The following is a 72089-nucleotide window of genomic DNA, read 5'->3' as shown; positions in this document are numbered from 1 at the left end:
TGGGTGACTGTACGTAAGGAATCCAGGTCCAGATAAGGCCGTAGTTGGCGAATTAGTCGAACCCGGGAGAAGGCCCCCTTGGTCACAGCTCCAATGTGGTCTTCCAGGGAGAGCTGCGAGTCTAGGAGGACACCCAGGTTGCGGGCCCTATCAACAGGGGGAAGTAACTTGTCCCCAAAGTTAAGCAGTGGGACGTTCTGAATCTCCTGGTTTCCCGGTACGTACAGCCATTCAGTCTTGTCCGGGTTCAGTTGAAGCCTGTTTCTCCCCATCCATTCCCGGACCGCTTTCAGGCAGCGGGACATCACGTCTAGGGCATCACTGATATTGTTTGGAGTTGAGATAAAAAGCTGGGTGTCATCAGCATACTGATGGTACCCTACTCCAAAACTGCGAATGATCTCACCCAGCGGTTTCATGTAGATGTTGAACAGGAGAGGCGAGAGGACCGACCCCTGAGGGACTCCGCAAGCGAGAGGCCTCGGGGTCGACCTCTGTCCCCCTGTCAGCACCGACTGCGAGCGACCCTGGAGAAAGGAGGAGAACCAACGCAGAACCGTGCCTCCCACTCCCAGTCCCCTGAGGCGTCGCAGCAAGATACCATGGTCGATGGTATCGAAAGCCGCCGAGAGGTCTAATAAGACTAGGACAGAGGAATGGCCCCTGTCCCGGGCTCTCCAGAGATCATTCATCAGAGCGACCAATGCCGTCTCCGTGCTGTAGCCCGGCCTGAAACCCGATTGGTACGGGTCTAGATAAACTGCTTCATCCAGGATCTGAGGAAGTTGGTGCGCCACCACGCTCTCAACAACCTTCGCAAGGAAGCGAAGATTGGAGACTGGACGAAAGTTATTCAAAGAGGATGGGTCCAAGGTGGGCTTCTTGAGGAGAGGTCTCACCACCGCCTCCTTCAAGGCGGTGGGGAAGTGACCCTCACTCAGAGAAGCAGAGATGACCGCTAGGAACCAGCCTCGTGTCGCCTCTCGAGCTGCATAGGCCAGCCAGGAAGGGCACGGGTCCAGTAAGCATGTGGAGGAGCTTAACCTTCTCATAATCCTGTCCACTTCCTTAGGAGTTACAGGATCAAATTCTTCCCAGATGACGTCGACAAGACTGTCCATGTCTTGTTCTTCCATCTCAGCCCAGTTGGAGTCCAGACCAGTTCGAATCCGAGCGATTTTATCCAGCAGATATTGACCAAATTCCTCGGCTCGACCCTGCAAGGGTTCCTCCCTCACCTCTTGGTTTAATAGGGAGCGAGTCACCCTGAACAAGGCAGCTGGGCGATTATCTGCGGACGCGATGAGGGTGGAAAAGTAGTTGGATTTTGCCACCCTTATCGCAGCGAGATAAGACCTGGTGAGGATTCTTAGTCGCAATCGGTCGGATTCGGATCGACTGGACCTCCAACGGCTCTCTAGGCCCCGTCTCCGACGCTTCATCTCCCGGAGCTCCTCGGTGAACCATGGGGCTCGCTGGGATCTGCGCCGGGTCAGAGGCCGCAAGGGTACAACTCGGTCCAGAGCCTCCGTGGCTGCCTTTTCCCAGGCTTCCACTAAGGCTTCCGCCGAGCTGTGAGCAGGGGGTGCATGCGAGTCCCTAAGCGCTGCCTGGAACTTATCAGGGTCCATTAGGCGCCTAGGGCGGTACCATCTGACTGGCACCGTGCACCCACGGTGGGGGGTGGCAAGGGGGAAGTCTAGCCGCAGGAGGTGGTGATCGGTCCATGACAGGGGCGTAACAGTTGTGGCACCCCCACCGACATCATCACGCCACCGTCCAGACAAGAACACCAAGTCTGGGTTGTGGCCTCTCTCATGAGTCGGCCCAGAAATTATTTGCAACAGGTCCATGGCCGTCATGGAAGCCATGAACTCCCGAGCCAGTTCGGACGATCCTCCCAGGGACGGTAGATTAAAGTCGCCCAAGACCATGAGTCTTGGGAATTCAACCACCAACTCTGAGAGGACATCGAGTAGCTCGGGTAGGGCCGCCGCTGCACGATTAGGTGGTAGGTACGCCAGCAGCAGACCCAGCAGTCCACTAGCAAATGATTGTTAAAAATGAACAAAGAATTCAGAAAATGGAAAATAAATCAGATGATATTGACAAAAAATGAAAATACTAATACAAGAAAATGGAAAATTGGAACAAGCAAATCAAAACCTAGAAGGAGCGGTGGCGATCTTAGAAATGGAGAAAGCGGAACACTATTTAAGATTTCAAAATATTCCTGAAAGCAGAGAAGAAGATATAGGAGTCATGATTATTGATCTTCTGGCAGAGGCTTTGAAAGCAGACCAAGCAAAAATGCAAATGGAGATAGGTGAAACATTTCGAATGAATTCAAGCTATGCAAGGAAATATAAACTACTCAGTGCATATAAGATTCATAGAGAAAACAAGAGATGAAATACTGAGAAAAGTTAGAGATGAGCCATTACAATGCAAGAATAAAGAATTTGTGGTGTTAAAGCAGATCCCCAAGAGCGTAAGAGACACCCAAAGACAATATCACTTCTTAACTACAAAGCTAATTGCAAAAGATATAAACTTCAGATGGTTAGTGCCAGAAGGGATCTTAATCAACTGAAATAATACAAGATACCGACTGGACTGTTTGGAAGGCACAAGACTTTGATGAAAGAAATCAAGCATTCTTAAATGAAGGAGTACAACATCAACAAGAGGAGAGAAAAGATCAGAAACAAACAGAAGAAACAACTGAGGAAGCAACTATAGCAGGGGTGTCAAACTCAATTTCATTGAGGGCCGCATCAGCATTGCGGTTGCCCTCAAGGGGCCGGGTGGGTATGGCCAGGGTGGGCGTGGCCTACTGTGTGCCCATGGCTAGAGTGCATATGGCCTACTGGGTGGGCGTGGCCAGCTCTACATCGTTCACATCAAGGGTGCCTATGGGGGCCTGGGCAGGAGTGGGACAGATATGAGGGTCTCTGGCAGAATGAGGGTCTCTGGGCCAGGGCCAAGGCAGTGGGGGCCGTTCCCTCACTGTTTCCAGGATGGCTTCACAGACATGAAACCACTTTGCAGGCCGGATCTGGCCCCCGGGCCTTGTGTTTGACACGTCTGAACTATAGAAACAGTAATACAGAAAGTGAAACTTGATCAAGATAGTGAGGAAATTGTCAGAGAACAGAGGACTACGAGGTCAACAAGACCTAAATATAAATAATTGAAATGGAGAAAGAAAACATAATTTTCTCAGTGAATATAAATGGACTGAATTCCCCATCAAAAAGAAATAATTTTTTTAGAAAACTACAGAAATTAAATATAGATATAATTTGTTTGCAAAAGACAATATTACAAACTGTTGGAATACCCAAAAATTGGGAAACGTTATCATGCATCAGTGCAGCAGAAAAAAAGAGATGTATATATTAAAGAGACAATAGACTCTAAAATGATTCATTCAGATGAAGAAGGAAGAATTGTGATGGTAGATATATTTCTACATCAAAACCAAACATTGTTGGTAGCAATATACGCACAAAATAATAAACAGGAAAAATTCTATCAAAATCTCCATAGAAAAATAACAGAAATGGAGTATCAAAATATTTGCTTAGTAGGAGATTTCAATGCAATAGTGGATGGGACATTAGACTACAAAAGTAATAAAACAGGAAAAAGTGGAAGAAAAAGATTACCTAAGACTTTTTTAACATAATAGAAGAAATTGGAGTACAAGATGTTTGGAGGGAAATCAATCCAGGAAAATTGCAATATACATTTTATTCAAACAGTCATAAATCCTGGTCCAGAACTGACATGATTTGGATGACATCTGAATTGAGAACAAGTATGCAAGAGATTGAGATAGAACCAGATACATGGGCGGATCACAACCCCTTAAAAATGGCATGGAGAGGAATACCCAAAAATTAAGATGGACTTTGAATCAATCTATATTAAAAGAAAGAGAATTTATAGAACCAGCAACAAAAGAAATGGAGTTTTGCTTTAAAGAAAACAAAAAAGAAGATACAACATTACAAAACATATGGGATACAGTTAAAGCATATTTTAGAGGTATATCTATAACATACATGGCAAAAAAATAAACAGAAAAGACAACAATACATATTATTAAGGAAAGAATTTGAAAAATTAGAATTAGAACTGCTATTCAAGCTATTCTCCAAAGAACTTGAATGCAGGACAAGAAGCAACGGATGGAAACTAGTCAAGGAGAGAAGCAACCTAGAACTAAGGAGAAACTTCCTGACAGTTAGAACAATTAACCAGTGGAACAACCTGCCTCCAGAAGTGGTGAATGCTCCAACAATGGAGGTTTTTAAGAAGAGACTGGCCAGCCACTTGTCTGAAATGGTATAGGGTTTCCTGCCTGAGCAGGGGGTTGGACTAGATGACCTCCAAGGTCCCTTCCAACTTTTATTATTATTATTATTAAATGAATCCGCAAAAAAAGATTCTGAAAAGAGAAATGAAAACAATAATTTATTTATTTTATTTATTTATTTAGTTATATTTATATACCGCCCTATTCCCTGAGGACTCAGGGCGGTTTACAGGGAATTAAAAATCCAAAATACAAAAGTTAAGAACCAAATTAAAAAATATTAAATTAACCCTGTAGTCAGTTAAAAAGAACCCCAAATTAAAAATTCCTCCTCAGTCTGGGCCCGAGAGCTCGAAGAGCCAGGTCTTCAGGCCCCGGCGGAATGATCGGAGGTCGGGGGCAGTTCTCAGCTCCACCGGCAGCTGGTTCCAGAGGGCAGGCGCTCCCACCGAGAAGGCCCTATCCCTGGGTGTCACCCGCCGGCAATCTCTTACCGGCGGGACCCTGAGCAGACCCTCCCTGTGGGAGCGCACTGGGCGAAGGGCGTTTGATGCCGGCAGCAGGTGTTCCCTCAGATATCCCGGACCCAGGCCATGTAGGGCTTTATAGGTGATAACCAGCACCTTGAATTTCACCCGGAGGGCAACCGGAAGCCAATGCAGCTCACGGAGTAGAGGTGTTACATGGGAGTATCGGGAAACCCCCATTACAACTCGCGCGGCCGCATTCTGCACCAATTGAAGCCTCCGAGTGGTCTTCAAGGGCAGCCCCATGTAGAGAGCGTTACAGTAGTCCAAACGGGAGGTCACAAGCGCGTGAGTAACTGTGCGTAGGGCGTCTCGGTCCAGATAGGGACGCAACTGGCGCACCAGGCGAACCTGAGCAAAAGCCCCCCTGGTCACGGCTCCTATATGGTCTTCGAAATTGAGCCGTGAATCCAGGAGGATGCCCAAGTTGCGAGCCCTATCGACGGGGGTAACACCTCACCCCCCATCATTAAGGATGGAATAACTTGGTTAACCCGAGATGCCGATATGCACAGCCACTCAGTCTTGGCGGGATTGAGACGAAGCCTGTTTCTCCCCATCCAGACCTGAACCGCCTCCAGGCACCGGGACATCACGGAGAGGGCATCACTGGGTTGGTTCGGGGTGGAAAGAAAAAGTTGGGTATCATCAGCGTACTGATGATACCCCACCCCAAAACCACGAATGATCTCGCCCAGTGGCTTCATATAGATGTTGAACAGGAGAGGCGAGAGAACCGACCCCTGAGGAACTCCACAAATGAGAGACCTCGGGGCGGATCTCTGCCCTCCTGTCAACACCGACTGCGAGCGGCCCTGGAGGTAGGAGGAGAACCACCGTAGAACGGTGCCTCCCACTCCCAGCCCCCTGAGACGCCGCAGTAGGATACCATGGTCGATGGTATCGAACGCCACTGAGAGATCTAATAGGACCAGGACAGAGGAGCAACCCCTGTCCCTAGCCCTCCAGATAAAACAATAAAATAAAATAAAATAAACAATAAAATAAAATAAAATAAAACAATAAAATTAAATTTGTTGGATTCAGAAAAATTGGCACAGCAAATAAAAAGAGCAAAACAAAACTTTTTTGAAAATGCAGTTTACAATATCAAAGCCCATAATCAATTCTCCGTATTTATCAAAAATAATGGTGTCCCCCATACTATTGTTGAATTCAATGCTTTTCAATAAAGAGTGAAACTATATTTTATAAAAGTGGAAAAAAGCAAAAGCAAGACTTAAAAATCATAACAACTACAGAAAATTATTTCAAAGTGGACTATCCTATATTGAACAATACAAATGAGGGTTTAAAGTGTCATTCATGATGTATGTGTTTGTGTGTTGTGAATGTATGTGCAAATGTTCAAGTAAATGCTGACTCTAGGTGACTACCTGGCCAATTCCTGCTTTTTTCTTGGCAAGATTTCAAAAGTTGTTAGTAATTGCCTCTTTTCTAGGGCTAAGATCACTATCTGGCTTTGTGCCTAACCACTGCACCAAACTGGCTCTCTTTATAGTTGATTCATAATTTACAATCATATCCCCTCTCTGTTTAAATGCACACATTACATTCATGAACAAGCCATAACTTTAGAGATTTAGAGTGCAACTTACTCTACTATTCAAAATCCTGAATGTAATTATTATCTTCAAGAAGATGATATACTGTATCTTACACAAATTCTTATTAATAAAAAATATCTATTGTAAGAATTTTCAGGAACATCAGGAAACTAGCAAACTTTAGTCTAATATGTAAACTATTTTGTTTTCTTTGTAGAATCTGAATAGACCATACAATGGACAATCATAAAGGGCTGCTCAAATTTCATGACAAAGTGGCTAATCCTTATTGACACAATCCTTATTGTATCATGAAACACAACCTTGATTTTAAAAGACATGGTTTTATTTTCTCTGCCTTCTGATTTTCCACATTAATAAACACTTCTAAAGGGACGCAGTGGCTCAGTGGGTTAGGACACTGAGCTTGTCGATCAGATGGTCAGCAGTTTGGCGGGTCGAATCCCGAGTGCCGCATAACAGAGTGAGCGCCTGTTACTCGTCCCAGCTTCTGCCAACCTAGCAGTTCAAAAGCATGTAAAAATGCAAGTAGAAAAATAGGGACCACTACGGTGGGAAGGTAACAGCGTTCCGTGCACCTTTGGCATCTAGTCATTCCGGCCACATGACCACGGAGAGGTCCTCGGACAAGCGCTGGCTCTTCGGCTTTGAAACGGAGATGAGCACCGGCCCCTAGAGTCGGAAACGACTAGCACGCATGTGCAGGGGAACCTTTACCTTTACCTTTACCCAGGGCTTTTTTTCTCATAGAACGCTCAGAACGGAGTTCCGGCACCTTTTTTGGATGGAACCTTGTAGGGTAGGCAAGGTGGGTTGTATGACATGTGTGAGTTCTGGCACCTTTTTCATTTACAAAAAAAACACTGCCTTTACCTGAGAAATGGGTCTAGAAGTGTGTTTGTAAAGACTGTAATTTGCTTTGAATTTTGATGCCATGATAGTGCCTTGATGCTTTTCTTCCTTAAATTTCCTGAGAAATATACAAATCTGCTTCCAAGCAGAATAAATAGGTAGTAATGATTAAAACTAAATAGTGTATCACAGCAGTTCCTTCCAGCAACAACACTTTTAGTTTCTTCCATCTTCACATATCTAATTTCATTCCATGTTTTAATATTGTTATTTTAAAATAACATAACAATCCATATTTGTCTTAATAGCATAGCAGTACCTCAAGGTTCTGTCTTAGGCCCAGTACATGCCAACCTCTTCATAAATGACCTAGATGATGGGATAGAAAGGAAACTCATGAAATCTGCTGAAAACACCAAGATGGGTGAATAGCTAACACTTTAGAAGACAGACTCAAGATTCAGAAACACCTTGACAGAGTTGAACACTGGGTTCTATCCAACAAAATGCAACTCAGTGGTTACAAAAGTAAGGCCTTACACTTGGGAAAGAGATACAAAATGCACAGATACAGAATAGGTGGTATCTGGCTCAATAGCAGCAACTTTGAGAGAGATGTAGGTGTCCTAGTAAACCACAAGTTAATTATCAACCAGGTGTGAGCTAAAGCTGTCAAAGAAGCTAACATAGTCCTAGGTTGCATCAACAGAGGGATAGTTGATGGTCCTGCTTTATATTGCACTAGTAAGACAACATTTGGAACACTGTATTCACTCTTTGTCACATAATACAAAAAAGATATTGTGATCTTCAAAAGAATGCAGTGAAGAGTAATAAAGATGATAAGGCGTCTGGAGATTAAATCATATCATGAACAGTATGTCTAGTCTAAAGAAAGGGACCAGGAGTGACATGATTGTCTTCTTGTAGTTGAAAGAGAGAGGCATTTGAGGGCAGGATAAAAAGTTATGGATGCAAAATCATTAAAGAGAAGTCCAACCTAGAAATAAGGAGAAATAAGGAGAAATTTCCTGATAGTAAGAACAATTAATTCAGAAGTCTTTTGAAGTCCATACCATACTGTATTTAATCTTGTAAACAATTGATATCTTTCTCATAAAATATATATTGTCTTGCACAGCCATTTTTGTCCAAAAATCTACCAATTTCTCCATATAGTAAAACAAAACAAAAAATGGAATCTTGCTCTGATTATGTTTAATTTCTTTGTCTGAACATATATTAACAGAGGGGTCATAATACCATTCCAATACCCAACATAGACTTATTTTGATATCAAAATGATTATAGTTGGTCCATTAAATGGGAGGAAAAAAATATCCTTTTCATCACGTTGCACATAACAGCACAAGATTTAATCATATGGGTCAGGCCTTCCATGGCCACCTGCTCATCAATCTAAACAAACTACAATCCACTCCATTAGTCTTTTTTCTAAATTTAGTGTTATAAATTATTCATCTAAACTTTATTTATCCAATATTTAATATCTTTTTTTAATATGGGTTCCTTGCAGGCAAATAACATCATAATTTATATTAAGTAGTAGTATATTAATTTATATTAAGTAGAAGATACTTCCCCTCCCTGAGTAGTACCAACATTTTTCTGTCCCGTGGCCCATTTACCTTTCTGAGGTATGTCTGCATTGCCAGCTTCTCTCTGGCGACCTCTACAGACCCTGGTGATGTGGCCCTGCTTCCCACAGGCATGGCACACAGCTGTGTGAAACCTGCACTAGTTCTTTTATGTTGTCTTCTGCAGCTAGCGCAGTTCAAAGGGAAGATAGCTTGTTCCATTGCATGATGCCGTCTATATGGCTCCTTTTGCAACTGGTCAATCTCATCATCTTCTTCTGATTCAGCTGGTCTCTCAGTAGTCTCCTAATGTATTGCTGCAGGGCTGGAGTGTGTCTTCTGCAGCCAGAGAGCCTTCACCACCCCACCTACAGCCTCATCTCCCATGACCTTCTTCAGAGTGTCTTGGAAGATCAGATTCTCCATGGCAAAAAGGCGATGCTGCAACTCTCTGTTCAGCAGTCCACAAACGAGTCTGTCTCTGAGACAATCCTCCAAGTCAGGGAATTCACAGTGATGTGACGCTTGACAAAGTGCTGCCACGAACTCTGCTACTGATTCTCCTGACTTTTGCTCCCGTTGTTCAAAGGCGTGACACCAAGCGTTTACAGACAGCTTCGGTTCAAAGTGCTCTTTCAGCCTCTTCTTTAAGTCTGCATAGGTTACTGACTCAGTGCTTGCTGGCACTATCAGATTCTTGGCTATGTCGAATGTAGCCTGTCCACATGCGCAGAGTAGAGTTGCCGCTTTCAACCCATCTTCTCTAACCTTGTTGGCCCTCAGGTAGTTGTCCATCCTGGAGACATAAGAGCTCCACTGCTCTGGGTGGGAGACATCGAATTCATTTAGTCTGCCTAGCTTGGCCATGGTGGTAGTTCGGTGAGGTTCTAGTCACTGACTTTCTTGCTGCGATAGGAGCTGAGCTGCCTAGATCCTGGGGTCAGATCCCTCAGGACAACTGTGCCTCCAGTGTGGCTTACTGGCAGGCAGGGCGGGGACGTGGTCCCACCAGGACTCTTGAGAAGATGTATAATATATATATAGAAATAAAGATTTGTCCCATGTTTGGGGCCTAGCAAGGTAATCTAAATAGTTAACAAGCATTTAACACATATCTCCCTTGCTTCTCAGCTAACAAAGTGAGATAGAGCTTGTGACCTAGAGGTTAAAACAACTGCCTAATGTGCAATCAGCCCAGGTTCGAATCTCAGAAGGGTATGGCTGACTGATGAAAACAAATAAGTTTGAAATGCATATCAGTCTCCCTTTAATTCTTTGTTAGCAATCTAAAATTTACACAAATATGAGCTGTCACTATTGTGACTACTGCCTGTCGATGGCCTTCGGTTAGGCCGAAACAGGAAATAAAGATTTGTCCCATGTTTGGGGCCTAGCAAGGTAATCTAAATAGTTAACAAGCATTTAACATATATTTTTGCTATATCCTGCTATGTAAAACCATACAACTCAACCATACAACTCAAAGAGAGTATACTTACCTTTTCACATAACTGTACATGGAGGGAAGCATGGAATTGGTTACCTCAAGCTTTTGTCTTTGCAGCAGTACTCTTCAACATCTTCATAAATGCTCTTGATAAAGGGATAGCAAGGAACTCATCAATTTTGCAGATTACACCAAACTGCAGGGAGTAGCTAACATCCAGCAGGACCTTGACAAGCTTGAACAATAGGCCTTATCCAACAAAATGCAATTCTGTGGTGAGAATAGTAAGGTTTTACACTTAGGCAAAAGAAACAAAATACATAGGTATAGAATAGGTGGTACCTGGCTCAATAATAGCAGTTTTGAAAGAGGTCTAGGTGTCCTAGTAGACCACCATTTATGCATGAGCTAGCAGTGGAATAGTTTCATAATCACATGAAATGATTGTACTGCTTTGTACTGCTCTGGTTAGACCACACTTGGAATACTGCATCCAAATCTGGTCACATAATACAAAAAAGATTTTGAAATCCTAAAAGAGTGTAAGAAAGAAAAAAACAACACGATAAGGGGTCTGGTGGCTGAAGTGTAAGATAAACAATTGATGTAACTAGATATTCTAGTCTAAGGAAGAGAAGGGTTAGGGGTGATTTGATAGCAGTTTTCCAGTACTTGATGGAGAGGCTTCGTGACACTAAGAACAATTAAGCAATGGCATGGCTCTAGTTAATCTTATATTTTCATATTTTTTTTATTAACAACCATATCTTCTATTTTGAAATCTGCTCCTTCCTTCCTTCCTTCCTTCCTTCCTTCCTTCCTTCCTCCCTCCTTCCTTCCTTTCTTTTTCTTTCTTTCTTTCTTTCTTTCTTTCTTTCTTTCTTTCTTTCTTTCTTTCTTTCTTTCTTTCTTTCTTTCTTCTCTATTTTGATAGGGTATACCTCCTCTCTCTTACTGCTTTCCAATCTTTCCCGACTTATTATTTTTATTAGAACTGTTTGGTAGATGGAGACTTCTAAAGCAAAGAAAACAAAAGTGACTCTTTTAATGTCTTTTTTTCTTGATGGGAACTGAACTATAAAATCTTTATGAAAGTTTCATATATTTTACATATTTGTTGTAACAGTGTTTGGATTTTTGGGACTTGATCCTTTTTCTTTTTGCCAAATTTCCCATGAGATTATTTTTCTGCTTATCTCTCTGTGTGTGGATTGGATTGGAGCTATGAAAAATTATGATTCAATACTTTTTGTTTTAATTGGTTTACTTTTCATTGACAAGATATTATAAATTGCTTTTTGGTCACTAGAGGGTGTGATTGTGATTGCTATTGCTATTGAACTATGGACCCCCAAAACCAGAGCAAAAGAATAAATTAGGTGTTGACCTTTTTTGGAAGACTGATTACCATACTATTCAAACTCGCTGCACAAGTGAATTGTCTCCTAACTTAAGTCCAGAGTTCAAGAGGCATGATGTGAAGTTCAAGGTGCAGAATCAAGTCTGAGAATCAAGGCAAGAATCATGACGGCTGTAGAACACAGAGCAAGGAAATGGACATGTTGTTCCCAGTGTTGTTTCACTACACTCGCTGAGCTAAATAGCTGCTTCTCAATGCAACCCATCAAAAGAGGTGAGGCTACTGCCTCACAAATAGGCTGGCTGACCTTCATTACACCTGCCTCCTCTCAGCCCTATGAGCTCTTGGATCAGGAGGAGGAGGCAGTTCTTCCTTGTCTCTGCTGAGCTTCTGCAGCTGCTTACTCTTTCCACCCAAAGCCTCTGGGTTTCCCAGGTTTAGCTGTGCCTCTTTTACCCTTAGCTTAGCTGGCTGCTCATCTAGTTGCTTCACTGTGCTTGGCCTCTCTGCTCCTGGCTAAGTGTCTCTGGCTACCTCTGGATGTTCCTCAACATCTCCCCCTGGTGTCCCTGGATCTGGCTCTTCCTTGTTCAAACTAATGTTCAGGAAAGTCATTGCAGAAAGAAAAGCTATCCTTCTTATTTTCTCTTCCAGTGCCCTTAATTAACTATTTAACTGGGGCCCCAATAGGGGAATGTTACACTGGATGTGGTTGATTGATTAATAGCAGTTCCCACCTGCTTCTTTCTCTCCCATATTTTGTTATATCTTGTATTTTTATTGAAATTTTAAGTTGATTTTTATACAGACATACATACATTTTGTAGGAAGCCCAGAGTCTCCTCACAGCAAGATTGGCGCCAAAAAAGTTTAATAAATAAAAAATAAAATAAATAATAATAATAATGTTGTTGTCTCCAGTAGTACATTGCCATGAAGGTCTGGCTAGTTTGTGTAATTTAATTAAAGTTTAAATATATTTGAATAGTTTTTAATACATGGTTATTCTGAACATTAAAGCATACCACTAACTTGGTTAGCTATTTTTCTCAGGTAGGTATTAAAAAAAAGTAGCCCATACTACTTTGAAGGAATCCATGATTTAGCAAAATACTAAATTTACTGAGTTATTATTATTATTATTATTATTATTAATTTTATTTGTATACCACCCTTCTCCCGGAGGACTCAGGGCGGTGAACAGGGCAATACATATTAAAAAACAAGATACAAAAATTAAAAACGATTAAACAAATGCCCATGAATAAGTTAAAACACATTAAAAATAGATTAAAACAGATTAATACAACCCAACCCCATCCCATCAGGCCAGGCCAGCTTGTTCAAAAAGGTAGGTTTTGAGATCGCGCCGGAAGGAGCGGAGGTCAGGCGCCATCCGGAGCTCGACCGGAAGATGGTTCCATAAATCCGGCGTGCCCACAGAGAACGCCCTCCCCCTGGGGGCCACCAGTCGACATTCTTTGACTGGTGGCACCCTGAGGAGGCCCTCTCTGTGGGAGCGTACTGGGCGGAGGGAAGTTGATGCCGGCCGCAGGTGCTCCCCAAGGTATTCTGGACCCATGCCATGTAGGGCTTTGTAGGTCATTACCAACACCTTGAATCTCACCCGGAAGACAACTGGAAGCCAATGCAGCTCGCGGAGCAGAGGTGTAACATGGGAGTGTCGGGAAACTCCCAACACAACTCTCGCGGCTGCATTCTGTACCAGCTGGAGCCTCCAAGTGGTCTTCAAGGGTAGCCCCATGTAGAGAGCGTTGCAGTAGAGCGTTGTCAGTACAACCTAAGATACAAATTAGATTGTACAGGGAATTCAAAAATTGTTTCATTTTAATATGAACCACTTTTAAATATTGATGACCTTTACATATGAAAAATGAACTGATCTCTTCTTTACACTTACATCTTTGACAAAATGAACTGTCATTTTAGCTATTAAAAAAGAGCAATATGCAAAGGACAGAACATCTTATAAATTTTGCTAAGCCTCATAGCTGAAGTAAATTTAAATTTAATAATCTTCTCAAATTTCCATTGTTGCTTTTTTAATTATTATATTTAAATTCAAGATCAATCTTTGGAAAAATATAATATACTGGAGATCACAGCATTTCAGTCACAGGATGGTGATAATTTCAATTTATTTTTTTATTTTTTTGTATGAGGCTGTTCACAAGAATACCAGCATTGGTATCCTTAGTATGAACAGCTACATGTAAATGCTTTAATGTTAGTATATATTATTAAAGTTAAGAAACAATTTTGTTCTCTAACAATCAAATTTATTCTTAATGTTTCATACTCATTTTACATGTGCCATCAAAAACTTTATTTCAATATTTGCATATTATACTGCAACCAGGGCATTATATTCACATTAATCCCAATTCTAACTCAGTGCCTGGCCACACAACCTGTTCCTTTATTAAAAATATTTGAAAAACATATATATTTTAATATGCTCCAAAATTAATTTTTCCTTTATTATCAAATGGGACCATACATAGTCTACTAAGGTTCCATAGTTATATCTAGTACCAATTTCACATTTGGGCACTATGTTCACCAAACTTTACATTCATATAATCATGATTCAAGCTAAACTCAATGGACACATCCATTCTTTGACCTTAAAATTGCATTAAAGCTTTTTGAATTTTATAAAAACAAAGAGAAATAAATTTCAGGAAGAATCTAAAGAAGAGACTAGTCTTCCTGAAATTTATTTCTCTTTGTTTTTATAAAATTCAAAAAGCTTTATTGCAATTTTAAGGTCAAAGAATGGATGTGTCCATTGAGTTTAGCTTGAATCATGAAATGGTATAGGTTCTCCTGCCTGAGCAGGGGGGTGGACTAGAACACCTCCAAGGTTCCTTCTAGCTCTATTCTATCGAATTCAATAAAGATATTTAATTAAATATGGACACAAAAAGACAGCTACTTTTCTTTCTTCATTAAATGTTCCTTCTTGTTCATCTCAGGCTTCAGTAAAATGATATAGCATTTGGGGGACAATATACATCCCATTAAACCAGCACTGGAGGATAAGATAGAAAAGATCTCCACAGCTACCATGTATTTTCCTTTGGTGCTCAGGTAGGTTGGAACAAATGACAGCCAAACGCTGCAAAAGACTAACATGCTGAAAGTGATGAACTTGGCCTCATTGAACCTGCTGGGCAGCTTCCTGGCTTGGAAAGCAATATTAAAGCTCACACTAGCCAGGAAGCCCATGTAACCCAGGACACAGTAAAACATGATCACCGAGCCCTCATTGCATTCTATTATGATTTCTCCCTTCAGTGAGTGCAGGTCTGTATCTGGGAAAGGGGGAGAGGTACTCAGCCAAACAGTGCAAATTCCCACCTGGATGAAGAAACCCAAAAAGACAATAAAATTAGCCAGTCCTTTCCCTACCCATTTCTTCAATCCAGAGTCTGGTTTAGTTGCCATAAATGCCAAAACCACAGTCATGGTTTTTGCCAATACAGATGAAAGGGCCACTGAGAAAATAATGCCAAAAGTTGTTTGTCGGAGAAGACAGGTCATCTTTTCAGGCCTTCCCATGAAGAGGAAGGAGCAGAGGAAGCAGAGAAGAAGGGAGATGAGGAGGATACAAGTGAGGCCCCAGTTATTGGCTCTGACAATTGGAGTTTCTCGATGCAACCAAAAGACTCCAAGAACGAGGACTGTAGTCAAAAAGAAAACAATAGCCAATGTACTAAAGAGGATTCCCAAAGGTTCATTATAAGAGAGATAGTGTTCACCTTTGGGAATACATTGATTTTGGATATTGTTGGGACACTCATTTTCTGGACACTTCCTGCAAGAATCCATATCTGGAAAAAGAAAAAGAAAGATAAACTGTTATTAATATAGAATATATAGAGTACAATTGATGTTGCTGCCAGGCAGCTATTTTGTATAGATAGGTTCGAAATCCTCATTTTTAGTACAAAAATTGTCTCATAAATTAAAGGAAAGAGATGCAACAAGAGTAATGCTTCATAGATGAACAATGGAAATAGCTTCCCTGTTCTTTCCTTTTTTCTAGTCGTTCAACATTGGAAGGACAAAAATATGGCCTTAGATTACTTAATTCATTTAAAACCTGATGTTTCCTTTAAATTCCCTTAAAATCCATTTATGCACTGCTGGTTCCATATAATATGTCATCTAAAACAACTTTGGTTCAAAATTTTAATTATATGTATAATGCATGAGAAGCAGATAGATAGAGGAGAGAGCAAAAGAAAGACAGAGAAGCGTGATTATCATGTGGGATTGTTTTTTTATTATTATTATTATTGCTGTTGTTCATGTTGTTTGACTTAAAGAAAAAAGGGCCCTGAGCCGGTCAGTTAGCCATAGTGCTAACCTCTTTTTATCATACCTATTTTGTCAGAGATCTGCCCTTCTGGGCATGGTACACAATCATAGCAGCAAAATTTCTCTCCTTCCTTCTTCTTTCTACTGGAACCTAGATCACAGTGATCATTACAAAGAGAGACAGGCAGCACCTTAACAGAAATATATATGAGGGAATAAAATGATAAAACATCTGCATAAACAGAACTTTCCGAAACAAGAAATACACATCTGTGGTGAAGAAAATAAAAATTGGAAATCTTCAATTAACAGGAGGGAATTGTCAAAAAGTTTTGTTTTCACAAAACTACTGCTATTTCTGAAGATGAGAATATGCAAACATAATAATAGTAATAATTACAAAAACAAAACAACAACAAAACAATAAAACAACAAAACAACAACAACAATGATAATAAAGTTGGAAGGGACCTTGGAGGTCATCTAGCCCAACCCCCTGCTCAGGCATGAAACCCTATACCATTTCAGAAAAATGGCTGTCCAGTCTCTTCTGAAAAATTTCCAGTGTTGGAGCATTCATAGCTCTGGAGGCAGGTTGTTCCACTGATTAATTGTTCTAACTCTCAGGAAATTTCTCCTTAGTTCTAGGTTGCTTCTCTCTTTGGTTAGTTTCCATCCATTGCTTCCTGTCCTGCCTCAGGTGCTTTGCAGAATAGCTTGACTCCCTTTTCTATGTGGCAGCCCCTGAAATATTGGAACACTGTTATCATGTCACCCCTTGTCCTTCTCTCATTAAACTAGACATAGATTCGATTTTATAAATGGTTTTAACATGGCTGTAATGTGAGTCAATGTAGGCATAAAGAAAATTAAGGAGAAACTTCCTAACATTGAGGACAATTAAGCAGTGGAACAGCTTACATTCAGAAATCATGGGTGCTCCATCATTGGAGATTTTAAAGAAGAGGTTGGACAGTCACTTGTCTGAAATGGTGTAGGTTCTCCTGCTTGAGTAGGGTGCTGGATTAGAAGACCTCCAAGGTCCCTTACAGCTCTATTCTATTCTATCCAAGTAACATGTTTCATAATTAACTCACAAGGTCAATAGCAAATCAATTCTGCCAAAATTGGTAAGTAGTTAAAAAAAAGTCTGAAAATCATGGTCTTGTGACAGTTGATCACTGCAACTAATTGTAAAATTAACTCATTTGCCAAATGCTTGATCATGTGACTGCAGTGGATCCAGCAGTTGTAAATTTAAGGATGAAATACAAGTAATTTTTTTCAATCTGTTTTAACATCAGGAAAATGTTAAATGACTGATCATTAGTCAATGACTCCCTGTATCTACTGTACATTGACTTCTTTATTTCTCAGGCAAAATTGGAAGCCATTCTCTCAACACACGTCATGGACACTTCAGTGCTCAAATGTACATAAAGCATTATACCTCATCATCTTGAAAAGCTTCAAAACACCAAAACATCATTTTCTTCAATTACTGTCATGTATTTGACAATTGCTGCAAAGAATTCTTTACTTTTCTTATTAGCTGAGAATCTGCAGCTTCTTCTCACCTGGTTAAAGCTTCTGTGCCATACAATTTGATTGTCATTAAGAGTTAATTCTCTGCCTGGTGGAGCCCGAGGTTCCAGTGTTCCAACCTTGACTCGAGAAAAGGAATTATTGGGCAAAATAATCCAGTTTACAATATCAAAACCTGTAATCAATTCTCTGTTTTCATCAAAACTGATAGTGTCTCCCATACTGTTGTTGAATATAATGCTTTTCAAAACAGGGTGAAACTATATTAAATGAAAAAAAGAAATAACAGTTAGAATTTGAAATCACAATAACTACAGAAAACTCTTTCAAACTAGATTATCCTGCTTTGAAAATTTAGGATGTCATAGATGATATTTTCCTGGGCTCCAAGATCACTGCAGATGGGGACTGTAGCCAAGAAATTAAAAGACGCTTGCTCCTTGGGAGGAAAGCAATGGCAAATCTAGACAGCACACTAAAAAGCAGAGACATCACCCTGTCAACAAAAGTGCGTATAGTCAAGGCTATGGTCTTCCCAGTTGCAATGTATGGCAGTGAAAGCTGGACCATAAGAAAGGCTGAGCGCCAAAGAATTGAAGCCTTTGAACTGTGGTGCTGGAGAAGACTCCTGCGAGTTCCTTGGACTGCAAGGCGATCAAACCGGTCAGTCCTAGAGGAGATCAACCCTGACTGCTCTTTAGAAGGCCAGATCCTGAAGCTAAAACTCAAATACTTTGGCCACCTAATGAGAAGGAAGGACTCACTGGAGAAGAGCCTAATGCTGGGAAAGATTGAGGGCAATAGAAGAAGGGGACGACAGAGAATGAGGTGGCTGGATGGAGTCACTGAAGCAGTAGGCGTGAGCTTAAATGGACTCCAGAAGATGGTAGAGGACAGGAAGGCCTGGAGGAACGTTGTCCATAGGGTCGCGATGGGTCGGACACGACTTCGCAACTAACAACAACAACAACAACAAGATGATATTTGTGGGTTTTTTTATGTGGATGTGTGTGTTTTGCACAAGAAGGTCCTAAAATTAGCTTAGCAATTGCCTCTGTCATGGAAAAACCCAATGAAAAAGACAAGAGACAGCAACACAAAACAATAATTCTTACTTTAAGATTCAGAGGTTTATTTTGCTAATAATTTGGAACATAGCAAACATAATAACACAACATCATTTACATTAATAACTCATTGCAATGAGGTCCAATGACATAGCAGTTCCAATAAGGACAGCTATAGGCCAATGGCAAATCAATTAGGTTGAGTCCCAACTCTTTATACTTTTTCCCATCCTAAGACAGTAGACAGATGGTCAGCAATCTTAAACTTTCTGCTGACTTTCTGCTTACTTTCTGCTTACTTCCTGTTGACCCTCTGCTGAACATAACTTTCTACATACTTGTGTACATTGCAACCCACATCCATCAGCAACTTTAAGTTCCCTGTATCTTACTGTTCTTGTCTTTATGTTCTAAATATATTTGAAACAAGCAAGCTTAGCAAAATCATATTAAGTAAAGTACAGTTGCAAACTGCAAAATTAAGTATAGTGCAGGCTTTGGTTCAATACTTTTTCCATGAGGCCTGATTTAGTTCACCTGGACCTAAACCTTGCATGGAAGAACAATAGCTAATATTTTCATTCTCCATACCTCCTTTCTAGGACTGAGAGACAATAACTGGCCCAAGATCACCAGCTGGCTTTGAGCCTTAGCGACTACACCAAACTGGCTCTCTTCATGAATGACCAATATTTTATAAGTACAGCCCTTTCTTTCAACACATAGAGATTGATTCATGAATGTGCAAAAATCTTACAGAGTGCAGGTCTAATCTACTATTTATTAACATGTTAAGTGCTTTATTCAAAATATTGAATGTATTACTATCTTCAAGGAGGAGATGTTTACTAGACAAAGTATTATAAGTATTAGAACAAATATCTGTTGTAAGAATTATCAAGAGCATCAGGAAAATTTACTCACAGAGTTTGGCCTTATTAGCTCACCTACGGTTTGTTTGCAGTGTAGAATCTGAATGCACTGTACATTAGGTACCGTATATACTTGAGTATAAGCCGAATTTTTCAGCCCACTTTTTGGGCTGAAAAATTCCACTTCGGCTTATACTCCAGTCAACAAAAAAACTTACCGAGGACTTGTGCGCGGCCGAGGCTTTGGAGCTTCCGGGATCGCGCTCACCTCTCCCAAGCCACCGCCGTCCGGAGACCTGCCGAAGTTTGGGGAGGTTTGGGGAGGTGCGCGCGCACCTCCCCAAACCTCCCCAAACGAAGCCGGGTCTCCGTTCCTCTGCGCCCTGCCTGCCTGCTTCTTTCCACAGCAGAAAGAAGCAGGCAGGCAGGGGGCGGAGGAACGGAGACCCGGCGACGTTTGGGGAGGTTTGGGCGCCTCTCCAAATATCCCCAAACGTCGCCGGGTCTCCGTTCCTCTGTGCCCTGCCTGCCTGCTTCTTTCCGCTGTGGAAAGAAGCAGGCAGGCAGGGCACAGAGGAACGGAGACCCGGCGACGTTTGGGGATATTTGGAGAGGCGCCCAAACCTCCCCAAACGTCGCCGGGTCTCCGTTCCTCCGCCCCCTGCCTGCCTGCTTCTTTCCGCTGTGGAAAGAAGCAGGCAGGCAGGGCACAGAGGAACGGAGACCCGGCGACGTTTGGGGATATTTGGAGAGGCGCCCAAACCTCCCCAAACGTCGCCGGGTCTCCGTTCCTCCGCCCCCTGCCTGCCTGCTTCTTTCCGCTGTGGAAAGAAGCAGGCAGGCAGGGCACAGAGGAACGGAGACCCGGCGACGTTTGGGGATATTTGGAGAGGCGCCCAAACCTCCCCAAACGTCGCCGGGTCTCCGTTCCTCCGCCCCCTGCCTGCCTGCTTCTTTCCGCTGTGGAAAGAAGCAGGCAGGCAGGGCACAGAGGAACGGAGACCCGGCGACGTTTGGGGATATTTGGAGAGGCGCCCAAACCTCCCCAAACGTCGCCGGGTCTCCGTTCCTCCGCCCCCTGCCTGCCTGCTTCTTTCCGCTGTGGAAAGAAGCAGGCAGGCAGGGCACAGAGGAACGGAGACCCGGCGACGTTTGGGGATATTTGGAGAGGCGCCCAAACCTCCCCAAACGTCGCCGGGTCTCCGTTCCTCCGCCCCCTGCCTGCCTGCTTCTTTCCGCTGTGGAAAGAAGCAGGCAGGCAGGGCACAGAGGAACGGAGACCCGGCGACGTTTGGGGATATTTGGAGAGGCGCCCAAACCTCCCCAAACGTCGCCGGGTCTCCGTTCCTCCGCCCCCTGCCTGCCTGCTTCTTTCCGCTGTGGAAAGAAGCAGGCAGGCAGGGCACAGAGGAACGGAGACCCGGCGACGTTTGGGGATATTTGGAGAGGCGCCCAAACCTCCCCAAACGTCGCCGGGTCTCCGTTCCTCCGCCCCCTGCCTGCCTGCTTCTTTCCGCTGTGGAAAGAAGCAGGCAGGCAGGGCACAGAGGAACGGAGACCCGGCGACGTTTGGGGATATTTGGAGAGGCGCCCAAACCTCCCCAAACGTCGCCGGGTCTCCGTTCCTCCGCCCCCTGCCTGCCTGCTTCTTTCCGCTGTGGAAAGAAGCAGGCAGGCAGGGCACAGAGGAACGGAGACCCGGCGACGTTTGGGGATATTTGGAGAGGTGCCCAAACCTCCCCAAACGTCGCCGGGTCTCCGTTCCTCCGCCCCCTGCCTGCCTGCTTCTTTCCGCTGTGGAACGAAGCAGCCTGAACGAAGCAGGCTGCTTCTTTCCACTGCGGAACGAAGCAGCCTGCCTGCTTCTTTCCGCTGCGGAACGAAGCAGCCGGCGGCGGAGGCTTGCAGAACGGCGGATCGGCTTATACTCAAGTCACCAACTTTTTCCAGTTTTTGGGGGTGAAATTGGGGGTCTCGGCTTATACTCGAGTCGGCTTATACTCAAGTATATACGGTACTCAGAAAATGCTGCTCAAGTTCCATGATAAAGTGACTAATCCTCTTTGACACAGAACTATCATCTACTGTTACTAACGCAACCTAAACCTGACAAAGAAACATGGTGGGATGAAACCCACAAATGGAACACACAGCTAGAGGGATTTAAATTATTTAAGAGAAACAGACCAAACAAAACAGGAGGTGGAGTTACTCTCTATATAAGAAATAACTACATCTCTACAGAAATAGTGTACAACAATGACGAAAACTGTCTTGAATGCATTTGGGTCAATATAAAAGGGGGAAAATGACATTGCCATAAGTGTATACTATAGGCCACCCAACCAAACAGAGGAAATAGATGAACTTTTTGCTAGTCAGCTAACTAAGATATGTAGGAAGCACATCACAATAGTAATGGGGGACTTTAATTAACCTGACATCAACTGGGAGACAAACTCTGCACCAAGTGGAAGATCAAACAGATTCCTGACAAACCTAGCAGACAACTTTGTCTCTCAAAAAGTAGAAAAGGGAACTAGGGGATTAGCCATATTGGATGTAATCCTCACTAACAGAGATGAAATGATAGAAGGTGTTGAAGCCACAGGAACCTTTGGGAGAAGTGATCATGCAATATTGGAATTCACCATTCTGGAAGCACAAGGAATAGTACACAGTCAAACTAGAGTCTTGGACTTTAAGAGATCTAATTTCAATAAACTTAGAGCTTGGTAAGGATTCCATGGATGAGAATCCTCAAGAAGAAAACAACTCAAGAAGCTTGGGAAATTTTGAAAAGTGAGAAATAAAAGCATAGTCTAGCACAATACTAACAAAGAGGAAAAATAACAGCTCTCAAAAGAAACCAGCATGGCTGCATAGAGAAGTCTCTGATAAATTGAAAGATAAAAAGGACAAGTATAAAAAATGGAAAAGGGGGCACATAACTAAGGCAGAATATCAGCAAATAGCCCATGCCTGCAAAGATGAAGTGAGGAAAGCTAAGGCTCAAAATGAACTAAGGCTTGTCAAAAATAACCAAAAAGGTTTCTTTCAACATGTAAAAAACAAGAAAAAAGTTAGGGAAATGATTGGTCCATTAGTGGGGGAAAGTGGGAAGAAGGTGACAAGCAACAGGGAGAAAGCAGAAGTATTTAACTCGTTTTTTGCATCTGTCTTTACACAAAGGGAAAAAACAGTCCAATCTATCAAAAACAGTGCCATAAAAACAGATTAGAAACACAAGTTATGATAGGCAAGAAAATGGTAAGTGAGCACTTGTCCAACCTAGACGAGTTCAAATCACCAGGACCAGATGGATTACACCCCAAGGTTCTCAAGGAACTGGCAGATGTGATCTCAGAACCACTGAACTATATTTTTCAAAGATCCTGGAGCACTGGGGAACTACCAGAGGACTAGAAAAGAGCATCTTCAAAAAAGGGGAAAAATAGATCCAGGAAAATACAGACCTATCAGCCTGACCTCAATACCTGGGAAGATTTTGGAAAAGATAATCAAACAAGGAATCAGCGAACACCTAGAGGCAAACAAAGTCATTACTAAAAGTCAACATGGGTTTGTCAAAACCAGATCATGCCAGACAAATCTTATTGCATTCTTTGACCAAGTGACAAAATTAGTGGACCAGAGGAATGCTGTGGATCTAATTTACTTGGACTTCAATAAGGCATTTGATAAAGTAGATCACAACCTACTACTTGATAAGATAGAAAAATGTGGGTTAGACAGCACCACCACCAGATGGATTCATAGGTGGCTGACAGGCTGTACTCAGTGTGTGGTCTTCACATGCATCTACATGGAGGGAAGTGTTGAAGAGTACTGTTCTGGGCCCAGTGATCTTCAACATCTTCATCAAAGAATTGGATGAGGGGATAGATGGGGAACTCATCAAATTTGCAGATGACACCAAGCTGGCAGAAATAGCCAACACTCCAGAAGATAGGCTTAAGATACAGGAGGATCTGGACATACTTGAACACTGGGCACTATCTAACAAAATAAAATTCAATGGTGAAAAAGTAAGTTGCTACATTTAGGCAAGGAAAACCAAATGTACAGGTATAATATAGGTGGTGCCTTGCTCAATAGTAGTATGTGAGACGGATCTCAGAATCCTAGTGGACAATCACATAAATATGAGGCAGTAGTGTGCTGCAGCTGCCAAAAAAGCCAACACAGTGCTAGGCTGCATTAACAGAGGAATAGAATCAAGATCACGTGAAGTATTAATACCACTTTACAATGCCTTGGTAAGGCCAAACCTGGAATACTCCATCCAGTTTTGGTCACCACGATGTAAAAAAGATGTCGAGACTCTAGAAAGAGTACAGAGAAGAGCAACAAAGATGATTTGGGGACTGGAAGCTAAAACGTATAAGGGACGGTTGCTGGAATTTGGCTATGTCTAGTTTAATGAAGAGAAGGATGAGGGGCGATATGATAGGAGTGTTCCAATATCTCAGGGGCTGCCACAAAGAAGTGAGAGTCAAGCTATTCTCCAAAGCACCTGAAGGCAGGACAAGAAGCAATGGATAGAAACTAATCAAGGAGAGAAAAAACCTAGAACTAAGGAGAAACTTACTGACAGTTAGAACAATTAACCAGTGGAACAGAAGTGGTGAATGCTCCAACACTGGATGTTTTTCAGAAGAGACTAGACAGCCATTTTTCTGAAATGGTATAGAGTTTCCTGCCTGAGCAGGGGGTTGGACTATATGACCTCCAAGGTCCCTTCCAATTATTATTATTATTATTATTATTATTATTATTATTATTATTATTATTATTATTCTTATTATTGTTGTTGTTGTTGTTGTTGTTGTTTGTTGTTGTTGTTGTTATTGTTATTATTATTATTATTATTATTATTATTATTATTATTATTATTATTATTATTATATAAATTTTGCCCTCCATTAATTTTTTTAATGATGAGGCTGTCTAATCTTTTCTCCTATTTTCTATGCTTCAGATATTTTCTCTAGCTGGAAGGTACAAATAAAGGCTTCCTGCTCCCTCCACAGGTCTAATATGATCATTACAAAGCTCATATTACAAACAAGAAATATAAAAATATCTAGATACAAATGTAAGAAATAAATAAATGGGGAATGAACCTTTATATTTTGAATTAGCTTTTTTTTAAAAATAATAATAAAGGATGAATGTAGAAGGGGGGGAATGGTTTCAAGCTAAAGGTGCAAATCCCACATATGTTCAAAACTGCTTTGAAGATGTGAACATTCACCTCATTCGAGGAAGAATTCTGGAGAAGTAAAAAAAAAAAGAAAAACATGGGATCTTTGGATCAAATTTAATAACAGCACCTATGTATGACAAACTTTACCTAGTTAAGTAATTGTTAAGAGCAGCAGCAACAGAAACCATTGTTCTGAAAGCCAAATTTCCTGAGCATAATTAAGACCCACATTGTAGGCAGAACTAGGAGAGTGGCTGAGACTTTTGCTTTAGGGGTTTTTCTTCTTTTCCTTATAAGCAGTTGTTTAGTGACCATTCAAAGGTACAATGGATTTCCTTGGAGCATTGGTATGCCCAGATTCAAAGTTCTGGTGGCCACCTGTACACTGCAGTCTTGTGACTGCACTTTGGGTGCTCAGTAATCAGCCTGCATTTATAGCTATTTGCAGCATTTCATGGTCACATTAGTGTTTTATGATGGTTTCCCCCCAAATTAGCATTTACATTCAGTTTTCAGCAAAACTGGCCCACTGGTTTGCTAAAGGGCTGTTGCAAAAAAGGCCATAAAATTGGGTTGGTTATGTGGGTTTTTGTAACTGCCTATAATTTATTTATATTTTATCTATAAAATATAAATTGGACTATATGACGTCCAAGGTCCCTTCCAACTTTATTATTATTATTATTATTATTATTATTATTATTATTATTATTATTATTATTATTATTATTATTATTATTATTATTATTATTATTATTATTATTTCTCTGCATTTGGAAACTTTAAATTAATATACAATCTTATTCCTGTGTATCTTTTAAAATAACTACAGATCTTCGGAAAATGATCAAGGACTAGGGACTTAGTGAATAGATGACCACTTTCTCCTACAACAAAGGAAAGCTTTTAAATTAGTCCTTGCATATTTTTTTTCTATTAAAAAAGCAATGTAATTAAGTGAACTACTGAGAAGTCAACTTTCATTCTATAGCATTTGTTGGGACAACAGTGTTATGAAACATCATTCCTAGTAGCATTACTAGAGATCAAAGAAAAATGATAGCCCAATAGAATATACAAGATTTGTGTATTTGAAATAAAATTAAGTACCTGCCATGGTTTTAAATTATGAAATATTAATTGCTCTCTTCCCATTAAATGTCTATATCTGGACCTGGACTTTAATAAAATATGCAAAGAATGAGCCACAATATAGACTGCATTGTAAACATTGTAACTATGGCCACTCATGTTCATATCAAATAATATATTTGGCAAACTCTCTAGCTTTTCATCCCTGGTGCACAATAAGTTGTTATCTTTATTTATATGGGAAATGTGTAATCGGCAGTCAAATGCCTGTTCCCAAAAATTCTGAATGAAATTGTCTTCTTTTACCCAGAATGGCCTTACAGTCTGAAGAAATTCTTGGAATCCAGGTGGTTCTTTTGAGCGAACTGCAAATGAAAGAGCACCATGGAAACTCTGCATATCCCAAAGTCTCTGAATTGACAGTGATTCATAATTCCAATGAGATGTAACAATCCACACTTTGCTCAAAGTAGGTAGTGAAGTCCAAGATGCTAGAGTGATGATCATTCTCAGATTTTGCATGGATGGAGGGACTCCATAGACCAAACACACTTTGACTTTATCATCTGTAAAGAGGTGGGCATATCTTAACTCCACTAAAATTAGGTGCATATATTCTTCCAGATATGCCTTCTTTGGTGTTCTAAGTATGAAAGCATAACAAATGTTGTTTTGGGAAAGCAATGGTCCAATTTTCTGCAAAAACATGTCACCATAGTCATTATCCACAGCCAAGATCCCAATCCAATTCCATCCAAAATGTTGAAGTAATTGAATAATACCAATGTACTGATATGTTTCATTTGGGACCATCTGGTACAAGAATGGAAATATTTTTTTGTCTCCATGTATTGGGGTAAATGTTCCATAGGCAAGCTGAAAGGCAATACATAGGACATAATCATAACCATTATGTAAAAATTTAAAATGGGTTCATCTTCATTATAACAAAGGCAGAAAGTTGGCACTCAAGGGTTGTTGAAAATGATGCAGCCAGTTCATATACCTGCAATCTTACATCACCTAAAAGGGTTGCTTATGTGTTTCTGAGCCCATTTTAACTGAATGTGAAAACAATTTTAAAAAATAGCACAAGAGCAAAATTCAGGCATTTATGATCTGCAAAAGTCTTCTAGTTTGATCACCTGAAGGGAAGCAAGCAGCATATTGCAAAGTACACAGAGTATTTTCTGTGGTGGCCCAACCACTTTGAAACTCAATTCCAATCAAGCAGCAGGTAGAAGAGATTCTTTTCTGTAGTGGCACAGAAGGGCCTACCTGAGCAATCTTATAGTTGGCAAGAACATTGGCCATAATCGATGAGGTCTCTGTCAAACGTCCTCCAATGGTAGCAATAAATGTTTTCATTAAATCACAGGTAAAGTTAGGAACAAACTTCTTTTGTGTAGAAAGTAAATTCAGGATTGCCTTATAGGTTATCCTCTCAACAAAGTAGTTGTTCAGAATGTGGAGACCCAAAGTGATGTTCAGTAAGAGCTCAGGATTTCTGTTGATCTCTTTGATAGCAAATACCAAAGCAAGGATGTACTGATATGACTTAGGCGCAGAACTGCAAACAAACAAACCAAAACAAAAACAAAAAAAACTCTTATCTACTTAATTAAATAACATAAAAAGCGTCTACCAACCTTCTTCTATTTTTACATACTAAAAGCTATAAAGTATTAGCCCATGAATTTAAAAAATATAGAATAAGCTTTACTATTCACTAAGAAGAAGCCACCTCAAGCTGTAGATACTGAAAACCAGCAAGAAGAGTTGGAGGAGACCCTGAACCAGTTCACATCATTAAACACCCTAACTTCTTCAAAAGGGTTGCTATGTTTTGTCCTAATGCTAGTGTCCAAAAAAAAAAAAGCTCAATGACTTTTCAGATGGATGTCAAAAGGAACTGGGAAAAAGAAAAACTTGTCCCTGTCTTGAGACAAGGAAATATTTTGGACCATTGAAAAAAAAAAAAGAAAGGTTTGTTTTTTTCACTACCTGAAATTTTCTTTTGAAATAAACAGGTCATGGCTTATTGGCAGAGAGTGTGGTTTGAATCTGCATTTTCAAATGTTACTCTTTTTTCAAATATGTGGACTTATTGCATCTCCTTTCACCGAGTCAGACAATATTAAGTATTTGACATTAACTTACTTCACTCATTGTTGGGAATACAAACAACTTCACACATTTTTGTGAATAAAAATCATAATTTTGATTTGTTCAGTTATCTATAATTGACAGATTGACAACTTATCCTAAACTATCGCAAATGGTTTATGGACCACAAAGTCTGCATTCAGAAAATATCAAAGTCAAAATTAGAATACAGGGTACAGAATAAAAGTGTCGGAAGGGACCTTGAAGGTCTTCTAGTCTAACCCCTTGCTCAAGTAAGAAATCCTATAACATTCTATTGAAAAGGGTACAAGACAGGGGTGTCCGTTGTCACCTTTGTTGTTTGTTTTAACATTGGAAATATTATTGATTAAGATACGAGACTCAAATAAAATTAAGGGAATTAAAATAAGAGATCAAGATTATAGATTGAGAGCGTTTGTGGATGACTTGGTTATTACATTAAGTCAACCGACTTACTCAGTTGTAGATTTGATGGAGATAATAATGTCATATTTTAATATTAATATTAATTGTATTATTTTTATTGTTATTGGGCTGCATTATTTAATTCCTTTTTAACTTTTGTATACTGTATTTTTATTTTATTTGCCCTGTACACCGCCCTGAGTCCTTCGGGAGAAGGGCGGTATAGAAATTAAATTTTTTTTTATTATTATTATTATTATTATTATTATTATTATTATTATTATTATTATTATTATTATTATTATTATTTCTCTGTATTTGGAAACTTTAAATTATTATTATTATTATTATTATATGGAAAAGTTTCTGGATTTAAGATAAATATGCAAAAAACTAAAATATTGTCTAAAAATATGACCATAGAACAAAAGGTTGTTTTAGAAGAGCTAACGGGATTTGAAATAGTAAAAAAGATTAAATATTTGGGGGTATATCTTTCAGCTTCAAATGTAAAATTATATAAAAATAATTATGAATTGTTATGGTTAAAAATACAAAAAGACTTAGTTGGAAAAAACTACAATTATCCTTATTGGGAAGAATCGCAGCAGTAAAAATGAATGTTTTGCCAAACTTTTTATTTTTGTTTCAAATGATACCTCTACTTAAAAAAGATTCAAATTTGGAGGAATGGCAGAAAGGTATTAATAAATTTGTTTGGGCAGGGAAAAGACCAAGAGTAAAATTTAAGATAATGCAAGATGTACGTGAAAGAGGTGGTCTTAAAATGCCCAATTTTAAATTATATTATGAGGCTGCTGCTTTATCATCAATTAGTGATTGGTTTAATTTAACACAAGGGAGATTATTGAATATTGAGGGTTATGATTTGTTATTTGGTTGGCATGCATATATGACAAGAAGGTGGATAATGTTTTTAAGACACATATATTAAGGTATGCTCTGTTGCGAGTTTGGAAAAAATATCAACATAAGTTAAATTATAAAATACCAATTTGGGCAATACCTAAACATGCAATAGAAAATATAAATGTGGGGTTTAAACATGATGTGCTTACATATAAAGAAATTCTTAGGATAGAAAAGGAATGTATGGCAATTAAAGCCATATAATATTTTAAAAGAAGGGAAGATAGTACAAACTTGGTTCCAGTATGGGCAGTTACAAGCAAGATGGAAAGAAGATCAGAAAGTTGGTATTTCGATAACTGATGGAAATTTGGTAAAACAAATTAGAGATCAAGGTCAAGCACATATAAGAAGGATATATAATGCACTGATAGAAATTGACTCAGAAATGGAACTTGTTAAAGATTGTATGATAACGTGGGCCCAGAATTTTCAGGAGGTTATAACAATGGATACTTGGGAAAAGATATGGGTGCAGAAATGTAAAATTTACACAGGCTCAAAATTTAAGAGAGAATTTTTATAAAATGATTTACAGATGGCATTTAGATCCTAAAAAATTAGCAAGTATGTATCCGAATTGCCAGCCCAAATGTTGGAGGTGTGGTTGTGAGGATGCAACGTATTGTCATATATGGTGGACTTGTAAAAAAGTTAAAGCTTTTTGGTTTAAAGTTTGGTCGAACATGCAAAAGATATTTAAGAAAAAGATAAGGTTTTCTCCACGGTTATTTCTGTTGGGTATAATTACAGACAGTACTGTCATAGATACTAAATTGATGTTGAATTTAATTACGGTAGCAAGACTTTTAGTAGCGCAATATTGGAAGAAGGAGGAACTGCCTACTATAGAAGAGTAGACTTTGAAAGTTTCAAACCTGGCGGAAATGGCAAAGATTTCAACATATTTGAAAGAACAATCGCAACAGAGATATATTGTGGAATGGAGAAGATGGATCGAATATATTCAGAATAAATATGGGACTAAAAAGTTTTATTTAGCATTTGAATAAGTATTAGTTTTATATGATGTATTATTAGTTATTCATTATTAGTTAGTAATTTAGTTATGTTTAAGGGGAGTTAAAGCGCGATAGAATTTAATATATATTTTTAGTTAGTTAGCATATTTTAGCTTAATCTTGTAAAGTTAATACCCTGTATTCAGCTCTGGGAAGTCGGGGGGGGGGGAGGGTAAGGGGGAGGGTAGGGGGAGGGAGGGAGTTTATGTTATTAAAAATGTATTTTAAAACATTTCAATAAAAAAAGAAATCCTATAACATTCTGTACAAATAACTGTCCAAACCCTTTTTGAAAACCTTCAGTAATGGAACATCCACAACATCTGGGGTCAAGCCATTCCACAGATTTTTTTTGTTCTTATCATCAGGTATTTTATGCTTAGTTCTAGATGGTTACCACTTGATAATTTTCCATCTATTATTTCTTGTACTTCCCTCAGGTGCTTTGAAAAATAGTTTGACCTCATCTTCTGTGTTACAACCCCTCAAAAATTGGAAGACTGTTTTCATGTCATCCTTAGTTCTTAGACATACCCAGTTGCTGCAATTGTTCATCATATATTTTAGCCCTCAGCCCTCTAATCATTTTTGCTGCTCTGTTCTGCACTCAATTCAGAATAATTCAGAAGAATTATATACTGCTCAAAAAATAAAGGGAACACAAGATAAGACATCCTACTATTAAATACAGTACATTGTGTTGTTTAAGTGTCCCCTTTATTTTTTTGAGCAGTATATATTGATTTGGTGCAATGTGTGAGGCCACAGGACTTTTCTACTTCATACATTTCAAAGGGAGAGAAAACTAATTAACAGAAAATTCCTAATGATATTATAGTTATGAAAATTTTTAAAGGCATATCACTTTATAGTCCTGTTGCTTAGCTCTCCCCCGCCCCAATCATTTCCTCCAATTGCCCATGCGCTGAAGAGAAAAAAAAAATAGAATTCTTACATCACTTCATTGATCAACATCTGAGAGGGCTCTTCTGTGAAGAATAGGCTATTGTGAAAGAAGAAAGCTTGAGAGAGAATTGCCCCAATAATAACATTTCCTGGCTGAGCAAAGTGATGGTCTATAAGAAGTGGGTCATCAGCTATGTTGCAATTCATAGTATATAATTTACATGTAATACAGAACAAGAACAGAAGCATCATTGTGGTCATCCCCATCCTATTATTGAGAATTTCTTTTCTGAGAAATAAGAAATTCTGTTCTTATACAGAAAAATATCCTATCTCTACACTATTAAACTCCAAGACATCATTTTTCCTTATTCTTATATAGATGGCCTCTAAAATGGTTGTGGGAATATTTGTGTCAAACAGATTCCCTTTATTTAATCATGAGTTTTCAGTTTGTTCTTTGTCTTTGCCTCCAGCTGCTTTCAAGCTACTTTGTGATCTTCATTTCTTTTTTGGGGAGAAAACTAATTGGTATGATTTTCTTCATTGTCATTAAATTAAATTAATAAAATTCTGAATGGACAACTGTGTCCTTCAAGCCATAGAGCTCCCGTTTTTTCATTTCTCTTCCATAATCTCTCCACCTTTGAAGATAAATTCTGTTATCTAAAAGAGATCAAGCAAGAGGCCATCTATGTCAAAATTGAACAGCCCTCTCTCAACAGAAGGAGGAGGGATACGACATCATCTATCTCTAGTCTACAAACAGTCCTTTCAACAGTTCCAAGAAGGCTCCACACCCATTTGCACTACTCAGGTGACCCTGATGACACAGATAAACCTCCAGGCTGCATCAATGACTCTCTAAAAGAATGTAAATGACCAGCTGCCTGCAAGGAGTATAGATTCTTTCATTCCCCGCCATCCAGTCAGAGCTGAAGAAGCTTCTTGGATGAGAAGCAAAAAATATCTTCAAAGAAAAAACAAGAAGGTCCAGTTGTGTCATGAAAAAGCATCTTTGGGGCAGTACGAGGGAACAGAATTTCTCATTAAGTGAAGCTCACCTTTTCAAAGTACACCCTCTCATTTGTGAGGATTAGAATGAAAAAAAATATGAAGGGGAGGGAGAGAAAAAACAGAAGTATAGAAACTATTGGAGAATGGACCAGAAATAAAATAGCTTAGATTATCATATGAGGATCAAAATAAAACAGCTTGAAAAAGTAGCTCTGTTACACAGTACAACAAATGATATTTTGAATATAGGTAAAAGCACTCTTATTATTAGGCTCCCTTTCTGAAAACTGAATTTAATATCATCAGTAATGCTAAAGAAGAAATTGGATGTGAGGGCGATCTGGCTGCGACATCTGTCACCCCATTGATCGCCAGGGTTGATTCGGCTGATCTGGCTGCTAGGCGGGTGTCCCCTTCCTCCCTCACCGCTCCATGTGCATCCCTCCTGAAGCTGTGCGCTCGGTGGAAGAGGACGACCACCCCAGATAGAAGGAGTGTACCGATCTTCGGTCAAGGGTATACGATAGCTGCGCTCCCCTGCTAAAGAAGAAATCTATAATTTTAACAACAATCTGGAAAATAATAAAGTTGTCTCCAGCTTTCAGTATTATGCACATCTCTCTTGAGAAATGGGCTAGAGCTGCGTATTTAATTTACTTTGGCTATAATTTACTTTAATCACTGATGACACGAAAAAGTGTCATCATCCTTTGTTACATCACATTTCCTGAGAAATATACAAGTCTGCTTTCAGACACAATAAAGAGATAACATACAATTAGTATCTGTCATTTTATTTTTACAAATTTTATTGATTTTCTAATATTACATTCACATATTTGAAAAGCAACATGGTGGCTGAGTAGTAGTAATTCAATTATATACAGATATCATTAGTACAGATTTCAGATTGCTACCATAAACATTTCCTCTCTTTTTCCCTTCCTATATACTGTCTATTTGTAAATTTAAAGACAAGTTTTATCCTATCAATCACATAGAAAATAATTTTCTTACATATATCCGTAGTTTTTAGTTTACACATATTCTACTTGTTTTAACATACAATCTTTTAGACAATCAATGACCTAACAGATTTTTCAGTTTTAATTTCCACTAACATTTAGACTTAACGTTTGATATTTATCATTCCCAAGATTTTTTAATATACTCCCAATTCTTCTATCACCATTCCTCACAAAATCTAATATTCAAAATACACATCCCGTCTACTTAACTTCTCACCCTCTATGTCAACAAATTAAGGATGCAATATGATACCCTTCCTTTTTGCTAGTTTTCAGTTTTTTTAAGTAGTAATCAAAATTTCTTTTTATTTCACTATTTAATACTTCTTCTCTCTTCTTCTTTGTATCTGCTATCTCTTGCTTAAACTAATAATTTTTGTTTTTAATGTTCCATATAGCCCTATTTATTACTTTCAACAATAGATTTTTAGCTTATCTACATTATTCACCTTTAAGGTAAAGGTAAAGGTTCCCCCGCACATGCGTGCTAGTCGTTTCCAACTCTAGGGGCCGGTGCTCATCTCTGTTTTAAAGCTGAAGAGCCAGCACTTGTCCAAGGACGTCTCTGTGGTCATGTGGCCGGCATGACTAGATGCCAAAGGCGCATGGAACGCTGTTACCTTCCCACCGTAGTGGTCCCTATTTTTCTACTTGCATTTTTACATGCTTTCGAACTGCTAGGTTGGCAGAAGCTGGGATGAGTACCTTTACATGACCTTTATGCACAAATCAATATTCAAATTAGCTATTAGTATTTATACTGCTAAATTTTAATGACCAGAAAACTGCAGCCAGGAAGCTTGGAGCTGATGGGATTAGAAAGGACATAGCCATCAGCCACAGCCCCAGGTTAGGACATAATAGGATTAACCCACCACTAAGAGAATAACAAAAGGGCACACTGAACCTCAGGTCAAAGTTCATGCCACAGGAACAACTCCAAACACAAAAGCCCAAGAAAGTATGAAAACCAACCACTCTCAGCAACATGTGGTCAGCTTCTCCAGAGTTACATGTCTTGTGGTTCTGCTCTTCAATAAACTAGAACCTTCTTTCTAAAGAAGTCTCCATTTTGTTTATTCCCAGCTTGGACTGGACCCTGATGAAGATTTTTCAAAATTAGAAAGAACTCCAGCTGGGGGGCACCTCTATTACTTTTATAGAGCAGATTATATGCTGAGAAATGGGGGAATGGCAATTATTGTACCAATCTATAAAGAGGACAGTAAAAATGACCCATGTAATTATAAGACCATCAATCTATTGCGTGTTATCAGCAAGTTATATGCTAAACATGTGAATTTCAAACTTGAACACTGAATATCAGAGGGCATAATTAAAGATGAAGACACTGCATTCAGGGAAGGGATATCAACAATTGATCGTATCTTGGTGCTTTATCACCTTGTACAAAGATATATGCATAAAAAGAAATCTCTCTTTGTGGCCTTCTTCTACTTTAAACAAGCATTTGATTCAATACCCAGAACTGCCCTGTGGGAAAAATACAACTATTGATAGATACCTCCTCCAACACATACAGAAATTATATTCCAATTAAGGCTTCAAATGCCATCAGAATTTGAAATCACAACTACAGAAAATTATTTCATACTGGATTATTCCACTTTGAAAAATGTATAAGAGGATTTAGGATGTCATAGGTTATATATGTGGTTGTATGTGTGTGTTACTTGTGCACTTGAAGACCTTTGAATAACCAGTGATTCCTGGCAACTGGATAAATCCCTGCAGTTTTCTTGGCAATATTTCAGAAGTGTTTTGGAATTGCCTCCTTTCTAGGGCTGAGAGTGAACAATTGGTCTCTGATCACTAGATTTGTGTCTTAACCACTATACCAAACTAGCTCTCTTCACTGATGATCTAGATTTTAAAATCAAAGCCCCTCTCTCTTGAAGCATACACATTGGATTCATAAAGAAGCAATATCCTTATACATTTATAATATATAAGTATATTACTTATATATGAGTGCAGGTTTAATCTACTACTTGTTTTAACATGTTAAGTCCTTTTTTCAAAACATTGAATGTAGTTATTATATCCAAGAAAGACATACAAGACATACAAGACATTATTGGTATGTTGTTTGTAGTTATGTTAAAAGAGAGTTAAAGCGCATTATGAATTTGGTTAATTGTATATTATGCATAATTTTTATTTAGAATATGATTATTGTAACTATAATCTGTTAGCTCTGGGAAGTGGGTGGGGGGAAGTGGGTGGGTTTGGGGTGGGAGGGATTTGGGGATATATTGTAAAATTTTGTTTTTGTAAAACTCTTTAATAAAAAAAAGACATACAAGACATACAAGACAAATTATTCTAAGTGATATAACAAATGTTTGTTGTAAGAATTTTCAGGAGCATCTGAAAAATTAACTCACAAAGTTTGGCCTAATAACTAACTTATATTGTTTTCTGTGTAGAATCTGAATATAACATACAATGGACACTCACAAGGTGCTGGTCAAATTTCATGACAAAGTGACCAATTTCATTGAAACAGAAGTATCATCTACTGTTTTTAATCCAGCCTGAAATTTAGAAGATATGTTTACATTCTCTGCATTCTGAATCTCCAAATGAACACCCAGTTCTAAGAAATCTCTTTATATATTTCTAGATAACTATAAGGGACACGTTGGCTCAGTGGGTTAGGACGCTGAGCTTGTCAATCAGAAGGTCGGCAGTTTGGCGGGTCGAATCCCAAGTGCCGCGTAGCAGAGTGAGTGCCTGTTACTCGTCCCAGCTTCTGCCCACCTAGCAGTTCGAAAGCACGTAAAAATGCAAGTAGAAAAATAGGGACCACTACAGTGGGAAGGTAACAGTGTTCCGTGCGCCTTTGGTGTCTAGTCATGCCGGCCACATGACCACGGAGACGTGCTTGGACAAGCGCTGGCTCTTCAGCTTTGAAACGGAGATGAGCACCGGCCCCTAGAGTTGGAAATGACTAGCACGCATGTGTGGGGGAACCTTTACCTTTACCTTATAACTCTTTGGAAAACCAACAATGGCCATACTGGATAATGACTGCGGACCCAATGCATTCTGTAAAATAGAAGGCCAATTCCTCCTACAACAAAACAATAGCATTTCAATTAATGCTTGCATTGTTTTCCCTATTAGGGATCACCATTTTCAGAATATGTAGAAGATAACCATAATGAAGTGCCCAGAAACTGTAGCATTCCCATGCTTACCATGATACAATGACAACATTCTGGAATTGCCTGATCCTACCATGAAAAGAGGCAATCTATTTCAGTCCTCTGAAAGGCCATGGTAAGTGAAAGGAGGGTGTTTGGTCTGATGAGATGAGAATCAGACCTAATACCTGAGGGGATTGGAAAAAACTCTGTGGGAACCCAAGGGGCAGGAAGTGTTGCATGGGGCATTTCAGGGGGTGGGGAGGCTTGGGCAGGACAGGACAGACAAGCCTGGGCATATGTAAGGTCTCCAAGGGCCTACCTGTTCTCTGCAGTATGCCATGCTCTGCTATACCATACTGGCAGAATGGTTAGAATCAGTGCTTTTTTTGTAAAAGAAAAAGGTGCCGGAACTGACACATGTCATACAACCCGCCTTGCCTACCCTACAAGGTTCCATCCAAAAAAGGTGCCGGAACTCTGTTCTGAGCATTCTATGACAAAAAAAGCTCTGGTTAGAATGCAGTATTGCAGGCTAATTCTGCCAATCACCAGCAGTTCAGTTTCGACCAGCTTGAGGTTGAAATTTCAGGGTGATTTCATTATTGAATGATGATTACAAGTTGTTCAAAATTGAGTCCAGTTGATAGACTGGAAATAATTTTGCAATTATTTATTCATGAGGATAATGAAGATTACTGGCTAAAAGACAATTTAAGGACAGTGCTAAAATTATACTGGATATTTTGCAATACAGGAGCAACATAATGAAAAACAGGCTGTTTTGGTTTTATTAGATGCACAGAAGGTCTTTGACAAGGCCTTTAAGATTACAAGATGTTCACAGTGGTTGTAGTTGATAGACTGAACATGATTTTGCTAGAATTTATTTCTGAGGATCAATGTGAATTTTTACCTAAGAGATATTTAAAGGACAACGCTATAATACTGCAGCAAAATAATGAAGAAAATAGGCTTCATTAATATTCTCAGAGGCCTTTGACAATTTATTTTTCAATATTTTTTTCCACAAAAAGCACAAAACATTGTTAATGTTGGAGATCTAAGAAAACCCTGTACGTTACAAAAAGGAGCAAGACAGGGATGCCCACCATCTCCTCTCTTTTTTATTTTGTTTCTTGAAATACTGAACAGAAGAATAAATTAAGATGAGAGGGTTATGGGAGTAAAGCTTAAAATAGAATTAAACACCTTTGCAGACTTGGTTCTGGTTCTGAAAGATCCTTTAAAGGCAGTTAGAACATTAATGGCCAAATAGAAAGATTTCAACATTAATTTAAAAAATATAAGGTTGTTAATAAAAGATATGGCAATAGAAAATCAAATAAAATTGATAAATAAAAGAGATATTAAGAGTAGGAAGAAGGTAAAATATCTAGTACTATAATAAATATTAATTGTATATTATCTCTTTATTGTGCCTGAAAGCAGACTTGTATATTTCTCAGGAAATGTGATGTGACAAAAGGTTATGCACTTTTATGGCATCAAAAACCAAAGGAAATTATAGTACTTAAATACCCAGGTTTAATCCATTCCTCAGGAGAAATGTGCATAATACTGAAAGTTGGAAACAACTTATTTTCTGAATTGTTGTGAAAATTACATGTTTCTTCTTTAACATTACTAATGATATTATACTCAATTTTCAGAAAGCCAGCCTAATAATAGGAGTGCTTTTTCCTATCTTCAAAATATCATTTGTTGTACTATGTATAGAGAGCTATCTATTCAAGCCTTTCTATTTTGATCCCCATATGGTATTCCAAGCAATCTTGTTTCTGAAGCTCCAATAGTTCTATACTTTTGTTTTTTCCCTCCACTTTCATATTTTTTATTCTAATCATAAATGGGAGGATGTACTTTGTAAGGATTACCACTCTGAAAAATTCTGTTCTTTGTACTGATTCCTTAGATCTACTTAGGAAAAAACTCCTTTATATATGGAGAGATCATGGAACAGAAATGAAGTAATGGAAGCTCTATTGCCTATGAGATGTGGTTGTCCATCCAGAATTTTATTAAAATGAAGAAAATCATCTGAATTTCTTTTCTTCCAAAAAAAGAGAAAGAAATTAAGATCTGAAAGTAGCTTCTCAAATATAAAACACTTTTTTAAAAAAAGGACTTTAGTTCATGATGCATTAAATAATTGAAAAGTGCAGGAAGCAAAGATAATGTTTAAAATAAAGGGAATCTGTTTGACTATTCTTGTTTTGTGGCAACCATTTTAGAGGTCTTCTATATAAGAATAATGAAAAATGATATCATGGGGTGTAATGGTGCCAAGACGGGGTATTTTTCTGTATAGGAACATGTATGTTTCTAAGGATGGAAAATGTCAATAATAGGATAGGCATGACAATAATGATGCTCCTTTTGTTCCTGTTCTTTATTACATGCAAATTGTATGCTTTGAATTGTACTGTCCCTGATGACCCACTTCCTATACCCCATCACTTTGCTCAGGCAGGAGATGTTATCATTGGTGCAATTCTATCTCAAGCTTTCTTCTTCCACAACAGCCCTTCCTTTAGAGAAGAACCATCCCAGATGTTGATCAATGAAGTGATGTAAATAATTCTATTCTTTTTTCTTCCAACTTGGAGTAATTGAGGGAAATGATTGGGGGAAAAGAGTTAAGCAATAGGATTATAAAGTGATAGGCTTTTAAAAATGTTTGTAACTATAATGTCATTAGGAATTTTCTGTTAATTAGTTTTCTCTCTCTTTGATATGTAAGAAATTGTCTGCTAAATAGAAAAGTCCATGTGGCTTCAAATATTGCACCAAACGAATTACAATTCTTCTGAATTGAGTACAGAACAGAGGATCAAAAATGATTAGGGGGCTGGAGGCTGAAGCATATGATGAATGATTGTAAAAACTGAGTATACCTAAAGACTAGGGATAACATGAAAACAGTCTTCCAATATTTGAGGAGTGCCACATAGAATAGGGATTCAAACTATTCTCCAAAGCACCTGAGGGAAGTACAAGAAGTAACAGATGGAAATTTTTCAAGGGGAGAACTAAGGATAAATTACCTGACAGTGAGAAATATTATTCAGTGGAATGGCTTCATTCCAGATATTGTGGATGCCTCATAAGTGGAAGTTTTTAAGAAGAGATTGGACAGCCATTTGTCCAACTCCATTATTCTTTATTCCATGTTCTGATTTTCACTCTGATAGTTTCTGAATGCAGCCTTTGTGATCCATAAACCATGTTTAGTAGTTTAGGATAATTTGGTGATTTGTCAATTATTTCTGGCTGAGTAAATCATAGTTACGATTTGTATTCACAATGAGTAAACTAAGTTACTGTCAAATACTTAATATTGTCTGAGCCAGGGAATGGAGACTCAATAATTAGTATTATATAAAAGAGTAGCTTTTGGAAATAGATTCAAACCACACTATTATTGAGATATAACCTGTTTGTTTGGTTTTTTTTAAGGTGATAAAAATATTTCCTTCTCTTTGCATTGGACCAAATTATTTTGTTGTCTCAAGGGAGTGACAAGTTTTTCTTTCTCCCAGTCCTTTCCAACATATATCTGAACAGACATTGAGCTTTTCTTGGAAACTAGCAATGGGTCAAGCATAGCAATCCTTTTGAAGAAGGATGGAGAACATTGCATGTTTCAAGGTCTCCTTTACCTCTTCCTGCTGGTTTTTAGCAACTGCAGCCTGAGATGGCTTCCTCTTAGTAAATAGTAGAATTGGTGTGTGATCTTCCTTGAATTTCATGGCCTACAACTTTATAGCTTTTAGTACATGAAAACAGAAGTAGATTGGTGGACATTTTTTATGTTATTTCATTAAGTAGATATATTTTTTGTTTTCTTCTTTCTCCTTTTTATATTTTTCAGTTATGCACCTAAATCATATCAGCATATCCTTGCTTTGGTGTTTGCTGTCAAGGAGATCAATAGGAACCCTGAGCTCTTACCAAACATCACTTTGGGTTTCCACATTGTGAACAACTACTTTATTGAGAGGATAACCTATAAGGCAATTCTGAGCTTAGTTTCTCCAAAGCAGAAGTTTCTTCCAAACTTTTCTTGTGATTTAAGAAAAACATTTATTGTTGCCTTTGGTGGACGTTTGACTGTGACCTCCTCCATTATGGCCACTGTTCTTGTCAACTACAAGATTCCACAGGTTGGCCCTTAACATGGCTCCCTAGAAATTCCCTGAATTCTTAAAGTGTGTTTAGAATAATTTTACATTCAATTATGATTAATATGAATAAGCTGGAAGGATGACTAAACATTTATAAATGTAATTTCCTCCAAAACTGTAGATTGGCAAACACCTATTGACACCAAATTCCATCTGGTGATGCCACTACAGAAAAGAATCTCTTCTAATTGCTGCTTGAGTGGTATTGAGTTTCAAAGTAGTTGGGCCACTACAGAAAATATTCTGTCTCTGCTGCATGCTGCTTGCCTCCCTTCAGGTGATCAAACTTGACATACCCTAAGACCAAAAGCCTGGTTTTTGATCTTGCGTTATGTTTTAGGTATTTTCACATTGTTAAAATGGGTTCAGAAACAGATAAGCAACCCTTTTAGCCGATGAAATGTTGCAGAAATATGGACTGAATAATTTCCAGCAATTTCCTTAGAGCCAACTTTCTGCCTTAAATATAATGAAGATTAACCCATTTCATATTTTTATGTAATGGTTCTCATTGTTGTATATTGATTTTCAGCTTGCCTATGGAACATTTTCTCCAGTACATGGTGACAAAGATATATTTTCATTCTTGTACCAGATGGTCCCAAATGAAATCCATCAGTACACTGGTATTATTAAATTACTTCAGCATTTTGGATGGATTTGGATTGGGATCATAGCTGTGGATGATGACTATGGAGACATGTTTTTGCAGAGAATTGGACCATTGCTTTTCCAAAATAACATTTGTTATGCTTTCATGATTAGAACACCAAAGAAAGCATATGTGGATGAATATACACAGTTGATTTCAGTGGAGTTAAGATATGATCAACTCTTTATGGATGGTAAAGTCAAAGTGTGTTTAATCTATGGAGCACCACCATCCATGCAAAATATGAGAATGATCATTCTTCTAGCATCTTATTTTTCATGGCCGCCTTTAGGTAAAGTGTGGATTGTTACATCCCATTGGAATTTTGGATCACTGTCCATTCAGAGACTTTGGGATATGCAGAGTTTCCATGGTGCCCTTTCATTTGCAGTTCACTCAAAAGAGCCACCTGGATTCCAAGAATTTCTTCAGACTGTAAGGCATCATGGGCAAAAGAAGATAATTTCATTCAGAATTTTTGGGAACAGGCATTTGGCTGCCCATTACACATTTCCAGTATAAATGAAGATAGCAAGTTATTGTGCACTGGGGATGAAAAGTTAGAGAGCTTGCCAACTACATTATTTGATATGAACATGAGTGGTCACAGTTACAACATTTACAATGCAGTCTATATTGTGGCTCATTCTTTGCATATTTTATTAAAGTCCAGGTCCAGATATGGACACTTAATGGGAAGAGAGCAATTAATATTTCATAATTTAAAACCATGGCAGGTACTCCATTTTATTTTAAATACACAAATGTTGTGTATGTAATTGGGCCATCATGTTTCCTTGATCCCTAGTAATGCTACTGGGAATGAGTGTCATTATTTCAGAACACTGTTGTCCCAATGAATGCTGTAGAATGGAACATGACTTCCTGTTCCATGAAAGAAAAAGTTTTCAGCTAGTATTTTGATGAAGAACAATAATGGGGAAAAAAAAATGCAAGCATTGATTTAAAAGCTTCCCTTTATAGCAGGAGAAAGTGGTCATCTATTCCACAGAATTCATTGTGATCACAGTCCTTTTTGTTTTGTCAAAGATCTGTTTATTTTGAAAGATAGGGAGGAATTTGTTAAAATTGTGATTTACGTTTGGTGTAGGGCCCATTTGGTAATAGCTGTCAAGGCTCAAAGCCAGCCAATTATTCTCTCTCAGCCCTAAAAAGGAGGCAGTTAGAAATCTCTGAAATCTTGCTAAGAAAATTGCAGTAACCACAGGACATTTCCATGCAGTCATCAGGAATCAACACTGACTCAAATGTGCACACCTACAATATGGAAACACATGCACATACAAAAATACAAATATCACCTATGAACCCTTAAATCTCCATTTGCATTTTTAAAGCAAGATAGTCCACTTTGAAAAGTAGTTACTATTTCAAATTCTTGCTCTACCTTTCTTTTTCACATAATACAGTTACACTCTGTCTTGAAAAGCATTGTATTCAATAATACAATGGGAGACACTATCAGTTTTGATGAAAACAGAGAATTGATTACAGGCTTTTATGTTGTCAACTGGATTATTTTGCCCAATAATTCCTTTTCTCGAGTCAAGGTTGGAACATTGGCACCTCGGGCTCTACCAGGCAGAGAATTAACTCTTAATGACAATCAAATTGTATGGCACAGAAGCTTTAACCAGGTGAGAAGAAGCTGCAGATTCTCAGCTAATAAGAAAAGTAAAACACTGTTTGGAGCAATTGTCAAATACACAGCACTAATTGAAGAAAACGATGTCTTTGTGTTTTGGGGCTTTTCAAGCTGATGAGGTATAACATTTTCTATATATGCAATTGAACACTGCTGTGTCTGTGGCAGGTTTATGGCAAATGCTTCCATTTGTGCCTGGGAAACAAAGATTGTCAAGTTAGGTACAGGTAGTTATTGACTTATGGATAGTCATTTTATTTTATTTTATTGAAGATAAAACAGATTGAAAAAAGTTACTTGTGATCCATCCTCAAAGTTACAACTGCTGGCTCTGCTGCAGTCATGTGATCAGTCGTTTGGCAAACCAGTTTATTTTTACAATCAGTTGCATGACCATGATTTTTTTTTACTAATTACACATTTGGCACAATTTATTTGCTTATTGACCATGTGAGCCAATTATGAACCATGTCATTTGTTTCAAAACTAGGGTGTCTCATGTTACAACCAGTGTATAACCAGTTGTAAAATGAAATCTGGTCACATAGTGTATGACCTATGACGTCAGTGACTGGTCATAAGTCAACAACAACCTGTGGTACCCAATTCATGCAACCTATTGGAATATTCTGACCCAAACAGAATTTTGACATTTATGACATTTTCTCATATTTAGAAATAGCATTAGGAGCAATAAAAAAGTTCAAATCCTGTGAAAACAAAACTTTTTGCCAACTCCTCCCCATTAACTGAAGTATTCCATTTTATATTTTCTTTTTCTTCATCATCATAGGTGTGGGTTTCTTGTTTGGGAAAGCTGTATTGATGCAGGTATTGAATCATTTTATTCCTCATATACAGTATATTTCTCTTAAGGTGCTGCCTGTCTCTCTTTGTAATGACCACTGTGATCCAGGCTCCAGCAAAAAGAAGAAGGAAGGAGAGAAATTTTGCTGCTATGATTGTGCACCTTGTCCAGAAGGGCAGATCTCTGACAAAATAGGTGGGACAAAAAGAGGTTAAGACTTTGGCTGACTGACTAGTGAATATCCAGCTTGTGGCCCGTATTTAAGTACAGCAAAAAACAAAACAAAACAACCCCACATGATAATTGCTTCTCTCATGCTTTATGTATAACTTTTATTGTTTTATCAATGTATAAAATACAAAAAATAAAAATAAAAAAGGACATTAAGGGAAGAAAAAGAAAAGGAGAAAGAAAATATGAGGTATAAGGGAAGAAAGAAAACTTCTGACTTTTTTTAGCACAGTACAAGATAACATTACAACTTTTTACTTTTACACATTATTATATAGCTAGTATATAGCTAGGCATTTCAATATCAACAAATCTATCCAATCTGCAAAACCAAAGTCAAAGTTTCATTTTTTTCATCACAAGGACAAAATCCAGATGTAATATCCAAATAAAAAACATCAATATGTTTTCCTCTTTGAATAGAACAATCAAATTCATCATTACTGCTTTATCTTCCTTGCTGTTGAAATAATATGTATTTCTAATTGCACTTAATAATCTTTATAAACCATTTATATTAACAAAATTCACCGTATTCTTTCAGATTCTTTAACCTTAAAAGGAATTTTTTTCATCCATTTTAAAACACTAAGCTTTTCTTTAAAAATATTTCTAAAATTAAGGCAGTCTAATACATTTTTAAACGCCCTCTTAGCATACATACTTTAAAGTTCATTTGCAGACCAATAACATTCCAACTAACTCCAATTAGCTCATTAAATTTAGATCACTCTCTCCAAGTTACCATACTTTTTTCTTCTTGTATACATCCTTTTTAAAGGTCTAAATTTTTTAAAGCTAATATATCTTTTTTTTAACTTTCTCTTAACATATTTTCAAATAGACTTTCAATAATATTTTATAAATTTAGGAATTACGTAAGCCTTATTTATGAAGGAAAAATACATTTTCAAACTTTAGATTGGGACTTTCTTAATTACAAATATGACACCAATGAAAATCATCTTAATTCCAATTGACTCATTAAGTTTAAGTCACTCCTCTCAGCTTGTCTTCATGGAATAAAATCTTTTTCTTCTCTGAAATCTTTGCCGAGTGGGTTATAAGCTTTTCTTTTTCTCAAGGAATTTCCAACCTTGTTAATATCCACGAGGAAAAAAATCCCAAACTTATCCTTTTAAAAGTTACAAATTTTCTTGGAGTTTTTCTTTCAATTGTGTTGGGAAGCTTCTATTTAAACCATCATAATAAAAATTTGTGTCAGGTTTATATTCCAAAATTACAGCTGACTCCTCTCCATTATCAACTACTTGTAAAATTGCCTCAGTTGTTTGGTAACTTTTTACCCATATTTGCATCTCTGAAGTAGTTTGAATAGTCATTTTAACATTCTTAAAGCAGAGTCATTCTACAAACTGATGGATTTTATTTAAAGATTTTTCAAGTACATGTTTAATAATTTGCTCCTTCATCTTCTTAACTCCCTCTTTAGTCAAAGAGTAGCTTTTTTGTAAGACACTTAAGAATTGCTGACCAATCAGAAATCATAAAATAGGAAAGTTTTACTTTTAGCCACCTACAGCAAGGAAGATCAAGCTACAAATTACTAAAAATAATAAACTAAAAGCACAAGTTTTTGCCCCTATATTATTCTATCATTTTTTTTTAGCTTGCCTTAGCAGCCTTCTTCCCAGTGGTGGGATCCAAATAGCTGAACAACCGGTTCTCTTATTGGATGCAGGCCTGGGCCTCCGAGGCCTGAATGGACTTCTGGAAGTAGCATCCGCACAGTTCCAATCAGCCGTTCTAGGCCTGGGAAGCCTCCTCCAGGCCTCCGGGGCCTAGAACAGGCTTCCAGAAGCAGTGTGTATTCAGCCATTTCTCCAAACTTATCAAAATTAACCTATCGGTTCTGCTGAACTGGTGCGAACTGGCTGAATCCCACCACTGCTTCTTCCTTGTTGTTTAACAAGAAGAAACCTACAAAATGATGCAGACCTTCAAAAAGGAATAATAGGCTGTAGCTAAAGAGAGCCTCTTTTAGTTTAATAAAGACCAATAGTCCTTGAAACTAATTAAGAAATCAAAGGCACAACTTACTGTTTGAAAAATAAACTCCAAAACAGCTGCTTCTTCAACCACGAACTGATTTCAGCCCCACCCCTCCCCAGCTTTTGGCACACAAACTGCTTTGAAGCTTAGCTCCTGAAGATACTTGCAGACCTGTAGCTGTATTGGAGGATTTTGAGGGATAATTCTAGGACATTCCTTAATCCAGGAGAGTCATATAAACTAAAGGAATGCCGGTTCCTTCTGCTGATAGTTGAAGAAGCTACATTCCAGGGGGAAACCCCTCGGATCCTTCCCTGGGTCTGTAGTCAGTTCACCATCTTTTCACTGGAAGTCTGTATAATTAAAATTATGAACCAACATTTTTTAAAATTTCATATTCTATGTAAGCAGCAATGCATAAACTAATTTTAAGGGAATTTAAAGGCAACATCAGGTTTTAAATGAATTCAATAAACTGGGTCATATATGTATTTTTCTAATGTTGAAAGACTAGTCTCTAAGCAAAGCATATAGAATGGGGAATTTATTTCCACTGTTCAGCTATTACTTTCCATGTATTGATTATGTAGTTCCAAAAGATATCTGCAACTAAAATATGAAATTCTATGTCAAGCTCATGTTAATATGCAGTTTATGACAAAAAATAACTTTCAGTGAAGCATTACTATTGTTACATCTCCAAAAAGTTGATAATGTAGTGTGTCTTTTTTCAATAAAAATACAATTCTATCCAACAAAAATCTCTTATCTATTATATATGTTAACATCGTTATTAAACCATTAGTGCCAATTATTATAAAATTTATTTCTGCAAACTTTGATGCCTCTGAACTTGCAAATGTTGTTAGTCCAAACTGGAATAGTAGTAACATCTATAAAGAGTCTATTAATAACCTCCTCATTTTACAGAATACACTTATCTTCAATTCTTATCTCAGTTAACCCTTACCCCTCCCTATGTATAATGAGAAATCTCATCTTTAAACTATGAGATTCTTGTATGTTTTTATACTCAAATGAAAATTCCAATCCTAACTTGACAAAATAGGTGACAGGTATGAATATCAAGATCAATAATGCCCTACATAAGTTATATATTCTATATTAATAACAGTTTTGGTATATTTTAAATATTTCTTTTTCCTTTTTCCAGATACAGATGCTTGCATGAAATGTCCAGAAAATCAATATTCCAACAATATGCAAAATCAATGTATTCCCAAAGTGCTTACCTATCTCTCTTATAATGAACCTTTGGGAATCCTCTTTATTACACTGGATATTGTTTTCTCTTTGTTTACAGTCCTTGTTCTTGGAGTCTTTTGGATGCATCGAGAAACTCCAATTGTTAGAGCCAATAACCAAAGCCTGACTTGTATCCTCCTCTTTTCCCTTCTTCTCTGCTTCCTCTGCTCCTTCCTCTTCATGGGAAAACCTGAAAAGATGACTTGCCTTTTACGGCAAACAACTTTTGGCATTATCTTCTCAGTGGCCCTTTCGTCTGTATTGGCAAAAACCATGACTGTGATTCTGGCATTTATGGCAATCAAACCAGGCTCTGGAATGAGGAAATGGGTAGGGAAAGGACTGGCCAATTTTATTGTCCTTTTGGGTTCTTTCATCCAAGTGGGGATTTGCACTCTTTGGCTAAGTACTTTCCCCCCTTTCCCAGATACAGACCTGCACTCACTGAAGGGAGAAATCATAATGGAATGCAATGAAGGTTCTGTGATAATGTTTTACTGTGTCCTGGGTTACATGGGCTTCCTGGCTAGTGTGAGCTTTACCATTGCTTTCCAAGCCAGGAAGCTGCCCAGCAATTTCAATGAGGCCAAATTCATCACTTTCAGCATGCTGGTCTTTTGCAGTGTTTGGCTTTCATTTGTTCCAACCTACCTGAGCACCAAAGGAAAATACATAGTAGCTGTGGAGATCTTTTCTATCTTATCCTCCAGTGCTGGTTTAATGGGATGTATATTTTTCCCCAAATGCTATATCATTCTGTTGAGACCTGAGATGAACAAGAAGGAACATTTAGTAAGGAAAGAAAAGTAACTATTTCTGTGTTTCATTGTAATGCATAATTATTTAGAATCTTTAGCTCATGCCATTTCATAAAGTGTTTTACAGCTGCTCTTGAATTAAAATATTTTATTACGTATATTTTAGTCTTTTTTCAAGTAAGATAGATTTTTGAGAAAATATATGCAGTATGATTCACATTTTCTTCATAAAACATACTTTGTAGAATAACATATAGTCATTTTGAAGTGGACATTCTAAACATCGAAGGATGAAATCAGTCATTCAAAATAACTCAAATCATTATATAAATCCTTATGAATGTGGATTACTTATATCCATATAATTCTCTTAGATTTCACATGGATTTACTGTACTGTATATTAGAATTACCCAGTATCTATAAATTTGTTAAATAAGTAAGCAAGCAAGCAAGCAAACAAATAAATAGACAAACAAACAAACTATTTTAGAGTGTATTACAGTTTTTACTTTTTTGTGGTTTGTGCTGAGGGATTCATTATTTTTACTGTTGATGAAATAAATTGCTCTGGCAAGGTTAGTAATTCAGTTTTGGATTGATTAGGTAACTGATCCCTTTTTCTAGGGTAGCTGGTTTGGCAATAATAATTAACTATAATAATAAATATGTATACTCATGTAAAAATTTAAAATGTATAAGTTATAATATAATATGCATACAATTCTAAATCATGTAACATGTGATGTAAGATGTAAAACAGGATTCCCAGAGATTCACTATCTGATACAAAAAATAAATTTGGAGAGAAATTATGTTGTGCAGAAATAGAAGTGCAAGAGCAGATATCATTAGAAACTACGCTGTCACTCCTCTGGGCCTTTTAGTCTAAAACTAGGAGCTACATTATAAAAAGTGCACCTGGGTATACATTTCCATGTTCTTGACTGACTTTTATTAGTTGTAGAATTCAGATGTTCTTGGCAGAAAAGTTTGATATTCAGAGTTCTAACTATGTGGGAATATAAGAACAGCTCTGATATCTTGAGCCTAAAAAAGGCAATACATTAATCTCAATGTAGTGAATTCTATGATCTTCTTTAAGCAATCCAAAAGAGCTATGTGACTTTTATAGATACATTTGTAATCTTTAACTTTTTTGGCCTACTGTTAATTCCCAGAGGAATAGTTCTTACAAATGGCAATAGCATTTAGGGTTTATATGCCACTTCACCGTGCTTTACAGCCCTCTCTAAGCAGTTTACAGAGTCAACATATTGCCCCCAACAATCTGGGTCCTCATTTTACTGACCTTGGAAGGATGGGAGGCTGAGTCAACCCTGAGCCAGTGAGAATTGAACTGCCAAATTGCAGTGCCACCACCAGATAGCAAGCAAAGCCATGATATTGCAGTTAATTTGAAATTGGTAAACTACCATTATTTTAAAAATTTACACAGCTACCCACATTACTGGATTCTGGATTGCTTACCCATGTATAAGCTGACCCTTTGAAAATGTGACACCAGTGACTCTTGATATTGTTTCTATGTTTAATTTTAACAATTGGCTTATCTGTAGGTAATCATTGAATAGTGATGGTTAATGGTATTTTAGCTGAAAATCCAATTGTCAGCTTATCCACAGATAGGTTTATTTGTGAATACATATGAAATATATGGATGTTTTTTAAAAGGATGAAGGAAAAAAAATACAATATATACATGTGAATAGGTCAAACCCATTTTTGTGTATTTTCAGCTTATTTGTAAATATATGTAGTTTAAAACAATTTAAAACTATAAACAAGACAGCTCAAATTAAAAACAATTAAAACCAAGCACGTCCATTCCTTCCCTAACACATTAACCACAGGGATGAAATCAAAACCAGGTTTTAAGAGCTCTTTGGAACCCAGGAAGAGAATATCATCTGTATCTCTGGGTGGATACTGTTGCAGAGAGTGAGGTCTGTGCAGAAAAGATACATTTCCTGGGCGTTTCCTGTAAGTTAATAATATACATTTGAAGCACACCAAGTTGAACATACTTGGTGGATGGAAACAGAGAGAAAGACAGTAACCAGGTCCTATGTCATGAAGGACATCAAAGGTAAGAGCCACCCTAAATTGAGCCTGGAAGCCAAGGAGAAGCTTATGCCGCTCATGTAGCTGCATCAATATGTATCAATAATAATTTCAGACAAATATCCCAGTTTTGGGTACAGAACTGCCAAAATACATTCTCTTTTATTTCAGGCCATAAGACCTACAAGTAGATTTGAATATAGACTGTAGTACAAGCTTCACTTATGAAGGTGAAGAATACACTGTGCATAGGGTTTGTAGTTTAATGTTGACTAAACCCAGCCATTTGTGCACTAGAGAGGTAGAGCAAGAGAAGCCATGCAGATAATCTTGCTGACAGTTAAGATTCTGGACGATTGCCCATAATTTGCATCCTAAATGCTCTTCTTTCTTGGACTATATAGGACATACCCTTCTTCCTTAAAAAAGATTAAGGAATCTTAATTTTAATCTTTACATACCATACATATTAGAATTCCCTCTACCCAATTTCACTGATATGGTCAAGCCAAAAGGCAAGCCTTTTCTTCTAGGGAGCTGTTATGTGGCCAAGATATACCACTAGGATCAGGCCAGCTACAAACTCATAAATTTCCATGCATTCTCACTCTGTTGTTTTCTCTTATGAAGCACAAAACAAAAAAACAATGGATTTTTTTTCACAGTAATATGTGGATCTGTGGGCAAGGATATAAGCTTTATTCTTGACATTTCAAGTAGTCTGAATATGGGAAGACAAGATGACATTTCTTCCCTTTCAGAATCCTATTTACAGTATTGAAAGAGATTCATATTATCTTTATCCACAATAATTATCTCCTTCCAAAATTTAAGTTTATTAAACTTTATTTTTATTGCTTTTAAAATAACAGAAAAACAGAACAAAGGACAAAAATAATGATAAAATTACATATTCAAAGAAAAAAGCATAAGTGCTTTAAAAAGTGTCAAAAATGCAATAGAAAAATTAAAAGGAAAGTATAACAGTAAACTGTTTCAATTCTATATATACCTTCTGCAAATATTATGCAAACTTGTGTGTTTGTGTGTATAACTAGCATGTTTTTCCTCATCTAATGCATTTTGCATAATAAATTAGTTCCATATTTTATTGTACTTGTCCATACAAAGTCTTCATACAGTATATAGACGATCCACTCATAAGTGGCATATGTATAGGTCTTTGATCCATTGAGTGAATGGGGTCATATATTTATTATTATAATATAAACAGCAACATGAAACCACAGCTGCCAGTAGTTTACTTGGTATTGGTCTTTATTCACATTGAGTTTTTCCCAGGATCTAGGATGCCTTCATTGTTGTAGTATATATATATATAGGAGGATCCAAGAAGTATGACTTTATGTAATTGACAGCTATTTTTTATTTTATTTTGTAATTGAGAGTCAATTATGATTATTTTAGAAAGTTTTTTTGAATAATAAACTTTTAATAAAATTTAAGTAATTTAAAAGTTAATTGTCCAACAAAAAATTAATAAAGCAAAGATTTGATTCAACCCAAATGTTTAAAGCTATGTCAGAAGTCTTTTCAATTAATTAATTCAATGAATAGAAATGAACACATGATAAATGTAACCAGCATAATTGAAAGGAAACATGAATAATATCTTTCTATAGAATTTTGAATGAAATTGTGTTGTTAAATAATAAAAAAGTAAATGTGAACTAATACATGAAGACTATTTCCTTCTAATGAGCAAATCCTTGCTGTTTAATATAGGCTGAAACAGAATTATATAGCACTTAGGGAAAAAGATACAGCCCAATAATCCAGCACTAGAAGCCAGGATGGAAAAGACCTCTACAGCCACCATGTATTTTCCCTTGGTGCTCAAGTAAGAGGGAATAAAAGAAAACCACACACTGCAAAATACCAACATGCTGAAGGTGATAAATTTGGCTTCATTGAAAATGTCAGGCAGTTTCTTAGCAAAATATGCTGCAGTGAAGCTAACAATGGCTAGAAAACTCAAGTAACCCAGAACACAATAAAACATGATATCTGATCCTTCCTTGCATTCCATCACAATTTCTTCAGCCAAAGCATGAAAGTCAAAATTTAGGAAAGGAGGAAATATCCATAACCATACAAAACAAATCCCAGCTTGAATCAGGGAACAGCCAAGAAGAATAAAATGGGCCAGTCTTTTTCCCACCCATTTTTTCAGTTTAGATCCTGGCTTGGTAGCCATGAAAGCAAGAACCACAGTGACAGTTTTGGCCAATATGCAAGAAATAGCTACAGAAAAAATGATGGAAAAAGTGGTTTGTCGCAAACAGCAGGTCAGGGTCTGCGGTTTGCCAATGAACAAAAATGAGGAGTGAAAACACAGCAGGAGGGATATAAGGAGATAGTAGGTTAGATCCCGATTGTTGGCTTTGACAATGGGAGTGTTCCGATGTATTGTGAATATCCAAAGCACCCAAACTGTGATGACGGATAACATCAGAGCCAAAAAGATTAATGTGATCCCCAAGGGTTCCGTGAAAGAGAGGAAGTTAATTCTTTTAGGAAGGCATTGATCTTTATATTTGTTTGGATAGTGATCTTCTGGGCATTGGAAACAATCATCTGTATCTGAAAGATAGGATATGTGATATGTCAATATCTAGAGGAAGAAACATTTTGCCCTACTATTGCCATGAAATATGTGCTTAAGTAGGCAACTTTAACCAAATTTGATTTTTAAAAATTATCCTAAAACTTCCACACCTGGAATACTGCATCCAGTTTTGGTCACCACGATGTAAAAAAGATGTTGAGACTCTAGAAAGGGTACAGAGAAGAGCAGCAAAGATGATTAGGGGGCTGGAGGCTAAAACATATAGGGAACGGTTGCTGGAATTGGGTATGTGTAGTTTAATGAAGAGAAGGGTGAGGGGTGACATGTTAGCAGTGTTCCAATATCTCAGGGGCTGCCACAAAGAAGAGGGAGTCAAGCTATTCTCCAAAGCACCTGAAAGCAGGACAAGAAGCAATGGATGGAAACTAGTCAAGGAGAGAAACAACCTAGAACTAAGGAGAAATTTCCTGACAGTTAGAACAACTAACCAGTGGAACAACCTGCCTCCAGAAGTGGAAGTTTTTAAGAAGAGACTGGGCAGCCATTTGTCTGAAATGGTATAGGTTTTCCTGCCTGAGCAGGGGGTTGGACTAGATGACCTCCAAGGTCCCTTCCAACTTCTTCTTCTTCTTCTTCTTCTTCTTCTTCTTCTTCTTCTTCTTCTTCTTCTTCTTATTATTATTATTATTATTATTATTATTATTATTATTATTATTATTATTATTATACGTAAAATGTAGCGTGTGGGCATCTTTGAATTGGATGTGAGCCCAGATTTCTCACAAGATATTAGAAAACGAAAATGTGAAACTAATTTCTGACTGAGTATTAACAAGACTGAATGGCTGCAAGTGTGTGGCCCACCCACATCTGGATTATATTCTAACTTTGACCTTAGGTGGCATGGGAATCTTTCTGGATGAGCAGATGTGAGCGGTGGCCAGGAAAGGCTTTGGACAAATTCATCTGGTATGTCAATTGGCCTTTTTCCTAGACAGGTTGCCCTTAAGATGCTCACTTATGGCCTAGTGACCTTGTGCATGGAGTCTGCAAGGTGATGTAGGACTTTGAAGACCATCTGGAAACTTCAATTGGTCCAAAATGAGGTGGTGCAAATGAGGTGGTAATGGAGATGCCAATATAACACTTCTGCTTCATGGGCTGCAGTAGCTATGCTACAATTCAAAGTGTTTTTTTTTATAAAGTCCTACATAGCATATGGGGTTGGTTATTTGAGGGGCACCTTCTCACAATACATCTTCCCAGCCAATTCAGTCTTGCAGCATTGGCATACTCTGGGTTTCTTCAATTAAAAAATTCCAGGTTCTATCAGGACTCTGGAAGCAATATCTACCCCCTAAAATGTAATTCCCCCTGAGATTCAATGGGCCCCACTCTGCTATTGTTTAGAAGAGTCATGAAGTCCTGGAACTTCACCCAGGCCTTAAGTGAAGGTAAGTACAGCCCACCACTTTATCACATTTGATGTTTTATTCTTTATGTTTTATTAATTTGATTGTAATTTGTTTTGAGCCACTTGGAGTCACTGAGATTTCTCTAAATGATAAATATACTGTTACTAACAAAAAGAATAGTAAGCTATTCTTAAGTACATATAATCTATGTTGTATTAATTTAACTGAGTGAGCTTCTGTGTGATTTAATTTATAATTCATCTTTAACAGAAAGAAAAGTAGCAAGGGAGGGAGGGTCCTTTTAGTATAAACTCTTTCTCACATGCAAGCAGAAATTTTTCCTTTTTCAAATTCCACAAAATAAACTTATTTTAAAATATTTTAATAAACAATTTTCTAAATGATTTGAAGGATTTTTGAACAATTACTTTTGCACACTACAAAGCATAATAAGTTCCTCTTTTTCTCCAATCTACATATGAAATTAAACACAAAAATACTCATACCTTAAATACCTTCAAAATCAAATTGTATCATGTCTCGCATCTGATTTTTTTTCTTTTTTTGAACTAGTGCTTAACCCAGACTATAATGATTTAACTATCCACACCCACTTTCACATAATAAAACACATGCTATATACTGTCTAAAAGCTATTTGAATTATATCTAATCCTACCCATCTGATCTGAAATCTTTCCATCTTCACATGGAACACAATCATAGCAGCAAAATGGCTTCCCCTCTTTTTTCCTTCTGCTGTAACCCTGATGGCAATTCTCATTGCAGAGAGAAAGCGGTTGCACCTGCCCACAAAAGAAAGAATTTAGATGACAACTCCTATTGGATAAGCACTATGTCATTAACTCTGCAATATTTTCTAATGTCATCTGAGGTCATGTCTGAATAACAGATAGGTGTACTTTCCTGAAATGCAGCATAATTAAAATAATTATAATAAATATTATACAAATAAAATAAATAAAAACAAGTGATATTGCTTCCAACTTCCACAAGAGCCAGAACAACTGGCTCTACTAGTTGGCTTGAAGCCTGATGGGGAATTTCATATGGAGGTAGCTAATTGACTAATAGCAGTTCCCACCCCCCACCCCCATATTTTCTTCTTGCTTGTCCCCATTTTTAGTTATAATTGGCATTTTATAGTAATTTTTATATACTTAATTCATATGTTTATGATTTTCATTTTAATGTTGTAAGCTGTACAGAGTCACCTTGAGGTGAGATGGGTGGTAAACAAAGAAATAAGGAAGCATTTTAAAAGGAACAAAATGGACTTGAACAAATGAAAATATATGGACAAATAAAAAGGGAATTTAAGATTTGGAGTCTTTTCAAAACAGACTTTTCAAACTATCATCTGGGAATAAAATTATTTTCAAGTGATGCGTTTTAGTGTTGGTGAAATAAGCAGATTGAGAAGCTTAGTGTCAGTGATAGTAAATCATTTTGAGGTGCTACTGACTGAAATTATTGAAAGACGACAAGGCAAGACTGTCAAAGGCCATTGTAAGAGAATTCCTCAGCTAACTTGACATTTCTGAAGTCAAACTGCATCATACCTGATTAAATGAACTATGCCATGTGATGGTATCTGTTTTAATGATGAGTTCTTTATCCCGGGGATCCATCTTTCCTACTCTCACTCTTGCAAAGGATTGATTTGGGAAAATAACCCAGTTTAGAATATCATAGCCAGCTGTTAATTCGCCATTTTCATTGAAAGATACAATATCCCCAGCACTATTATTAAAAGTGATGCTCCTCAAGAAGGGGTGAATCTATAGAGATGAAGACATATTTCTAAAATCACTGTTTCTCCTACATTATACTTGTTTTTTATCTCTGCTTAGGGATTCATTCATACAAGCTTAACATCTATAGTTTTGCAGATTTATAATGTACTGAAATCCTTGCCTGGGAAGGCAGAGGTAGCTGAACACATGGTCAATACTGTCATCTCCACCATTAGTCAAGAAACAGAATATTAATTTTATATTGGCATCTGCTATTGTAGTCTGAAAATAGTAGGCTCCTAAAAACATATGGGCTAAGCCTAACATAAAACATATTTCTTACCAAAATTCTTTCATAGTGCCTTCTGAATATAAGTTACTTGGAGAAGCTGTATCTAACAGTAGGGATAGTCCTGTTCAAAGGGATTAGATCTAGAACCCATTTATTTAAAGGAAAAGGGATAGTCTATATTATATTTTTTTCTTCATTTTACAAAGTTAAATTAAAGGATGGAGTCAGGAGAGATCTATTAAAAAACTATTCAAGATTAATAGAGGAAATAGCGATTGCAAAAGGAGATTGATATATCTTGGTATGGAAATATATTAGCATTTGCCTTTGGCAATGAATACCGTATATACTTGAGTATAAGCCGAATTTTTCAGCCCACTTTTTGGGCTGAAAAAATCCACTTCGGCTTATACTCCAGTCAACAAAAAAAAAAGAACTTACCGAGGACTTGCGCGCGGCCGAGCTACTTTGCCTGACGCTGCTGGGGTCGCCCGGGCGCCTCTGCTCGCCCTCAGCAGCACCTGGCCCAGAATCACATGCGAAACAAGCCCGGCAGAGGAGCCGGAGCGGCGAGCAGAGGCGCCCGGCCCAGATCCTGCAAGGCCCGGCCGAGACGCGCCCCCAGCAGCGGAGCTGCTCCGGCTCCTCTGCCGGGCTTGTTTTGCATGTGAGCTACTTTGCCTGATGCTGAGAAGACCCGCTTGGGCACTCGGGTTGGTGTCAGTCTCCGCAGGCCCTTCTCGTTTCCAGGAACGTCAAGCGCGCTTGGCTCTCCACCCCCACGGCAGGGCAGGGCAGGGCAGAGACTTGCTCGCCCTTCTGACGGCCCTGAAGAGAAACGAAGGGCTTGCAAACTCCCCGCGAGAAGCTGGGCGAAGCGCGCGGCTGGGCGAGTGTGTGCCTGCGCGCGTATTTACGAAAGAAACGCTCCGAGAGTTCTTCTTTCTCCGCCCCCTTGGGGGGAACTCTAGCGACTACTGTAGCCGCGCTTCTCTTCTCGGCTCCGAAAATAGGGATTTCTACTCTCTCTCTCTCTCTCTCTCCCCTCCCCACCCCGCATTCTCCTGCCTCTTCGATTGCGACAATAAAAGGGCGAAGGGTGCGCTGGTTTCTTCCTCCTTCCTCCCCCCCTCCCCTCCCCTCCCCGATTGTCAGGTGAGGCAGCTGGAGGTCTGGCCGGGAGATTGTAGCCGTTTTGAAACGCCGCGTCTTGAAACGCCCGATCAGCTGATTTTCGGGTGGAAGAGCCGCGGCTTGAATCTGTTTGCATCTGCCTGAATTAGACCGAAACGGCCTGAATTTGACCAGAGTTGCTTTGTAATGGCTGGAGGAACTGCAGAGGAGGTCTTGCCGGGAGATTGTGGCCGTTTTGAAACGCCGCGGCTTGAAACGCCCGATCAGCTGATTTTCGGGGCGGAAAGAGCCACGGCTTGAATCTGCTTGTATTTGTTTGAACTTAACCAGAAACGGCTCGTAATGGCTGGAGGAACTGCGGAGGGAGTGAATGCTCCAGCCTGGAATATTTGGAAAGGCTGGGGGAACCGGATGAACTGCAGCTTAAGCGACTGTTGCCGGAGGAGCCATGGCTTGAAACGCCCCAGTTTTGGGGCAGCGTTTGCTTGTTCCCTCCCTCCCTCCCCTTTCCCTCCTCTCTAAATCCTTCCTTCCTTCCTTCCTTCCTTCCTTCCTTCCTTCCTCCCTCCCTCCCTCCCTCCCTCCCCTTTCCCTCCTCTCTAAATCCTTCCTTCCTTCCTTCCTTCCTTCCTTCCTTCCTTCCTTCCTTCCTTCCTTCCTTCCCCAGCCCTAATCCGGAAAGTGGAAGGAAAGAAGAGTAAAGGCTGGGCGGAGGAGGAGGGGAAGTGCAACCCTGCACTATTCAGCTCAGTGAAATCACGCTTGAAACGGCTTGAAACGCCCGATCAGCTGATTTTCGGGGCGGAAAGAGCCACGGCTTGAATCTGCTTGTATTTGTTTGAACTTAACCAGAAACGGCTCGTAATGGCTGGAGGAACTGCGGAGGGAGTGAATGCTCCAGCCTGGAATATTTGGAAAGGCTGGGGGAACCGGATGAACTGCAGCTTAAGCGACTGTTCCCGGAGGAGCCATGGCTTGAAACGCCCCAGTTTTGGGGCAGCGTTTGCTTGTTCCCTCCCTCCCTCCCTCCCTCCCTCCCTCCCTCCCCTTTCCCTCCTCTCTAAATCCTTCCTTCCTTCCTTCCTTCCTTCCTTCCTTCCTTCCTCCCTCCCTCCCTCCCCTTTCCCTCCTCTCTAAATCCTTCCTTCCTTCCTTCCTTCCTTCCTCCCTCCCTCCCCTTTCCCTCCTCTCTAAATCCTTCCTTCCTTCCTTCCTTCCTTCCTTCCTTCCTTCCTTCCTTCCTTCCTTCCCCAGCCCTAATCCGGAAAGTGGAAGGAAAGAAGAGTAAAGGCTGGGCGGAGGAGGAGGGGAAGTGCAACCCTGCACTATTCAGCTCAGTGAAGTCACGCTTGGTTAAAAAACAGATTTAATAATAATAATAATAAGAAGAAGTTGGGCTGATCAAATGTTTCAATAATGACTGAAGGAGGGCTGCTTGTACCTTGGTCTTTGTGCTGGTGTCTTGACATGCCAATACACTAGTACGGAAAGCTGCCGTTCACTTTCGGGGGGAGGAAAAAAAACACAACAACACCGCACGCTTTCCGCCCCGAAAATCAGCTGATCGGGCGTTTCAAGCCGTTTCAAGCGTGACTTCACTGAGCTGAATAGTGCAGGGTTGCACTTCCCCTCCTCCTCCGCCCAGCCTTTACTCTTCTTTCCTTCCACTTTCCGGATTAGGGCTGGGGAAGGAAGGAAGGAAGGAAGGAAGGAAGGAAGGAAGGAAGGAAGGAAGGAAGGAAGGAAGGAAGGAAGGAAGGATTTAGAGAGGAGGGAAAGGGGAGGGAGGGAGGGAGGAAGGAAGGAAGGAAGGAAGGAAGGAAGGAAGGAAGGATTTAGAGAGGAGGGAAAGGGGAGGGAGGGAGGGAGGGAGGGAGGGAGGGAACAAGCAAACGCTGCCCCAAAACTGGGGCGTTTCAAGCCATGGCTCCTCCGGGAACAGTCGCTTAAGCTGCAGTTCATCCGGTTCCCCCAGCCTTTCCAAATATTCCAGGCTGGAGCATTCACTCCCTCCGCAGTTCCTCCAGCCATTACGAGCCGTTTCTGGTTAAGTTCAAACAAATACAAGCAGATTCAAGCCATGGCTCTTTCCGCCCCGAAAATCAGCTGATCGGGCGTTTCAAGCCGTTTCAAGCGTGACTTCACTGAGCTGAATAGTGCAGGGTTGCACTTCCCCTCCTCCTCCGCCCAGCCTTTACTCTTCTTTCCTTCCACTTTCCGGATTAGGGCTGGGGAAGGAAGGAAGGAAGGAAGGAAGGAAGGAAGGAAGGAAGGAAGGAAGGAAGGAAGGAAGGATTTAGAGAGGAGGGAAAGGGGAGGGAGGGAGGAAGGAAGGAAGGAAGGAAGGAAGGATTTAGAGAGGAGGGAAAGGGGAGGGAGGGAGGGAGGAAGGAAGGAAGGAAGGAAGGAAGGAAGGAAGGAAGGAAGGATTTAGAGAGGAGGGAAAGGGGAGGGAGGGAGGGAGGGAGGGAACAAGCAAACGCTGCCCCAAAACTGGGGCGTTTCAAGCCATGGCTCCTCCGGGAACAGTCGCTTAAGCTGCAGTTCATCCGGTTCCCCCAGCCTTTCCAAATATTCCAGGCTGGAGCATTCACTCCCTCCGCAGTTCCTCCAGCCATTACGAGCCGTTTCTGGTTAAGTTCAAACAAATACAAGCAGATTCAAGCCGTGGCTCTTTCCGCCCCGAAAATCAGCTGATCGGGCGTTTCAAGCCGTTTCAAGCGTGACTTCACTGAGCTGAATAGTGCAGGGTTGCACTTCCCCTCCTCCTCCGCCCAGCCTTTACTCTTCTTTCCTTCCACTTTCCGGATTAGGGCTGGGGAAGGAAGGAAGGAAGGAAGGAAGGAAGGAAGGAAGGAAGGAAGGAAGGAAGGAAGGAAGGAAGGAAGGAAGGATTTAGAGAGGAGGGAAAGGGGAGGGAGGGAGGGAGGGAGGAAGGAAGGAAGGAAGGAAGGAAGGAAGGAAGGAAGGATTTAGAGAGGAGGGAAAGGGGAGGGAGGGAGGGAACAAGCAAACGCTGCCCCAAAACTGGGGCGTTTCAAGCCATGGCTCCTCCGGCAACAGTCGCTTAAGCTGCAGTTCATCCGGTTCCCCCAGCCTTTCCAAATATTCCAGGCTGGAGCATTCACTCCCTCCGCAGTTCCTCCAGCCATTACGAGCCGTTTCTGGTTAAGTTCAAACAAATACAAGCAGATTCAAGCCGTGGCTCTTTCCGCCCCGAAAATCAGCTGATCGGGCGTTTCAAGCCGCGGCGTTTCAAAACGGCCACAATCTCCCGGCAAGACCTCCTCTGCAGTTCCTCCAGCCATTACAAAGCAACTCTGGTCAAATTCAGGCCGTTTCGGTCTAATTCAGGCAGATGCAAACAGATTCAAGCCGCGGCTCTTCCACCCGAAAATCAGCTGATCGGGCGTTTCAAGACGCGGCGTTTCAAAACGGCTACAATCTCCCGGCCAGACCTCCAGCTGCCTCACCTGACAATCGGGGAGGGGAGGGGAGGGGGGGAGGAAGGAGGAAGAAACCAGCGCACCCTTCGCCCTTTTATTGTCGCAATCGAAGAGGCAGGAGAATGCGGGGTGGGGAGGGGAGAGAGAGAGAGAGAGAGAGTAGAAATCCCTATTTTCGGAGCCGAGAAGAGAAGCGCGGCTACAGTAGTCGCTAGAGTTCCCCCCAAGGGGGCGGAGAAAGAAGAACTCTCGGAGCGTTTCTTTCGTAAATACGCGCGCAGGCACACACTCGCCCAGCCGCGCGCTTCGCCCAGCTTCTCGCGGGGAGTTTGCAAGCCCTTCGTTTCTCTTCAGGGCCGTCAGAAGGGCGAGCAAGTCTCTGCCCTGCCCTGCCCTGCCGTGGGGGTGGAGAGCCAAGCGCGCTTGACGTTCCTGGAAACGAGAAGGGCCTGCGGAGACTGACACCAACCCGAGTGCCCAAGCGGGTCTTCTCAGCATCAGGCAAAGTAGCTCACATGCAAAACAAGCCCGGCAGAGGAGCCGGAGCAGCTCCGCTGCTGGGGGCGCGTCTCGGCCGGGCCTTGCAGGATCTGGGCCGGGCGCCTCTGCTCGCCGCTCCGGCTCCTCTGCCGGGCTTGTTTCGCGTGCGAGCTACTTTGCCGGCCGCTGCTGAGGGAAGATCTCTGGAGAGGAGCATAAGGTGAGCTGCTGCATTTCCCAGCCTCGGCTTATACTCGAGTCACCAACTTTTACCATTTTTGGGGGGTAAAATTAGGGGTCTCGGCTTATATTCGAGTCGGCTTATATTCAAGTATATACGGTATACTAAAATATGTTATGCAAGTTTGTAATAAATACTGGAGATGAAAAAAAAATACATTACCTGCCAAGGTTTCAGATTCAGAAATACAGCTCTTGTTTCTGGCTTGGGTTTGTAGATCTCATGCAAAGCATATGCTAAGACATAAACAGCATTGTAAATTCTGTAGCTCTGGGAAGTCATGCTCATTTCAAAAAGAACCCCTGGCAAATGGCCCAGTTTCTCTTTCCCAGTGCATTCTTTTCCATTGTTACCAGAAAGTGAACAGCCAAATGCCTGTTGCCAGAATATCGGGATAAATTTATCATTATTATCTGAATGAGGATCTAGTCCCTGCAGAAAATGAGTGAATCCCAGCAGTTCCGTGGAGTGAATTGCAAAAGATAAGGCACCATGGAAGAACATCATATCAAAACTTTTCTGCAATATGTCTGACGAGAAATCCCAATGGGCTGTCATAATCCAGATTTTATTTACTGATTTAGTTTCATTGTCTTCCAATAAGTCATACATATACATCAACCATTTAATACATGTTATAGTTCTATGGTTTGCATGTAGAACAAATACATTAACTTCAGATGAGGTTAATAACATGGATTCAGGTGAGGTGTGCATCAATAAGTCATAGTAGTTTAAATAATGAGATAATGTTGGTATATTTGCAATAATGGCTGAGCAGATGCCATGCTGAGCGAACAGTGGAGTTAAGGTCTGCACAAACCTTTCTCCATCATCATCATCAGTTGCAATGATCCCAACCCACGTCCACTGGAAGTGCAAAAGAAGCTGTACAATTCCTGAATATTGAACTGTATCACTCGGCATAATTCGATACAAGAAAGGGAAAAATTTGCTAGCATTCATCACTGGAGCAAATACAGAATAGGCAATCTTCCAAAAAAAAAAGACAAACATAAATTTTCTCAAATATTATCCATGATTTTATTTCTTTTTTTGGTGATTATTGTAACATGATTAGCCACTCCACTGAATAAACCATTTAGAATAAACTCTGAAAATCTTTCATCTTCTTTGAGTGGAGATATACAAGATATTTCAAAGGATGTTCATTTCTGAAAGACTTTTTTTAGTATTCTCATGAGTTACCCAGTCTTTGCTCTCTGGCAAAAATATATCATATGGTAAAATAATCAAATATCTTCAATCCATTTACATTTAATGACATTGCATAGAAGACATCTTTTTTCATACATACATACATTTCTCCCATGAAAGTATTGAGGCAGTAACATTTGGGAGAACAATAGAAAAATGACAACTAGAGGATGCAAGGCTGCATGTGGTCCTCAAGACCAGCTAAGAAAATGTCATGTTTATTATGTCAGAATGGAAAATTCTTTAAATATATAAGGACATCATCACAATAATAGTATTTAACATATTTGATTTAAATGTAAATTATATACATGTGAATTTTAGTTTTATTTTGGCTTTTTTTAAGAGTGCATATTCTGTCAAATCACCCAAAGTTCAAATGAAGCAAATGATCTGAAAATTGTCTTGTAAAAATAAAAAGATAGAATGTGGAAATGCTTTATAAAGCAGTCACTGTGTCTACCTGAGGAATTTTATGGAGTTCTGTGAGGGTAGCCATGTAGAAGGAGGTGGAAGAGTCTAATCCCCCAACCAGGGCCATCATTTTTTTTGCCTTCTCACAGATATAATTAGGAATGGTCCTTTTCCAAGTGGAAAGTAGCTTCAAAGTATTGTAATAAGTCATCCTTGCACTGGAATAAGTGTCATAGATATAGAATCCCAGGGTAAGATTTGGCAAGGTTTGGGAATTCTCGTTGATCTCCTTCACTGCAAATGCCATGGTCAGGACATGCTGGTAGTTCTTCAGCTTCAAACTGAAAGCAGAATTACATTACAAAAAAAAATACAGTCATTGCTTATGGAACCATTTGTTTGGTGTTATGTCAATTTACATAGAGAAAGTCTATGTTATTGCCAAAAGCAGTCTTAGTTCATATAGCTAAGCAAAGAGTGACATGTGAACTTTAGCAAGATTAGAGGGCAACTTATATGGATAAGTTATTCCTTATTTATAAAAATGTCGATGTATATGCCTCTCCTCTCCTCTCCAAAAATCCTTAAAAAGTTTTTTTTTAAATCCTGAATATAGAGAAACTGCAAATCTTTTTTCTGTAATGTATGTCTATTGTGTATAAAATTGTGTATAATTAGGAATCCACATTATCTAAGCTCTACATCTCATTTTTTCTAAAATATAAATACATAAAGATTGCAATTATATTTGTATTGTCTTCCCACCCTAAATATTACACATTTGCTTCACAGGTTGTTACTGAATGTCCTGAGAAATAAGATACATAACATAAATGACTCAGTATGCTCTGAGTGATGCTAACTTTTCAATGCAAAGTAGCACATTTTTTCTCATATATTGTTTCTTGGAGATTCATATACATTTTGAAATAGGAAATATGTTAAATTTTCAGATGTCAAAAAAAAACACACAACAACCACTCTTTTCATTTCAGTAACATCACCTGAGAATTTCAGCTAAGCATTGCAGATAAATCCACAACGTAAGCAAGATAAAGAATAAAATAGATTAAAAGAAATGCGGGGGAAAAATAGAGTATAAAGCTATGAGAAACTGGACAACAATAACAAAAGATAGAATAGTCAAGAGCCAGGGTAATAGCATGTGAAACTTGAAAGTCATGGCGAAAAATGAGATTGCTTAACAGGACAAGATAGAAAGAAATATATCGGAAATAAAGGAAAAGTGTATGGTATCAAAATTAAGATTAACAATGAGTTTGATATAAACTTCATTGATCCATCTCATAATATAGAACAAGACTGATGTAGTTTGCTGAATATTCCATTGAAAGCTGCAAAAATATTCATTTTTGTCTATTTGTGTTTTTAATTTAAAAAAAAGAAAAAAGTATCCATACACAAGGTCGCATAAAGGTTTCATTTTGAAACTTTCATTGAAAGATGAGGTCTCAAATACACAGTTATACTGAGTTGTAAATGCTCCTATGATTAAGTCCCCCATCTGACAATATTCATTCAGTATCTGGATGGGCTCAACAATCAGACATATAGCATTCAGAGTTTTGCATTGAGCTGAATGCTGCTGCAACCACAGTATGAAAAGAAGCAACAGAAATATTTTTGCCATTCCATCAAAAAGTAGTTCAGATTTCATACATCAATAGTGCCATCCATCATTAGCTTGGATATACCACATTGTCTTAAGTGGCTTCAGATACTTTTCATAAAGGTCTGACAGATTCAAATTGGAACTACAAAGAGATAGAGTAGTTAATATAAGTTTCCAGAAAGTGTTAGTGTTGTTTGAGTTTGCCAAGATGGGGATAATTGCTAGGTTATACCATAAGACACTCTCTGTTACATAAGGGAAAAATAAACATAGTTGTTTTATTAATTACACATTTGGCACAGTTCATTTAACTGAGCCTTGGTGGAGCAGTGGGCTAATGCCTCCTTAAGTAACACCAGCTGCCTGCAATTAGTGCAGGTTCGCGTCCCACCAGGCTCAAGGTTGACTCAGCCTTCCATCCTTCCGAGGTAGGTAAAATGAGGACCCAGATTGTTGGGGGCAATAAGCTGACTTTGTAATAATGCCGCTTGGGGGGGTGTATGAAAGCTCTAACAAGCAGGCATATACATAGAATGAAGGCTACTGCTAAGCTTGTAAGCCGCCCTGAGTCTTCGGAGAAGGGCGGGATATAAATGGAATTAAAATAAAATAAATAAAATAAAATAAATTTGCTTATTGACTATGTGAGTCAATTATGAACCATGTCATTTGTTTTAAACTGATGGTGACTCATGTTACAGTGATCATAAAACTAGTGGTAAAATGAAATCTGGTCACATGGTGCTATGAACAATAATCCCAGTGACTGGTCATAAGTCAACAACAACCTGTAGTACCCTAATCTTGCTATTTATTGGAATATTCTGGCCCAAACAAAATCTTGACATTTATGTTTGCATTTTCTCATATTTAGAAATAGCATTAGAAGCAATAAAAAAATTCAGATCTGTGAAAACAAAACTTTTTTTGCCAATTCCTCCCCATTAATTGAAGTTTTCCATTTTCTTCTTCTTCTACATCACAGGTGTGGCTTTCTTGTTTGGGAAAGCTCTATTAATGAAGCTATTTTATAATTTTATTCCTTATATATATTTCTGTCAAGCTGCTGCCTGTCCTTCTTTGTAATGATCACTGTGATCTAGGCTCCAGCAAAAAAAAAAGAAGGAAGGAAAGAAATTTTGTTGCTATGATTGTGCACCATGTCCAGAATAGCAGGTTTCTGAGAAAATAGGTAGGACAAAAAGAGGTTAGGACTTTGGCTAACTGACCAGCAAAAATCCAGCTTAGGACTCTTATTTCTTTAAGTACAACAATGCAAACAACAACAACAAAACAAAAAAAATAACAAGGGTATTCAAAGGCAACACCAGGTTTTAAATGAATTCAGTAAACTGGGTCATATATTTATTGTTTTAATGTTGAAAGACTAGTCTCTAAGCAAAATGTATAGAATGGGGAAGTTATTTCAACTGTTCAGCTATTACTTTCCATGTAATGAATATGTAGTTCCAAAAGATATCTGCAACTGAAAAAATGAAATTGTATGTCAAGCTCAAGCTACAGTTTATGACAAAAATAACTTTCAAGGAAGCATTACTATTGTTACATCCTTTTCAGTAAAAATAGAATTCTATACAGCAAAAATCTCTTATCACCCCTACTCTTTCAGTTCATTGAAAGAGATTCAACTTATCTTTATCCACATTACATCCTTACAAAAGTTAAGATAGTTTAAATTTCCTTTTATTGCTTTTAAAAAAGGAACAAAACACAAAAATAATGATAAAATTACACACTCAAAGAAAAAATCATAAGTGCTTTAAAAATGTCAAAAATACAATAGAAAAATTAAAAGGAAAGTATAACAGTAAACAGTTTCAATTCTATATACACCTTCTGCAAATATTATGCAAACCTGTGTGTGTATGTGTCTGTGTGTATAACTAGCATGCTTTTTTCCTCATCTAATACATTTTGCATAATAAAATAGTTCCATATTTTATTATACTTGTCCATACAAAGTCTTCATACAATATATATAGACAATCCACTCATAAGTGGTATATGTACAGGTCTTCGATACACGGAGTGAATGGGGTCATATATTTATTATTATAATATAAACAGCAACATGAAACCACAGCTGCCAGTAGTTTACTTGGTGCTGGTCTTTATTCACACTGAGTTTTTCCCAGGATCTAGGATGCCTGCATTGGTGTATTATATAAGAGGATCCAAGAAGTATGACTTTATGTAATTGACAGCTATTTTTTGTTTTAATTCAATTATTATTATTTTAGAAGTTTTTTGGGGGAATAATAAACTTTTAATACATTTAAACAATTTAAAAGCTAATTGTCCAACAAAAAAGTTAATAAAGCTCCTGGCAAAGATTTGATTCAACCCAAATGTTTAAAGCTACGTCAGAAGTCTTTTCAATTAATTAATTTAATGAATACAAAGGAACACATAAATGTAACCAGCATAAAGAAAAGGAAACATGAATGATAAATGTAAACTAATATATGAAGACTATTTCCTTCTAATGAGCAAATCCTTGCTGTTTAATATAGGCTGAAAAAGAATTATATAGTACTTAGGAAAAAAGGATGCAGCCCAACAATCCAGCACTAGAAGCCAAGATGGAAAAGACCTCTACAGCCACCGTGTATTTTCCCTTGGTGCTCAAGAGGGCTTCATTGAAAATGTCAGGCAGTTTCTTAGCAAAATATGCCACAGTGAAGCTAACAATGGCTAGAAAACACAAATAACCCAGAACAGAATAAAACATGATATCTGATCGTTCCTTGTACTCCACCACAATTTCTTCAGCCAAAGCATGAAAGTCAAAATTTAGGAAAGGAGGAAATATCCATAACCATACAAAACAAATCCCAGCTTGAATCAGGGAACAGCCAAGAAGAATAAAGTTGGCCAGTCTTTTTCCTACCCATTTTTTCAATTTGGAACCTGGCTTGGTGGCCATGAAAGCAAGAACCACAATGGCAGTTTTGGCCAATATACAAGAAATAGCTACTGAAAAAAAATATGATAGAAAAAGTGGTTTGTCGCAAACAGCAGATCAGGGTCTGTGGTTTGCCAATGAACAAGAATAAGGAGTGAAAACACAGCAGGAGGGATATAAGGAGATAATAGGTTAGATCCCGATTGTTGGCTTTGACAATGGGAGTGTCCTGATGTATTGTGAATATCCAAAACACCCAAACTGTGATGACAGATTACATCAGAGCCAAAACGATTAATGTAGTCCCCAAGGGTTCTGTGAAAGAGAGGAAGTTAATTCTTTTAGGAAGACATTGATCCTTGTTTGGATAGTGATCTTCTGGGCATTGGAAACAATCATCTGTATCTGAAAGACAGGATATGTTATGTGTCAATATCTAGAGGAAGAAACATTTTGCCCTACTATTGCCATGAAATATGTGTTTAAGTAGGCAACTTTAACCATTTTTTATTTTTAAAAATTATCCTAAAACTCCGTAAAATATAGCATGTGGGCATCTCTGAATTGGATGTGAGCCCAGATTTCTCACAAGATTTTAGAAAAAAAGTGTGAAACTAATTTCTGATTGAGTCTTAACAAGACTGAATGGCTGCAAGTGTGTGGGCCACCCACATCTGGGGTTGTTCTATCTTTGACCTTAGGTGGCATGGTACTTTCCTGTTCAAGGTGGCCAGGAAGGCCTTTGCTATGCCAATTGGCCTCTTTCATGGACTGGGTGCCCTTAAGAGGCTCACTTATGCCCTAGTGACCTTATGGATGGAGTCTGCAAGGAGATGTACATAGGACTGCTCTTGAAGTCCACCTGGAAGCTTCAATTGGTCCAAAATGAGGTGGTACAAGCAGTTATAGACATGCCCATATAATACGTCTGCTTCAGCACTTCAAATTGTACAACAGCTTATGCTTCATGGGTTGCAGTACCTATGGTGCAATTCAAAGTGTTGTTTTTTTTTTAATAAAGCCCTACGTAGCATATGGAGTTGACTATTTGAGGTGCACCTTTTCACATTTCATCTGCCCTACCAATTTAATCTTGCACAATTGGCATACTCTGGGTTTCTTCAATTAAAAAAGTCCAGGTTCTATTAGGATTCTGGAAGCAGCATCTATCCCCTGAATTGTAATTCCTCCTGAGATTCAATGGGCTACTCTGCTGTTCTTTAGAAGAGTCATGAAGTTCTGGCACTTCACCCAGGCCTGAAGGTAAGCACAGCCCCTCATTTTATCACATTTGACATTTTTATCCTTTACGTTTTATTGTTTTGATTATAATTTGTTAGTTTTGAGTCATTTGGAGTCATTGAGCCTTCTCTAAATGATTAAAAAATTATACTGTTACTAACAAAAAGAATAGTAAACTATTGTTAAGTACATATAACCTATGTTGTATTATTTAACTGAGTGAGCTTCTCTTTTTTTAAAATACAAGTTTTATTGATTTTTTAGTTTTACATCCAGGTATTTATGAAGCAATATGGTGGTTGGGTAGTTAAAAGTAAGTGATAGTAAATAACAAAGTCATTAGTAGATAGTTCAAGTTATATCAACAAGAATTCCCTCTCCGTTTCCCTTAGTTATGATAACATAATCAAATTAATACATTTCTAATTATAACATAATCAGTTAGAACAATTTTCAATATATTTTCACATATACATATCCATGTCCTGTTTTTGAGTTTTACCCAATTGGAATAGGATATTCCAAACTAGCCTATAATATATAAAGGAAAACTTAATTTTCGGGTAGCCCACATTTCCCCCGTTTCATTATATAGTAGTTAGCCTGTCTAAAATATATATATTGTTCATTTCAGTGCATTCTTATGTTATACAAATTTATTCTATTGAACATCTTAATAGTTCTTTTGTTGTCTCCTTCCAAATTCTGTAATATAAGTCGATTCTAATAGCTAGCTTTCCTTTCCTTTAAAGGTCTAAAAGTTAAGTATAAAGTCAATATGTACCGTATTTTTTAAAGATTCCCCTTAGCCCATTAAGAAATTTTTTTAGCTCTGTCATTACAACAAATATATTCTCTTTATCATCTTAATAGTTCATCAATTTTTAAAATAGTATCTTTTATTATATCATTGCAAATTCTATAATATAATTCAAAGTTATGTTCTGATAGCTAATCTATTTCATTATATAGTAATTATCATGTCTGAAATACATACATATTCTATTTGTCATCCTTATAATTCATCTATGGTTAACAAAGTATGTTTTATTGTTTGTGGCTAATTTTCATTCCCTTAAAAATCTAGACCCAAAATATAGACTCAGTTGATATCTTTTAACAGTTCTCCTTGGCCCATTGAGAGAAAAATGTAAGCTTTATTATTGCAAGTCCCAACACTTACAACAGAAAAAGAAGAAAAGTTCATTTTCCCCCTTAAATCTAATTCTAGCTTTCTTCTTGTGCCAGGCAGGATTCAATATCATTGCCTTTAGCTTCTCAAATGTGCCTCCCTTTGTAGTCATTAAATTTTCATTCCAGTAAATCCAATCTCCATGTTTGGTGTAGTGCAGTTGTCATTAATTCAATCTGGTCTTCTTCTTCTTTCAAGTCCATCTGGCTTAGGTAAGAGGTCATGTCTGGTGTTGTAGTTATTGCTTGGTTGGCTGAAGTCTTGGTGTACTGTATTTGAAGGCCTTTGGCATCCTCCATCGTAGCATTGCTTTCTTCAGTTTCTGTTGCTTGTTGGATTGTAGATTTTATAGTTGAAATCAAAGTTTGGGCATCAAGGCTCTCAGTAGATTGTACTTGTACCTATTTTGTTGTTGATTTCCTCATCCTCTGTTCGTTTTTGGGTTGTCCGTTTGTCAATTGAAGTAAGAGTCTCATTAGGTAAGTTTGTGCTGTCAGATTTGTCTTTAGGTCTGGCTTTTATTTCTGCAGTCATTGCCAAAATTGTATCAAGTATGAGTTTATAGTCAAGTGGTGGAATATATTCTTCCATTTCTTTAGTATTTTACAGATAGGCCTTTAGTGGAGGCTATTTTAATAAAAGTCAATAAATGTCCACCTCCACTATTCCTAAAGGTTGTTTACAGTGCCAGATGTTCCCAATTTCTATCTTTTAAGATAATGTCAAGGACAAATCTGTTAGAGCCAGGAGGGGCAAGGGTCCAATAAACACGTGGTGGAGCTCAGCCTCCCCATAATCCTGTCCACCTCTTCCGGAGTCACAGGGTCGAACTCTTCCCAGATGACATCAACAAGACCACCCATGTTCTCACCGTCAGACTCTGCCCAGTCGGAGGCCAAACCGGTCCGGATCCGAGCGATTTTGTCCGACAGATGCTGGCTAAACTCCTCAGCACGACCCTGCAAGGGGTCCTCCCTCACCTCCTGATTCAGGAGGGAGCGGGTCACCCTAAACAGGGCGGCCGGGCGATTATCTGTGGACGTGATGAGGGCAGCAAAGTAGTTTGACCTCGCTGTCCTCATCGCCGCGAGATAAGACCTAGTGAAGGACCTTAGTCGCAATCGGTTGGATTCAGACCGGCTGGACCTCCAACAGCTCTCTAGGCCCCGTCTCCAACGCTTCATCTTCCGGAGCTCCGCGGAAAACCACGGAGCCCACTGGGATCTGCACCGGGTCAGGGGCCGCATGGGTACAACTTGGTCGAGTGCCTCAGTGGCTGCCTTTTCCCAGGCTTCCACTAGGGCCTCGGCCGAGCTGTGAACTAAGGCAGCAGGTGGGGACCCAAGGGCCGCCTGGAACCGCTCAGGGTCCATTAGGCACCTGGGGTGGAACCATCTAGTTGGTTGAACAGCCCCATGACGGGGATTGGCAAAATGGAAGACCAGCCACAGGAGATGATGATCGGTCCATGACAGGGGCGTAACAATTGGAGAGCCCCCACCCAGATCATCCAACCACCGGCCAGATAGAAAAATCAAATCGAGCGTGTGACCCCCCCATGAGTCGGGCCCTGGATTACTTGCGTCAGGTCCATGGCTGTCATGGAAGCCATGAACTCCCGAGCTAACTCAGATGATCCCCCCAGGGATGGCAGATTGAAGTCACCCAGAATTATAAATCTAGGGAACTCAATCACCAACCCCGAGAGGATATCGAGAAGCTCAGGCAGGGCTGCTGCTATGCGACTAGGCGAAAGGTACAAAAGCAGCAAGCCCAACTGAGCCTAGGGCCACATCTCATGAGGAGAGACTCACATTCAGCTATTTGGACAACGGTGGCCTCCCGCGGACATAAGGTCTCCCTCACGACTACCGCCACACCCCCGCCCCTACCCTGAGCCCCAGGCCGGTGCAGCACCGAGAAACCCGGTGGGCAAATATCAACCAGG

General features: G+C 38.9%; 1 protein-coding gene and 1 pseudogene across 2 annotated transcripts; one reads left to right on the top strand and one right to left on the bottom strand.

The window, feature by feature from the left end:
* Nucleotides 1–14652: 14652 nt before the first annotated feature.
* Nucleotides 14653–31468, bottom strand: LOC308678714 (vomeronasal type-2 receptor 26-like; the record flags this gene model as incomplete). The annotated part of the gene is made up of 6 exons (XM_081345950.1): nt 14653–15554; nt 16109–16235; nt 17622–17849; nt 26172–26726; nt 27129–27420; nt 31311–31468. The coding sequence occupies 6 exons, from the start codon at nt 31466–31468 to the stop codon at nt 14653–14655; spliced, it is 2262 nt and encodes a 753-aa protein (XP_081202076.1).
* A 5103-nt stretch (nt 31469–36571) lies between these two features.
* Nucleotides 36572–52513, top strand: LOC308678713 (vomeronasal type-2 receptor 26-like; annotated as a pseudogene). The gene is made up of 7 exons: nt 36572–36612; nt 40372–40663; nt 41217–42073; nt 42767–42994; nt 43879–44005; nt 47229–48126; nt 52357–52513. The product of its transcript is annotated as a vomeronasal type-2 receptor 26-like (transcript).
* Nucleotides 52514–72089: the final 19576 nt, after the last annotated feature.

Source organism: Vipera berus (genome assembly GCF_964194415.1).
Source record: "Vipera berus genome assembly, chromosome: Z".
NCBI lineage: Eukaryota > Metazoa > Chordata > Lepidosauria > Squamata > Viperidae > Vipera > Vipera berus.
This window is presented reverse-complemented; position numbering and strand designations above follow the sequence as displayed.